General features: G+C 41.7%; 1 protein-coding gene and 1 pseudogene across 3 annotated transcripts; both read left to right on the top strand.

Annotated features, from left to right (window-relative positions):
• The first annotated feature begins 7,701 nt into the window (after nucleotides 1-7,701).
• Nucleotides 7,702-8,382, top strand: LOC128062358 (40S ribosomal protein S8-like; annotated as a pseudogene).
• A 13,823-nt stretch (nucleotides 8,383-22,205) lies between these two features.
• On the top strand, nucleotides 22,206-54,462 carry MMAA (metabolism of cobalamin associated A). 3 transcript variants are annotated; one of them, XM_052654894.1, is made up of 7 exons: nucleotides 22,206-22,240; nucleotides 37,746-38,249; nucleotides 41,139-41,261; nucleotides 46,915-47,085; nucleotides 50,982-51,067; nucleotides 52,991-53,140; nucleotides 54,169-54,462. In XM_052654894.1, the coding sequence occupies exons 2-7, from the start codon at nucleotides 37,805-37,807 to the stop codon at nucleotides 54,454-54,456; spliced, it is 1,263 nt and encodes a 420-aa protein (XP_052510854.1). In that variant the 5' UTR covers nucleotides 22,206-22,240; nucleotides 37,746-37,804; the 3' UTR covers nucleotides 54,457-54,462. The 3 variants fall into 3 exon arrangements, with proteins under 3 accessions (XP_052510854.1, XP_052510857.1, XP_052510856.1); XM_052654897.1 differs by having other exon boundaries at nucleotides 53,002-53,140; nucleotides 54,169-54,335; XM_052654896.1 differs by lacking the exon at nucleotides 22,206-22,240 and adding an exon at nucleotides 37,082-37,197.
• The last annotated feature ends 7,594 nt before the right edge of the window (nucleotides 54,463-62,056 follow it).

The raw sequence follows: 62,056 nt of genomic DNA, 5'->3' as shown, positions 1-62,056 counted from the left end.
ATTTTTCCAAATAAGTAAACACTTCCTCCTTGAATTCATAACCAATGCTGGCAATATCTTTCCAGCTTACATCATGACTCACAAAATAATTGCCAACTACATGAAAAGTCCCTAGCATGGGGGTGGTGCAAGGAACTAACCAGTAGGTCACTGAGCACTTCCCTTTCATTTATTTCTGCACATTTCTGCCAAGCATTGATTGATACTCTGCACATCTTTGATTCTTTCCAAATGTAAGCCAAGTGTCTGCCAGAAAGCTCACGACAGACATGACCCTTCTACGCTGAACGGCATTAATGTTATATGATGTACAACAGTCCACTTGGATTATGAAATTCCCAGTAGCTAATTAAAGTTTCTTCCTGGGCATGGTTATTATCATTAGCCTTATAGTTGGATTTGTAAACTTTTCAGCAGTATGTAACTTCTATATTTTTTGTTTGTTCCTATGTTTTGTTTTGTTTGGTGTACAACTTTGATGAATGTTTCTTTAGCTTTGGTCTCTTCTCCACCTTTAAATGACAAAAATTTATCAATTTCATATTAGAAAGCATTATTTTGTGCTTGTTCAGGAAAAACTCAATTGGTTTATCAGAAAGGTCACGATACTTTGAAAGCAATGCAAAAGCCCCTGTGGCTTCTTGCCATTCTTTAACAAAGTTTTGAAACAGACAATGCAATAGGAACTAGAGGCAAATTGATTGCTGGTCTGATAAAATCAAATTTTCACGTATTCATCAAGATTCACTTGTTCTAACATATATGGCCTCACATTTGCTGTTTGCATTGGACTCCTGTTCACTGTTTACGTTTATGCTACTGTGCTTCTATTTATATTACCATTTTCATCACTACCTTTATGTTTTACTTAACTACCTCTAAGCATGCGATTTTTTTTCTGTGACTTGCCTATCATAACACACAATAAAAAATGTAGAATTAGATGTAAATAGCATTTAAATATATAAAATCTAACAGGGCAGGAGTGAACCATTAACTGGTGAACTAGTTGAGATAAACATTTTCGGAACATAGTGATTATTATGCATGCAACTAGATTCCTATCCAAATGATAAATTGATCTTAACGTTCAAACCTGCAAAATGAAGAAGAACTCAAGTGTTCCCTTGCTCTTTCCTTCTGTAGCTAGCCTGGGAACACAGATGATCCACAGTCTGCCTGTGATCAAGAATTCCCCCTGGGGTGGGATTTCAGGGTGTTGGGACAGCTGTCTGCCCTCCAGAATAGCTCATCCTCTAACTAGCCTGATAGCCAAAGTCCTCAAGTCATTAGTGATTCCTCCTAGGAGCAAGATAGACCTGGCTCACAAAATTCAAGGTAACTTTTATTAAATATCATGAAGCCCACAGCAGAAAGGTGGTTTATAAATACAGGCAATATATGAAACAGACACAGTTCCTGCCTTCTGGAGCTTATGATTCAGACCTTAAATAAACACGTAAATTGCAAACTACTGATTATGGTAAGTGCTGAAGGAAAAGAAGGACGAAAGAGAGAATCATTAAGTGGCAGGCGCGGGGAGGGGAGATCTAATTTAAATTGACAGGTCGAGGGCAAGCGCTGTGTGAATTATTCTCTTTGAGATCCTCAAAAAGCAGAATAATCCGTGGGTACTATATATATGTACATTCTTTTTTCTAATAACATTTGTGTAGTGTAGGAACAGCTAAGAAACAACATTCTTTTTGTTCTTTCAATTATTATTATTATTTTCATTGATGCTTTTAGTGTTTGCTATGTTCTAGGCACTGTTCTGGGCTCTGGTGTAGAGTTGAGGACAGAATAGACAAGATTTCTGTTCTCATGCAGCTGAAAGTTGAGATGCTCCTCAGAATATGAAAAGAGAAAAAGATAACTAAACGCTGGAGTAATCTGTTAGTAAAAAAAAAATATGTAACTTCTCTGGTAGCCCAGTGGTTGCGACTTTGCTTTCCCATGCAGGGGGTGTGAGTTCGATGCCTGGTCAGAGAGCTAAGATCCCATATGCCTCGCAGGGCAAAAACCAAAACGTAAAACAGAAATATTGTAACAAACTCTATAAAGAGTTTTAAAAATGGTCCACATAAAAATCTTAAATAAAAAAGCTTATAAAGCATCATTTCATCAATAATGCAAGATCACCATGGGAATAAGAAATATGCCCTTGCCTGACAACACCTGGCTGTAACCTGACTGCATGCTAAATCATATGTTTAAAAACAGGCATATATCAGTCAAAACTAGAGAATAGCGATGTTGAAGATAAAACCCCCGTAATGGAGCTGCTGTATCAGGTTGTATAGATCAATGACACCAGACATTAATATCATCTTACTCTTGTGATTGAAATTTGGACTCAAATGGAAATTGGTCTATAAAGAGAATTGTTGACAAATCTGTGTTACATTTTTATAACTGATCAATAAATTGGCATTCTGGTCAATCTGTAGAAGTATGTTTAACCTGAGTGTTTACAAGAGAGATCATACATCAAGTCCGCAAGGCCTAGTACCTGCCGGTCAGGGTGGCCCTAGCCTTTCTCCCTGAGACCACTGGCTTTAGGGTAAGCTCTCTTTCTGATCAGCAATTTGCATTAATCAATAATCATGAGATAGTTGGAAGCTACCTCATCAACTGTCCCTAGCGAGGAAAATAATGATTTGGGATGTGGGGTAGGAAATGGTTATTTCAAGGTTTACAATAAACCATTTTCAACAAAATCAGCTGATATTCCTAAGAACTGTCGAATAGACTAGAAAATGAAGGAGCAATTGAACCCACAACTTTTGATCCTTTTGTGAGTGTAGTTGCCTGCGCTTATCAGTAGGAAGACAGGCTAACACAACCAACAGAGTGCAGACGTTTCTCATTTATCCCAACAAGCTGAAATAGTACAGAAGATCAAAAGGGAAGCTTTCAGCAGTTCAGTCTTGTCTCCTTTCTTTGTGAAACTGAAAAGAACCAAAGTAAGCACATCTGAATTTGGCATAAATGGGACTAAGAATATTTATCGTAGACAGTTGAATATTAGTCATGAGATCAAAGCTGTTCCTTCCAAGTTTAGCAGAAAAACACAAAGAATTTGATAAATATTGAATTATGCTATATGGCAACTGCTCATACTTTTAATATAATCTGCTTTTTATGAATTTCTTTCCTTCTACTTTAAAATCAAAGCCCATCACCAAATACAATTTAAAAAAATACTACATTGAATTGCTTTTCATCTCAGCTTAGGGAAGAGTTTTACTTGCTTTCACACCATCATCTTTAGCAATTTTTCCTCTGAATAAGAGGGGGGAAAAAGCTTAAAATTTCCAGAGAAATGTAGTGAAAAATAAGCTGCCTGGAGAATGATGTGGTCATGTCAGACATATCACATATATTACTCTTCAGTTAATGTATTTAAAGACATCAAATTAGACTATGGTAATTATTTTAGAAATTTGATTTTTCATTTTATGGAACTTTCTATAAACTGGAGCATATTTAAGCACCTGAAAACATTGGTCAGTTTTTCTAAACTTTGTACATTAGGATCACTTGGCTGGGACACAGGTGGATGGTGGAGGGAGTGGGGAAGGGCCAATTTTAAAATTGCTAATACCTTATTTCCACCCATGAGAATCTAGCCCCCTAGCTGATCATAATCTGCCATCAAAATTAAGACTATTCTAAAAAAGAATTGTGGTAACATAACCACCAAAATTCTCGAAATTCAAAAGGCATTTAAGTTTAGGTTAGGTTGCCAGATGAAATAGAGAATGCTTATTTAAATTTGAATTTCAGATAAACAACAAATACAAACACTGCAAAGGCACCCTATGTTTTTATGTACTGACAGCCCTAAATTAGGTTGTTTTTTCTTTTTTTGCTTAAAAATTCTTTGGAATAAAGTTGTTTACCTACTCTTGGAGCTGCTTAGAAACAGACTTCTTTGATTTAAAACAAAACAAATATCATGTGATATCACTTATATGTGGAATCTAAAAATTGGTACAAATGAACCTATTTACAAAGCAGAGAGTCACAGATGTAGAAAACAAACTTATGGTTCAGAAGTGGAAAGGCAGGGGTGGGGATAAACTGGGAGGTTGGGATTGACATATACACACTGCTATATATAAAATAGGTAACTAATGAGAACTCTACTCAGTGCTCTGTAATGACCTATATGGGAACAGAATCGAAAAAAGAGTGGGTATGTGTCCATGTCTAACAGATTCACTTTGCTGTGCAGCGGAACGCATTGCAAATCAACGATACTCCAATAAAAATTAATTTAAAAAGATGTATTCCTTTCCTAGATCCTAAACCTGTTCATCTCCTCCTAACACTTCCAAGTTCTCCCTTGGTTGTGTCTTGACTTGTGTCCATGGTTTACAGTTGTCCTTAGCAGGGAGGGGCTGCTGCTGCTGCTGCTAAGTCACTTCAGTCATGTCTGACTCTGTGTGACCCCATAGACGGAAGCCCACCAGGCTCCCCCATCCCTGGGATTCTCCAGGCAAGAACACTGGAGTGGGCTGCCATTTCCTTCTCCAATGCAGGAAAGTGAAAAGTGAAAGTGAAGTCGCTCAGTCGTGTCCGACTCTTAGCGACCCCATGGACTGCAGCCCACCAGGCTCCTCCATCCATGGGATTTTCCAGGCAAGAGTACGGGAGTGGGGTGCCATTGCCTTCTCCGGCAGGGAGGGGCAGGGAAAGACAAAGCTAAACCATCTTGTTGAGACCCCAAAGCAAAGTACATCTCTGCTGTCATGATTAGAACTTACGTTTCATTCAGAAAAGTGAAAGAAGTGCTCTTTGTATATTAAGTGAAAACATCAAGAAACTGGGAGATAGCTGCCGCTGACATTATGTATCCCTTTAAAGCCTGCGTGCGTGTGTGCTACATCGCTTCAGTCGTGTCCGACTCTTTGTGACCCTATGGAGCTTAGCCCGCCAGGCTCCTCTGTCCATGGGATTCTCCAGGCGAGAATACTGGAGTGGGTTGCCATGCCCTCCTCCAGGGGACCTTCCCCGCCTAGGGATGGAACCTGCATCTCTTACATCTCCTGCACTGGCAGGAAGGTTCGTTTCCACTAATGCCAGCTGGGAAGCCTCTATTTCTTTCCAAGTTCTAAATAAATACATTAGATAGATGTAGACCTAGGAATCGGTACTGGGAGATTTGATAACTGAGGCAGAAAACTCTCAGATCTGCTGTCTTCCTTGTTTTCTACTGTGTGTCTCAAAGAGGAGGAGCAGTGACCATCTCAGCTTCACATACTTCCTCGCTGTTTCTTCCCTGCCTAATTATCCAGTTCTCCCTAGACTATTGATTACGTAACTTTTCTCATTTATTTGTGATGCTGTCTTTCCTATTTACAAATTTTTGTTCATATTGTGAACCAGGTATTTTTAAATTGTGCCTTGTAAGTAATTTTCTGTTATAAAGAAAAGTTCTTAATGTTTATCAATTTGTTTTATTTTGACTTCCTTAGTCAAGTTTTTAGGAAAGAAGCTTGTCAAACTCCGGGAGTTGGTGACGGACAGGGAAGCCTGGCGTGCTGAGATTCATGGGGTCGCAAAGAGTCAGACACAACTGAGCGACTGAACTGAACTGGACCCCTTCTCTGGTGAGACTTTATTCCATCTCTAGAATCTCATCCTAGTGAGTGGAAGTGTTTTGACACCAGGACATAGGAGACCAATCAAGGCATTTGGGTCCCTTTTGTGTGTGTGTGTGTGCGCTCAGTTGTGTCTGACTCTCTGTAACCCCATGGATTGTAACCCACCAGGCTCCTCTGTCCGTGGAATTTTTCAGGCAAGAATACTGGAATGGGTTGCTATTTCCTCCTCCAGGGGATCTTCCCCACCCAGGAATCAAACCCACTTCTCTTTCATCTCTTGCATTTGCAGGCGGATTCTTTACCGCTGAGCTACCTGGGAAGCTTTTATTCCTCATCAGATACCATCAAGTACGTTCAAACAGTCCTCATCTTGCTTCTAGCCCTCTTGTGAAGGAACGGTTCCTTGGGACCACTGCCTTACTCCTCACAAAAGAGGGGTGTGCAGAGACCCCTGTTACTACCACCTCTGGGTCAGAACCTGTGTGCTCAAGGTATCCTTCAGTCTCAAGACGTTTACCAGCGATACATGTTCTGTGGTGATTTCCAAAAACCTAACTTTAACGTCATTAAGGCTAACTTGTATACCTACACACATTTTCCTGTATATTTCAAATTATCTCTAGATTACATATAATACCTAATACAATACAAATGCTATATAAATAGTTGCATGGCAAGTTCAAGTTTTACTTTTTGAAACTTTCTGGAATGTTTTTTTCCCAAGTATTTTTGACCTGATAGTGGTTGAATCCAAGGATTGGGAACCCATATGGAGGGTATGGAGAACAGACTGTACTGACTTAAAAAATCACTTTTCTACTTTTTTGCCTTAGTCTTCCCACTCAAGTATTGATGATATCCGTAAATACTATAGGTTTTTTTTAACTTCATAGAAATGGAATCATATAACGTACAGTATTTTATATCTAGATTCTTTCACTAAATATTATGTTTTTGTGATCCTTCAGTGTTGATCTGAAGCATTCTTATGGTTACAACTCTACAGAAACGGCTTTCATTTCCCACCCCTGCTCTGCTCCAAACCAAGGCAACCTACTTGTATACGTATGGCTGAGTCCCTTCACTGTTCCCCTGAAACTATAACAGCATTGTTAATTGCTTATATACCCCAGTACAAAATGTTTTTGGTGTTAAAAACAAAATTTTTTTTTAAAAAAGAATACGTTGGGTATGTTCATCCTGCTTTTGGTGTCTTGGCTTTAAGAAGGAGGGATCTCCTCTTAGACCTTTACCTTGGGTAGACCCTGGGCTTCCATTTCTGTTTTTTACACTCTTCAAGGCTACTAAAGCCAACATTTGCCTGGTTTAGGAAATGTTCTTAAGGCAAAACCAGTTCAAGTGCTCTGCTGATATTTCCAGGGTCCCTTCACTATTTAGATTTTGGCCTGGAAATTCACCATTTTAAATTGCTCTTCCCTCCAGCTGGGAGAGTTGGTCTAAGCAATATAGCCTTACATATTATGGGAAATGGAGGTCTTTTATAATAAAAAATTATGTTCAACCTGTATTTCTATCCCTATTTTCATTCCACATGCATTAATGTGTGCTTATATGTGTGCATTTCTTAATTAGAATTTCCTAGTGCATTTTTGTATTATTTTTTCCTCCAGAGATATAACTTGATTCACTTACAGCTCTAATATTTTTTATTTCCTAATTCTTTAATTTCTGCTTTTATCCTTATTTCCCTTCTCATTTTTTTTTTAAATTCTCTAACTTATTGTGTGGAACACTTAGTTCATTTACCGTTAGGCTTTTTTTTTTTTAATATTGAAAAATTTTAAATAATGAATTTCGTTTCGAGTCTATCTTTGTTTGCATCCCATTAGTTTTATTATTTCATATCCTTCTTTTGTAAAGGGTCTGTAATTGTAGTTTTGATTTCCTTTATGATCTTAGGCTTATTTGGAATGATTTCCTTCCTCAATTTCCAAAGGATTGCGTTTTTCATCCTTGTTTGACCACTTATTATTAAATTTGGATGTATTTTACTATTTTTAGAGAATGTGACCTTTTCAGTTTCAGAGTTTTAAAAAGTTTACTGAGTCTTTCCAGCCAGCACCAAGCAATGGGCATCTCTCGGGACAACTGGCACAAGCGCCGTAAGACCGGGGGCAAGAAGCAGAGGCATGAGCTGGGACGCCCCGCTGCCAACACAAAGATTGGCCCCCGCCGCATACACACAGTCCATGTGCGGGGAGGCAACAAGAAGTACCGGGCCTTGAGGCTGGACGTGGGGAACTTCTCCTGGGGCTCGGAGTGTTGTACACGCAAGACAAAAATAATCGATGTTGTCTATAATGCATCCAACAACGAACTGGTCCGTACCAAGACCCTGGTGGAAGAGCTGTATTGTGCTTATCGACAGCACACCGTACCGACAGTGGTACGAGTCCCACTATGCACTGCCCCTGGGCTGCAAGAAGGGGGCCAAAGCTGACTCCTGAGGAGGAAGAGATTTTAAACAAGAAACGATCAAAGAAAATTCAGAAGAAATACGATGAGAGGAAAGAGAACGCGAAAATCAGCAGTCTTCTAGAGGAGCAGTTCCAGCAGGGCAAGCTTCTTGCATGCATCGCTTCAAGACCAGGCCAGTGTGGCCGAGCAGACGGCTATGTGCTAGAGGGAAAAAGAGCTCGAGTTCTATCTGAGGAAGATCAAGGCCCGGAAAGGCAAATAAACCCTCTTCCCTCCTGTCTTAGCTCATCTAATAAAGGCGTTTACTGTTCTATGCCAAAAAAAAAAAAAAGTTTACTGAGTTTTTAAATATATTATCATATATATTTATATATATAACATATATATGTTTATATTTAACATGTATATTCAACATATATTTTACAGATCCTGGTTGAAAAGAAGGAATGATACATTGGGTCTAACATTCAGGATATACATAACATAGATTAGATAGATACACAGATACTAATTTTTAAAATTATATTCATCTAAGGCAATTTTTTTCCTACTTGATTTGTCAGGTCATTAATTCAAATGACAGGTATCCTTACCTTCTTAGGGATAACATGTTCAACGCTATACCCTTCTAAATTTGAAGACATTATCCTTTACATTAGGGGTGTCCCTGGTAGCTCAGCTGGTAAAGAATCCACCTGCAATGCATGAGACTTTGGTTGGATTCCTGGGTTGGGGAGATCCGCTGGAGAAGGGCTAGGCTACCCACTCCAGTATTCTTGGGCTTCACTGGTGGCTCTGCTGATAAAGAATCTGCCTGCAATGTGGGAGACCTGGGTTTGATCCCAAGGTTGGGAAGAAGATCCCCTGGAGAAGGGAAAGGCTACATACTCCAGTATTCTGGCCTGGAGAATTCTGTTGGACACAACTGAGTGACTTTCACTTTCACTTTCCTATACATTACTTTAGAAAACTTAATATTTTCACTAACTAGTGATACTGGAAAGAGTAAAGCACATGATTATTGTCTGTTAAGTTTTTATTCCCTGTACCTCTTTCAAACTAAATGTATACCAACTATACCACAGTCAAATACATATCAACCACGGTCTTTATAGATCTTGTCTCTCCAATAAATAACATGACGACTGTGTTTTTTTCTTCATGCCTTGGACAGTCACTGTGTCCATTTTTTCCTAGTAACCGTATGTTTAGGGGAGAAAATGAGCAAGAATGGTATCTCTAACTAGTATTTTGACTTTGGAAAGTCCCTCCCTCTCTCTTTACTTCTTCCTTAATCATTAAATTGATAAAGTATAGGAATAAAATAAGAATTTAATAGGAATGAAATGACTTCTCATAGAAAATTTGAAAATAGTATCTGCAATATGAAAAACTAGAAAAAATGATATGCAACTCCATCACTCCAAGGCAACAACTATTAACTAGTTTTCCTTGTTTCCTTCTATTTTTTTTTTTTTGAGAATTGTTTTTACACAATTGAGATCAATTTTGTGTCCTGACTTTTCTAGTATTTCTTTATTATTTTTTATATCATAGGCATTTTCCATTATTTAAAAATTCTCCATCAAACTTATGTGTAAATGCTTCAATAACATTCCACTATTTACTAAATATTTGTTTAATGATAGAGTATCATTTTTAATATCTTTGTATTATAAATAACATTTTGATGAATTTCTTCTTTTTTTTTCCTCCAGTAGTACAGTGGACCCTGAAATTTCAGGTGCATCAGAAGCATCTGCAGAGCCCCTTGTCCAGAGTTTCTGAGTCAGTAAGTCCAGACCAGGCAAAGAATTTACATTTCTAACAACTTCAGGTCATGCTGATGGTACCAGAACCACAGTTTGAGAAGTGTCACTGGAATCACTGTAATGAATAGAATGTGCCAGGATTTGCTTCAATAAATTTCTGAGAAGCAATGCTTCTTCCTTCCACAGTAGGTTGTATCTTTGACATTGCAGGGAAAAAACTGTAATGCTTATTCTTATTAGAAAAGAAAATAGTGATGTCTATTTAAAGGTTCTCTTAAAGTCTTTTAGTCACTGGCTTTTGCTAACCCATTTGCATTTACTGTGGAATCTTACTGGAACATTCATCCATTTGGCCCTGGAGCTCCATCACTATACAGCTGATCTCTTTCTTTATTATTTTTTTTGGTAGGTCACCTGCTCTCATTTAATTCATTTCCTTTGGTGTTTTCCTTCCTGTGGGAAGTCTCTGACATCTGTCCCACATACTTCTCTATGAATACAAAGGCTCATCTTTTATCTTTTCATTTTTAACTTTTATGAGTCAATTACTCTTAACCTTTTTATAGTTGTGCTTTTTTCATGCCATATGTTTTAAAAAGACACTCTAGACTGTAATTCTTTATGGTTGCTTTTTTAAAAAAAAAAATGTTATTTTTTAACACCTTTAATTGCATTCTGTTGACATTTATATTTAGGTCTGAGCCTAATATGTCACATACTAGGAACACATGGATTCTCACTTTATTGGCACCATCATGTGGTGAGTTTGTGTATCACATTGGAAAATCTGCTGTATATAGTGAGTCAGGGTGTCATATTATCACATCCTTATGATGAACTTAGAGAGGTCATCATAAACTGGGGGATCTACAGTAATCCCGTTACTTTAGTAAATAGCAAAATAGGAGCTAATAAACATCGACCGTTAAGCATGTGGACACTGGAGTCAAGGACATGAACTCAAACCCTGGCTCAAACCACTTGTAATAAATACTATGACCATGGGTACCGGGTTAATCTCCTTGAGCCTCCGTTTTCTGCAGAGCATGGGGGTACCAGTAGCATCTATCTCGCAGGGATGTGAGAGGAGCAGTTAACATTAAGATAACAGTTCACAATGGTCATTAAATAGTTTAATAATATTAGCTATCATTGTGTTGCGTGCTTAGTCGCTCAGTCATGTCCGACTCTTTGCAACCCCATGAACTGTAGCCCGCCAGGCTCCTCTGTCCATGAGGATTCTCCAGGCAAGAATACTGGAGTGGGTTGCCATGCCCTCCTCCAGGGAATCTTCCCAACCCAGGGATTGAACCCAGGTCTCCCACATTGCAGGTGGATTCTTTACCATCTGAGCCACCAGAGAAGCCCATTAGCTATCATTAGCTGTTAACAAACCCTCACATTTGGTTTTTCCTTTATATTCCAACTCAATAGGAAGAGTATCAGGAAAGAATAATTCCCCTCACTTTTTAGAAAATTATACCACAATGGTATATTTTTAGAATGATAAGAAATAGCTTGAAAGGGACTTCCCTGGTGGTCCAATGGCTAAGACTCAGTTCTAATGCAGGGAGCCTGGGTTCGATCCCTGGTCAGGAGACTGGATCCCAAACACCACAACTAAAGATCCCGCATGTTGCAACAAATACGGAAGATCCTGTAGGCAGTGACTGAGACCCGGTGCAGCCAAATAAATAAAGAGAAGCTGACTGTGAATAATTATATTTTTTAAAAGTAGCATGAAGTTAAAAACTGCAAAAGGTAGATACTGAAAAAATATTTAAAATAAAAATGTTTTGTTTTTTTTTTTTTAGAAAAGAGGAAGGAAACTACTGGGAAAAAAGGTCTTCTTTACTTACAAAGTGAAGTTTGAAAAACATCTGGCTAGATTAACTATAATTTACAGTCAAAATAATTATCAAGGGAGCAACTTAACATTGTTTTCAAGGGTGAGAAAAAAACTTTCAAATATTAAAAACAATTTATAGCCTCAAGTCTTTCCAAAGGTCTATTAAAGAGAAATGTTTACTTTTATAAATCCTTGAGAAAAAATACACTTAGGACAAATCTAGGTATTGGAAATTTTTCTATTAAAAATTAATTTTAATTATTTGATTAGAAAAACAGGATGAAAAAGTTACTTAAGAAATAAAGCATGTGAGGTACTCCCTACCCCCCTTAAAACCATACATCATGACTGAGTGGAATCGGGGATCTTGCCAGAACCAGTCTTACCCGCAGTTTCCAACTGTGGTTTCCTCAGATAGTTAGCATCATTCAATAAGTTTTTGTTACACCATTATGCAAATGTACTCTATGTTCATTATCTTTCTACTTATTAAATTCATCAAAAGCCATCCAGGACCAGATTTTTTGTTTTGTCAGCCACACAGTCTTGTTCCCACATTCTTCATCAGCATTTATAGACTGTGAGGGAAAGAAAACAAGAAATGAGAACGATTTCATGAATTTTAAACATGCTGGAACTCTGTTTCAGTGCAATATTCCAGGGTATAACAGCCGTCTGCCACTGCTCCCAGCATACCCAGTCTCAGGGCGCTGCCGAGTTGGTTGGAATGGGGATTAACATGTCCATAATCAATTCTTATGTCATTCAACTGGTTGTGCAGCGCAGAAAAATGTCCTCTGTGTCAACCTGAACTTCGGAGGCAAGCAGTCTAGAAAATCATTGCCTTTGATTATTGAGATTTGGGGATTTTCCAGAAATCCCTCTATTATTGACTGCTATTTTAATTTCATTGTGGCCAGTGAGCAAATTTTGCATAAGTTGAATCCATATAAATGAGTTGAGGTGTATTTTTGCTTGGAGCATGGTCTGTCTTGGTATATGTTCTGTGTGCACAAATATGGTATATATCTTCATTTACCTAGCTCTCCTTTCATTTCAGCAATGCTTTGTAGTTTCAGAGTAGAGTTCTTACCTTTCACTGAATTTATTCCTAGGTATTTATAATACTGTTATAAATGGTACATTTAAATTTTTCATTTTCTAATTGCAGCTTGCTATCATAGAGAAATATTGATTTTTCATATACTGATCTTTTACCCTATGAGCTCACTAATTTCAATGATTAATTCTAGTAGAGTCCAAAGATAATCTACATGAGCAATTTGTTAATTTAAAGACAATTACTTAGTTTAATCTATTAATCAAAAGGCAATTAATCGTTTAAGAATTAGACTTTATGTAGACCACTGTGAAGAGGCAGTTTTATTACTCTCTTCTAATCTTTATACCTTCTATTATTTTAGTTATTTTTCATCTATTGTATCATCTAGACCTCTGAAACACAGCCAAATGGAAGTGGTAAGAGCAGACAGTCTCACCATCTTCCTCACAGGATTGACTAATTGACCGCTAAACATGATAGCAGCTGTCGGTCTTACAGTACCTATACATGTCTTCATAACATAAGCTCTGTTCTAATTTCTAATTTTCTGATTGTTTTTGTCATTAATTGGAAATATATCAAATTATTTTTTTTGATTCATTGAGATATCATAGAATTTTTTCTTTTACATTAATGTTGTTAAATTACATTGTTTGAATAAATGTAAGGCCAACCTTGCATGCTCGGAAAAACTCCAGTTGACCATTGTATCTTTTTCTATATTGCTATGTCCAATTTACTAGTATTTTGAATAGGATTTTTGCACTTATGTTTAAAGATGTGATGGTGGTCTGTGATTATTTTCTTCTAATGTTCACTTACATATGTCTATCAGGGTGATCCAGTTATTATAACATTTATTGGTATTATTTTCTCCTCTCTTTTCTCAGAAAGTTTATGCAAGATTGACATTATGTGCTCTTTAAATGTTGAGAGAATTTACCAGTGAAGTCACCTGGACCTGGAGTTTTCTCTGTAAAGTGCTTTTGGGTCATGAATTCAGACTCTGTAGTAAATGTACAACTACTCTGATTTTCTATTTCTTCTTGGTTTTGGTAGATTTTGTTTTCCAAGGAATTTGTTCATTTATTCTAAGTTATCAAATCTTATTGATCTAAATTTGTTTATAATATTCTCCTTTTAAGATTTGAATTAGAATTTTTTGACCTCAGTACTACTGATGGAAACAGTGACAGACTTTATTTTCTTGGGTTTCAGCATCACTGCAGATGGTGACTGCAGCCATGAAATTAAAAGACGCTTGCTCCTTGGAAGAAAAGCTATGACAAAACAAGACAGCATATTAAAAAGCAGAGAGATCACTTTGCCAACAAAGATCCATATAGAAAGCTATGGTTTTTCCAGTAGTCACATACAGACAGGAGAGTCGGGCCATAAAGAAGGCTGAGTGCTGAAGAACTGATGCCTTTGAACTGTGGTGTTGGAAAAGACTCTTGAGAGTCCCTTGGATTGCAAGGAGATCAATTCTAAAGGAAATCAATCAACCTGGAATATTCATTAGAAGGACTGACGCTAAAGCTCCAATACTTTGGCCATCTGATGCGAACAGCCGACTCATGGAAAAGACCCTGATGCTGGGAAAGATTGAGGGCAGGAGAAGGGAGCGACAGAGAATGAGACGGTTGGATGCCATCACCAGCTCAATGGACACGAGTTGGAGCAAACTTGTAAAGATAGTGAAAGACGGGGAAGGTGGCATGCTGTAGTCCATGGGGTCAGACACGACTGAGCCACTGAACAACAACTACTGATATTTGGGGCAAGAAAACTCTAGTGGGAGACTGTTCTATACACTGCAGAATGTTTAGCAGTATCCCGACTTTTCCCCGAGGGAAGCTGATAGTTTGAAAACCAAATACATCTCTCAGTTCAGTTCAATTCAGTTCAGTTGCTCAGTCGTGTCCGACTGTTAGCGACCCCATGAATTGCAGCACGCCAGGCCTCCCTGTCCATCACCAACTCCCAGAGTTCACTCAGACTCATATCCATCGAGTCAGTGATGCCATCCAGCCATCTCATCCTTGGTCGTCCCCTTCTCCTCCTGCCCCCAATCCCTCCCAGCATCAGAGTCTTTTCCAATGAGTCAACTCTTCTCATGAGGTGGCCAAAGTACTGGAGTTTCAGCTTTAGCATCATTCCTTCCAAAGAAATCCCAGGGCTGATCTCCTTCAGAATGGACTGGTTGGATCTCCTTGCAGTCCAAGGGACTCTCAAGAGTCTTCTCCAACACCACAGTTCAAAAGCATCAATTCTTCGGCGCTCACCTTTCTTCACAGTCCCACTCTCACATCCATACATGACCACTGGAAAAACCATAGCCTTGACTAGATGGACCTTTGTTGGCAAAGTAATGTCTTTGCTTTTCAATATGCTGTCTAGGTTGGTCATAACTTTCCTTCCAAGGAGTAAGCGTCTTTTAATTTTATGGCTGCAATCACCATCTACAGTGATTTTGGAGCCCCCCCCCACAAAAAGTCTGACACTGTTTCCACTGTTTCCCCATCTATTTCCCATGAAATGATGGGACCAGATGCCATGATCTTAGTTTTCTGAATGTTGAGGTTTAAGCCAACTTTTTCACTCCCTTCTTTCACTTTCATCAAGAGGCTTTTAAGTTCCTCTTCACTTTCTGCCATAGGGGTGGTGTCATCTGCATATCTGAGGTGATTGATATTTCTCCCGGCAATCTTGATTCCAGCTTGTGCTTCTTCCAACCCAGCGTTTCTCATGATGAACTCTGCATAGAAGTTAAATAAGCAGGGTGACAATATACAGCCTTGAAGTACTCCTTTTCCTATTTGGAACCAGTCTGTTGTTCCATGTCCAGTTCTAACTGTTGCTTCCTGACCTGCATACAGATTTCTCAAGAGGCAGGTCAGGTGGTCTGGTATTCCCATCTCTTTCAGAATTTTCCAGTTTATTCTGCCAAATGTTCCTTGGGGACCAACAGCTCTGATTGAGAATCAGTGTTTTAATGTCTATAGGACCTTTAGTGATCTTTCACCCCGTGTACTGGTAATTTGTCTTTTTATTTTTTAATTTTGTTAGGAGCTTTGCATGGTGTACTAAACAAACCAGGTTCTGCCCGAGATTTGGCCCATGGATCATTTTGCTGACCTTGACTTAGAACATTAACTCTTTTGTAATGGTGGTGATTGCTAGTTTAGTCGCTAAGTTGTCTGACTCTTTGCGACCCCGTGGACTGTAGCCCACCAGTCTCCTCTGTCCATGGCAATTTTCCAAGCAAGAATACTGAAGCGGGTTGCCATTTCCCTTCTCCAGGGAATATAATTTTTCCCTCTAAGAATACTTTGTCTCATAAATTTCAAAATGCTATGTGGTGTTGATGGATATTAGCCAATTGATAACATATGGGCATTATTCTTGCAACAAAACTGCTTACAAATGGATTTTGGGTACTATGAGAGATAAGCAAGGAACATTATTAATATAACAATATAATACAATTTAATCACATAGATATACTCTCACAACTAGTTGATATAAATTCCTATAATCTGTTTTTGCTCTTCTAGCTAAGAAAAGCCAGTCTGCAACATCCAAGCATGTTTACCAGGATGAGAAAACAATGATTTTACAGCAGCTTATCGAGTATTGATTTGCTGCCACCTGCTGGGAGGCAGATATGGGTTTCCAGCATCCTTAAAAGGTGAGAATGATGAACTTAGAAGTTGTAAAAGTTTGCTTATCCCATAAAATGAAACATAATATATGTACCTTTAGGCTTGGAAGAAGTCAATAACTCTAGGATAAATTAACTACATGTAAGGAAAAAACGATGTGTATAAAAATGAAAGTATTATTTTCCATTTAAGAGAAATTAGATGGCATATTTACATTTACCATGAAATGATTATATAATAGTTCCTGAAAACGGTGAGCTCCTCAGGTACTGATTGTGGATTTGTGTAAAGGTAATTAATCATTTGACTGGGGCTTAAGGAGAAGCTTAAGATCTGAAGAACCACTGCTAAAAATGAAATTATAAAAAATAAAACTAAGTCTAATGATAACATTGATTGTGATAGGCAGCAGAATAATAGCCCCTGGAAGCCATCCACGCCCTAATTCTCAGTGCCTGGAGGGTGAAGCCTTGAGCCCAGGGAGCAGAACCAAGAGCCACAGAGGATGATTCCTGGGCCTTGAAGTGTAATGGAGACTGCCAGACTGGATTTTGTAATTGTCTGGGCTTGTGACTCCTTCCTTCCGTTTTCTCCCTTTTTGAAAGGTAATGGTTATCATTGCTCTCCTGGACCTCCTCTATGTTATTCTGAGAGCAGAGAACTTGTTCTCTAGTTTCACGGGTCTACAATGGAAAGGGACTTTGGCCCCAGCATAGATTATACTCACTTATACCTTAGATGTAGATGATATTTGGGATTTTTGAGATTTAGATGAGATGCTGTAATGGCTTGAAAATCTGGGGTACCTAAAGAGGGGATGAATTGATCTTGCATGTGAATGGACATGAATCTTTAGGAGACAGAGGGTGGACTGGGACAAGCAGAACAGCCCCTCCCAGAGATGTCCATAGTCCAATCACCAGAATCTGTGAATAAATTACCTTATGAGAAAAAGTGACTTTGCAGATATGATCAAGGTTAAGGACCCTGAGATGGAGAGATGATCTGGGTGGGCCTAATTTGATCACCCAAATCTTTAAAATTCTTTGACCAGTGCAATCTTTGACCAATGTTACTAGCCAGGGGATGTTGCTGCTGCTGCTGCTGCTGCTGCTAAGTTGCTTCAGTCGTGTCCGACTCTGTGCGACCCCATAGACGGCAGCCCACCAGGCTCCCCCGTCCCTGGGATTCTCCAGGCAAGAACACTGGAGTGGGTTGCCATTTCCTTCTCCAATGCATGAAAGTGAAAAGTGAAAGTGAAGTTGCTCAGTTGTGTCTGACTCCTAGCGACCCCATGGGCTGCAGCCTACCAGGCTCCTCCATCCATGGCATTTTCCAGGCAAGAGTACTGGAGTGGGTTGCCACTGCCTCTAGAATCAGGGAAGATCAAAACAGCAGCTTCTCCCTAGAGCCTCCAGAAAGGAAGCAGTCAGCTGATGCCTTGATCTCACCCGCAGAGAGACCTGTATTGGACTTTAGACCTGCAGAATGTTAAGATAATATATTTGTGTTCTTTTAAAGCACCAAGTTTATGGCAATTATCTTACAACAGCAATAGAAAATGAATCCAGTAATAACAGCTAACGTGCTATGCTCTTGCATTACAGCACTACATCCATCTAACTCCCTTAAGAAAGGAAGCTAAAGCTCATCTGAAATTATATTACGAAATCTGGCCTTGGTTACCTTTCTGATGTCATCTCCTACTACTCTCCCTCTTGCTTCTATTATCCATTCACTCTAGTCTCCTTACTATTCTTTAACTATGCCAAGCAAGCCATTCCCTAATTTTAGTATGTGCTTTCCTTAGATATCCACGACTCACCCCTCCCTTTCTCAGGTCTCTTCTCAAACATCACCTTCTCAGCGAGGTCTTCTTTTTCACCCTATATACGCCCACACTTAACCTGGCACTCTCTAGTTCCTAATTATTCTATAATACATAGCAATTACAATCATTTTATTTGTACTGGAATGTTGATTCTGTTTTTTTTCTTGCTCCCTAAATATAAACTCTATGTGAGCAGGGGCTTTATCTATATTGATGACAGCTGTATCTTCAGAACCTAATATAGTGCCTAGCACACAGTAGTCACTCAATAAATATTTGTAAGCATAAATGAATATTTTTAAAACTATTGACAGATTACAACAATTCATTTATGCTAAAATTCTCATGCAGAATACACAGCATAAAGCGGGGCAGATAATACACATTAACATTGCTTTGGTTGGCAATTAATGGACCTCAGTGTACAGATGCAATATTATGCCTTGAAGAATGAGATCATTTCTCAAATGACTTCCTCTATATAGTTCTTAAATATGGTACACCTTTCTCAAGGTCAGATTATAAGAAAACTACTATACAGATGAGGGCTTCCCTGGTAGTTCAGCTGGTAAAGAATCTACCTGCAATGCAGGAGACCCGGTTCAATTCCTGGGTTGAAAAGATCCCCTGGAGAAGGGATGGACTACCCACTCCAGTATTCTTGGGCTTCCCTGGTGGCTCAGAAGCTCTGCCTGCAATGCAGGAGATGTGGGTTCAATCCCTGGGTTGGGAAGATTCCCTGGAGGTGGGACGGCATGGCAACCCACTCCAGTATTCTCACCTGGAGAATTCCCATGGACAGAGGAGCCTGCAGGCTACAGTCCATAGGGTGGCAAAGACTCGGGAACGACTGAGCAACTAAGCACAGTACAGTATACAAATGCATTCTGCATTTTCTTATAAATAAACATAACCAATGCATTTTTAAAAGGAAAGTGCTGGCTACATTTTTTCCCCCCAACTTTTTAAGTGTTAACAAAATTTCAAACCTATAGAAAATTTGAAAGAAAGAACCACAATAATTAACATAATGCCATATGTTCTCTCCGGGTGTCCCTGATGGCTCAGATGGTAAACAATCTGCCTGCAATTTGGGAGACAGGAGTTTGACCCCTGGGTCCGGAAGGTCCCTGGGGGAAGTAATGGCTACCCACTCCAGTATTTGTGCCGGAGAATTCCATGGACAGAGGAGCTTGGTGGGCTAGTGACTCAAAAAATCCATACTCCTATCCAAATCACAGTTGCCCACTAATGCAGACAAGTACTCTGCCTTGCTTGTCTTTCAGGATACTGACATTATTGAAAAGTCCAAACAAATCACATTCTGAATTAAACTGTTTCTTCACAGATTCAAGCTGTGTTTCTGTTAGAACATTAAAACAGATTCTAATGTTCTGACAAGAATGCTACACCACTGTACTTCCAATAATTTGTGTTTTACTCAGTATTGATGCTAGTTTTTTTTTTTCCATGAAGCAATTATTAACTTTTTGCAAAGTGCTAATGTTCCATGGAATATGCTTCAGGGAACACTTAGACAAGGAAAAAAAAAAGTGAAATGCACTAAAATGTTTTAGAGTTTGAAGTGAAAAAGCAGGTAAGGATTAAAAATCATTTTTTAAATTACAAACTTCATTTCCTTAGGATATGCAAACTGAGCTTTCATAAAGTTTGCCAAAACCCACCACAAAACACTGCTCTAATGCTCAGCTCCTAGCTTAAAGAAAGAAGCTTCTCCCAAATTCTGCTGCTGCTGCTAAGACGCTTCAGTAGTGTCCAACTCTGTGCGACCCCAGAGACGGCAGCCTACCCGGCTCCCCCATCCCTGAAATTCTCTAGGCAAGAATACTGGAGTGGGTTGCCATTTCCTTCTCCAAGGCATGAAAGTGAAAAGTCAGAGTGAAGTCACTCAGTCCTGTCTGAATCTTAGCGGCCCCATGGACTGCAGCCTACCAGGCTCCTCCGCCCATGGGATTTTCCAGGCAAGAGTACTGGAGTGGGGTGCCATTGCCTTCTCCACCCCAAATTCTATCATTATGTTATTCAGGAGCTAAGATCTAAAACCAGATTTGACTGCTTACATGTTCTTTCCATCAGCCCCTCTCCCTTAGCCTTCAGTTCTAGTTTCTGTAATTGACTTTTCTTGGATCTACAATTACTCTGGGATAAAAGTGGCTGTCTTTTAGTCTAAATAAGAATAATAAAGATGATAAGGAAGACTTAACTCATTTTTTATTGTTCCATATTCAGTAAGAATCAAGAAATGGCAGAGGAAGGTCTAATCCCTCCCACAGGCATGCAATTATGCAAATCATATGCGGGGGCCTGGGATTTCGGCTCCAGACACTAATTGTATTATTATAATTAGGAACCTATTTACGACTATTTTTATTCACTGTAATTTGATCCCTGCTACTGCCTAATGATTGTCTTTACTACATTACAGCAAACATATAGGAGATGCCAGTATTTCTTAAAAGTCCTACAACTCAAGCTCAGGTTTTACTGTTCTTCCTCGTGATAGTGAAAAGTGAAAGTCACTCAGTCGTATCCGACTCTTTGGGACCCCCATGGAATACAGCCTATGGAATTCTCCAGGCCAGAATACTGGAGTGGGTAGCCTTTCCTTTCTGCAGGGCATCTTTCCAACCTAGGGATCAAACCCAGGTCTTCTGCACTGCGGGCGGATTCTCTACCAACTGAGCCACAAGGGAAGCTCACTCTTCCTGGTAGCTCAGTGGTAAAGACCCACCTGGCAACGGCAGAAACCAGGAGAAACCAAAGGGACAAACCAGACCAGAAGGCAGAAAACAGGAGGAGTTCCATCTCTGGGCAGCGAAGATCCCCTGGGGAGGGGAATGGCAGCCCACTCCAGCATTCTTGGCCGGGACATCCCAGGGACAGAGGAGCCTGACAGGCTACAGTCCACGGGGTTCCAGAGTCCACCACGACTTAGCTACTAAACAATAACAACAACAACGGATCTAACAGGTTTCCAAAAAACTTAGTTACTATTCTGACGCCCAGTGAGGTCGCAAATGGTAAGCATGTTCGTTTTCACCCCCATTTTAGGCGAGAGCCTTCCCTCTTCGGGTGACCTTCCGGCGGCGGTGAGCGTGGGTCCTTGGTTTTAGTACAAATTAGGAAATAGTAATCAGTACAAATAGGTAACTTTTAAGAGAAAAAACTGCGAGCCCTTCAGCTGTTACAAACCACGCCATGCTTTAAAAACTCGAGTTGTATTTCAACTGAACACTGAGCATTCACTCCCACAGGCTGGAAATTGTTTGCCGAGTTTTAATTCTCTTAATTTCACCATATTATCAAACGACCCATGTCTCACCTTCCACCCATATAGTTATTTTTTTTAATTAGAGGATAACTGCTTTACAATATTGTCTTGGCCTCTGCCATATATCAATATGAATCAGCCATAGGTATATAAATATATAAATACATGACTACATGTATATATATGGGGGAACATATGTACACCCATACACTTTTAAGCTTCCAGGAAGCGTTAGGAGAAGGTTGCGGCTGGGACCGCCGCTGATTGCGCGGATCCGGACCGGACTCGAGCTCCATCTCCCCGGCTTCGCGAAGCGCCGCGGCCGGGACAGAAAGGATTTAACTCTCCGCCTTTGGAGCCGATGTGAACCTACAGGAGGGCAAAAGCTATCCCTAAAGACTGTCAACCGCCCTTCTCTGCTGCACTTCTCAGACAGATGTCCGGCGCCCCGGGGTCGCCCGGCGGACCTCCCGACGCTCGAGAACGCCGCCAGGCCTTCAGGGTCCCTGGACCGCCCTCACACACCGGAATCCCGCGGCCACGCCCGCCGGGGCCCAGGCCACGCCCCACGCCGCCGCCCAGCCCCGGGTCGCTCCCCGGGGCCCGGCACCCGGCAGTGGGCGCCGCGCCTGCGCGCGGGAGAGCGCGGGGCGGGGCGAAGCGGCCCGCCGGAAGGGGCGGGGCAGGAGGGCGCTGCACTTTTACGGCCGCGGGCGGGTGAGTACGGGGCGGGGGTTGCGCGCCGCGTCCGGATTGGGGCCAGGCTCGTGCCTCAGGCCGCCGGGGGCTCAGCTCTGCGTCTGGGGCGCCCCCTGGAGAATTCGGGGAAGGGAGAGGGAGAGGAGACTGTGATTGAGTCCGATTGATGATGGGGGTGCGGGAAACGTGAACGAGCAAGCGTCGGCAAAATGGATTCACAGGGAAGATTGGTTGGTTTTCTGCTGAAAAAGGAGATTCTCTGTGAACAGCGTGTTACATTTTTCATTACTTTGGACAAGCTTGTGATTTTACCGTTGTGCCGCAGTAAGACAGTTTTCATAAAGTGGCTCGTAGTTTGCCGCTGGCAAATGGTTAACCAGATGGTGGCCTGTAAAAAGGCACTGTAGTTCAGTGTAGCGACTACCCAAGAGGAAGGTTAAACCTCGTCTTTAACGGAATAGAAATCAGTAAATAAAAATAGGACTTAGACTGGAAGTCACAGAGACAGCATCAAGGTTCGGTGAAATGCTGTGCTGGGCGTGGGCTAGGTCTCTTCCAGCAGACATACTGTTAAGTAATTCGTGTTTATCATTATGAAAGATAAATACAAATTGTTACTATGAAAGACAGTCTAAGCCAAAATGGCATGAAAAATTTTAATTACCTTGAGAGTTGTGCCCTAATATACTTTGGAAAACAAACACTACTATAGCTTTTCCAAATTGATAGAAAACCAGGAGTTTCCCAAAAGCCTGTGTACATTTCTAGTTGTTTGGGGGTCTAGTACTCTTGCCTGGAAAATCCCATGGACCGAGGAGCCTGGTGGGCTGCAGTCCATGGGGTCACAAAGAGTCGGACAAGACTGAGCGACTTCACTTTCACTTTTCACTTGCATGCATTGGAGAAGGAAATGGCAACCCACTCTAGTGTTCTTGCCTGGAGAATCCCAGGGACGGGAGAGCCTGGTGGGCTGCCGTCTATGGGGTCGCACAGAGTCGGAGACGACTGAAGCGCTTAAGCAGCAGCAGCAATGTCCAGAATATTCTTTTGTATAGTGAAAACCCATATCGTTTTGTGTTCGAAGTAATGAAAACCAGGACAGTTCAGTTCCTTTAAGGGTTGTATTCTATTAGAGACAAAAAAAAAAACAAACCATAAAAAGTTGCGTAAGAAATGTAAGTTACGGTTTGAGATATTTGAAGACGTCTAAAAACCTATATTTGGCATGGAAAGAGCTGGTGACTGCTGGAAACATGTGCCCCTCCACTGATTGTTGCCATGTGGGAATGTGGGTCCCTCATGCACAGATCTGACTTTCCCCATCACAGGCCAAAAATCTCTGTCTTTGTAATATTTCTTGATTTTTATTGTTATTGGCAACCAATCCTTTATGCACTCACATAGCCTCTATGGGCCAGGAACAGCCAGTTTGTGACATCTGCAGATTATCACCTGAGTACTCAGAAACAATTGGAATTAAGAGAGGAAAAAGTTCTTGGAAACTGTGTCAGGAAGGGATTTAAGAAAACGGTGGGATTTAAGCTGGGTTGGAAAGGAGCGGTGTCATGGAGGAGAAAAATATAACCAGTGACAACTTCCCTGTTGATCTAGTGGCTAGGACTCTGCATTGCCAATGTAGGGGTCCCTGGGTTCAGTCCCTTGGTAGGGGAACTAAGATCTCACAACTAAAGATTCTGCATGCTGCAGAATAAATGTGAAGCAGCTAAGTAAATAAATATTTAAAGAAAGAAAAGAGAATGCAACCAGTGAGTAAAATCTCAGTTGGAAAGTGAATAGTAGGTTTGGAAGATCATAAGTAAACTCTCCTTAGGAGACGTTTGAGAAGGCAAGTACGGTAAATGGAGGAAAACTGGTTTGGGAGACCCTTGAAAATACTAGACTAGAGTTTATCCTCAGGCACTGGTTCTCAAATTTGAGCTTACGTCATAATCACTTGGCAGGTTTGTGAGATAGTGGCAGGCATGGCCCCCACCTCCAGAGTTCTTGCTTCAGAAGTTCTGGGGTGGGGCTTGAGAATTTCCCTCTTATCCATTCTCAGTTGCTGGAGTTGCTGTTGGTCTGGGGACCACACTGAGAACTACTGTCCTAGCATGGGGGAAACTGTTGGAGGAATTTGAGGTGGATTAGTAAGGAGATCACATTCATGGTTCAGTATAAGTCTTGCTGTGTCGTCCAAGATGGAGGATTGGGGAAGGGAGGAAAAAGAGAGAAGAAAAGGTTCCTTACAGTTGGTTAACACCTGTTGGTGCCAGGCCCTCTCATGCACACAGTTTCATTTCATAGTCTGACTCTGATGTGTAAGTCTTAATATTTTCACATGGAGAGTAGTAGAGATTGCCCAGGTCCTATAGCTCTGAGATTATCAGAGCCCCTTAAGACTAGCTCAGATTTGAACTAGGGTAGTAGCAGTGGAAATGAATCAAAACGTTGGCTGGTGATAGAATTTAGAAAAATCGAGACTCTCCCAGAAGACTGAAACCTTGAAGTAGAAGTTGGGAAATCAGTCCTAACTGGAGGAGTGATCAAAGGTAAGGCGGACAGAGAACTTTAGAATATTCCCTACATGAGCTCAGCGCATGTTCTCTCTCACTCTTCTGTAACAATGACCTAGGTAAAAGTCGCTTATTTAAAAAGCCATTCTGTTCTACCCAGATTTTCTGAAAATTATTTGAAAAGGAGAAAGTAAAGCCTCCAGTGGGGGTGGTGGTGGTGATGTATTCACTAAGCCGGGTCCAACCTGCGACCCCACGGACTGAGCCCTCCAGGCTCCTCTGTCCATGGAATTCTCGAGGCAAGAGTGCTGGAGTGGGTTGCCACTTCTTTCTCCAGGGGATCTTCTCAACCCAGGGATCGAACCTAGGTCTCCTGCATGGGGGTGGTGGGAGATGGTAAACAGATGGATGGCATCTGACAGCCTAGCTCCACATTAAAGGTAATTAGCATGGAGAAATGGAAACGCATGGTGTAACACCACTTTGCCTGTATGAACTGTTGTGCTGCAGACGCTGACCTAATATATTGATTTTGGAAATCCTCTCTGCTGTTTCTTGCCAGAGTAGTTATTGAAATTAAGAATATTCATTGGATCAATTTCAAGACAAATACTCCAAGTCAGACTGGCTGCTGCCGAACAAATTTTTAATGAAGGAAAACATCCATATATTGAAATCAGACTTTAAGAAGGAAGTCCTAAAAATATACAGTGAAATCTAGAAAAATGTAAGTTTTCAGACATCAGTCAACTAAGTAATGAACATAATGGAGTTATACATACGAAATTATAGCATACATTCATTCATTTATTCCGTGACTGATAAACTGTGTTGTGGATCCAGTGATAACTCAGTCTAGGAAGACTGACACTTTTTAAAAAATGGTCACAAAATGATGTGATCAGCATTGTAATGCTGATTTCAAGAGTTAGAAATGGTGACTGAAGGAGTGTAGAAAGGAGGCCACAGAGGTGTTTTTAGAGGAGACCCTTTCCAGTTGATCTTCAAGGCTGAGGAGGAATTTGCGAGGTGATTAAGGCATTCTAAGAAGGGACATCAAGAACAATGGCCACGATGTATAAAAGACTGAGTTTTTCTGGGACCTTCGTGCAGATCAGGATAGTTACAGCAATATGATAAGAGTGGAAGAGGGGGATGAATTCACTTGGAAGGGTGGATAAGAGCACTCATAAAGAATATGAAACTTATGTAATGACTGTCCTGGCTGGATTATAAACTTCATGTTAGGAACCATGTTGGATCCGTATACCAATGAATGCTAAGGCCTTAACAGAGCTCCTAGGATATAACAGAGCTCCATAGACTCTCAGTAAATAGTTGCTCAGTGAATGAATGGCTAAATCACAGGGGAAACAAAATTGAACAAATAATACACAAGGAACTTTTAAAGTATTTTAAGCATTTTAAAGTATTTTAAGGGGAGTAATGTAGTCAGTTTTACATTTTATGAGGATAAGTGGTGGTATGGAAGATGAATTAATAATGGCCATAGTTAGCAGTCAGTCTAATGAGTGTGGGGTGGTATCTCATTGTAGTTTTAAATTGCATTGTCTTTATGATTGATGATGGTGAATTTCTTTTCATGTGCTTATTGATCATTTGTGCATCTTCTTGGAGAGCTGCCTCTTCAAGCCCTTGGCACTTTTTTGATTTGGGTTGTTTCTGTTGTTGAGTGTCAGAAGTTCTTTATATATTCTGGATATGAATCTCATGTTGGGTATATGATTTGCAAGTATTTTCTCCCATCCTGTTGGTTGCTTTTTACTCTGTTGACATTGTCTTTTGATGCACAAATTTTTAAAATTTCCATAAAGACGAATTTGTTAAAAATACTGGCCATAGCAATGGCTATAATAGGTTGTGCCCATTGGTAGATTACAATCTTTATCTTAAGAAAAACTTGAGAAGTATTAGCATATAGCACATGTAATAGGGATAAAAAATGTTTTGTGAAGCTTGTTTCAGGTATATGTCTGTGTATTGAGTGGTGTAAGTGTGTTTCTTTCTATGAACTTCTGTCAGAGTTTGAAAGCCATTATACTAGAGAAATCTGGGTGTGATGGTAAGAGAATGGAATGGATGTAAAAGATACTTAGAGGAAAACAAGTGTGAAACCACGCACCTTAAAATTCTGCTGTCCATATGAACCCTCTTGCAGGAGAGGGGATGTACTTACCCAACCTCTTTCAGTATTTTTGCCTACTTGGTGCTTTCATTATATATTAATAAGTAGACTTTCTGGGGGAATATTGGTGCTTTGAGGTATCTTACTGAGTGTTGTAAGTGCTACAAAATTTCTTTTTATTTTCCTGCTCAGTGTAAAATTGTAGGATGAAACCATACTCTTAGGAATTGTGAAAATTCGTTGTAACAGTTTGATTATTGGCCAGCTTCTTTGATTTCTTTCCCTAAGAAAGCAGGAAAGGGTGCTTAGATACATGAGCAGGTGGGAAGTCCTTCTCCCTGTTGTTGCTTAGTTGCTAAGTCGTGTTGGACTGTTCTGCAGCCCCATGGACTGTAGCCCGCCAGGCTTCTCTGTCCATGGGATTTCCCAGGCAAGAATACTGGAGTGGGTTGCCATTTCCTCTTCAGTGGATCTTCCCTGACCAGGGTTGAACCCAGGTCTCCTGCATTGGCAGGCAGGTTCTTTATCACTGAGCCACCTGGGCCTGCATGATTTTGCCACTCTAGTAGACTTAGTCTATTCTGTCTGTGACATGTACATACAGGCAGAAAGGTGCTCATAGAAGGCTGAGTCATATTGGCGCTTTTTTAAAACTGTGAGCAAGAGCCTTTGTTGTGACTCATTTATGTGTTATTATTTTTCGATTGCACTTCCTCTTCATCGCCGCGTGCGGGCTTTTTCTAGCTGCAGTGAACAGGGGCTGCTCTTCATTGTGGTGCACAGGTCTTGCGATGGCTTCCTATTACAGAGCACAGACTCTGTGGCTTGCAGGCTTTGGTAGTAAGGGCACACGGGCTGTATTGTTCCAAGGCATGTGGAATCTTTCAGACTAGGGATCGTTGAACCCATGTCCCTTGTATTGGCAGGCGGATTCTTAACCACTGGACCAATATAGAGGGAACTCCTCTGTGCTGGCGTTTAAAAAGTTTACGGACTTCTTTAAAATCCAGTTGGTTTTGTGAAATTAATGGGTTTAAGTATATTTTGCATTTAGTTGTCAAGTGGAATTATTCTGTATAGAACAAGAAAACATTAAAAATTTTAGAAATTGGGTCTGTTCTTTCACCTAATACATTATTAGGATCTCCTACTGATAAGGTTTGCACAGAAAATGTAAATTCAGTTTTCCTTTTGGCCTAAGCCAAAGAGAGAGAAAGGAACAACACAAACAGCCTGTGCCATAACCAAATATGATTATTTGATGTTCCCTTAATGCGACATGGCGCCACTCCTCTTTTTATACAACAATCTGCTGCTGCTGCTAAGTCACTTCAGTCATATCTGACTCTGTGCGACCCCATAGACGGCAGCCCACCAGGCTCCCCTGCCCCTGGGATTCTCCAGGCAAGAACACTGGAGTGGGTTGCCGTTTCCTTCTCCAATGCATGAAAGTGAAAAGTGAAAGTGAAGTTGCTCAGTCATGTCCGACTCCTCACGACCCCATGGACTGCAGCCCACCAGGCTCCTCTGTCCATGGCATTTTCCAGGCAAGAGTACTGGAGTGGGGTGCCACTGCCTTCTCCGATGCAAGAATCTAGATACTGTATAGATCTGGCTCAATGAAATCTGCAGTTTCCCCAGATTCTGCCACTAGTTGTTAGGCGTTGGTCAGTCAGCCTCGCCTTACGAGCCTCACCTGTGAAATGGACTTTCGTCTGCTGTTCTGATGCTTAGCTGAGGGAATGCCTGCTCAATAGCTCACACATTATCAACATTGAGTAAAAGGTAGCAGCTGCTGCTCTGCCTTTCAGAAGGTCCAGAGGGTTTGGAAGCACCAAGAAAATCAGCCCTCAGGGAGAGATTTGAAAGTATAAAATTCTGGAATTATATACATGTGGATAGCTTTCTAGTTTTGGCAAAGAATGAATGACCTAAAATGTTATCCTCTTCCTGGCTCTTTCTTTTCATTTAAAGACCTTTTCAGATTTCTGTTGGCATGAAAGGGCAGGGAACTTTACAATCCCAAATTGTTATAAATCCTACAATATAAGCCATAAGCTTGTCAGATAGCTGGCATGGATTTTCTGAGAAAAACTACAAATAAATTGTTGTAAGAAATCACTATTCTAAATGTTACAGCAAAATCTATATTCTACTGATATTTATTGTTGTTGTTCAGTCACAAGTTGTGTCCAACTCCTTGCCACCCTGTGAACATCAGGCTTCTCTGACCTTCCATGTCCTTCACTGTCTCCTGGCGTTTGTTCAAACTCATGTCCACTGAGTCAGTGATGCCATCCAACCATGTCATCCTCTGGTGCCCCCTTCTCCTGCCTTCAATCTTTCCTGGCATCAGAGTCATAGTGAGTGGAATCTTGGCATCAGGTGGCCAAGAATTGGAGCTTCAGCTTCAGCACCAATCCTTCCAACGAATATTCAGGGTTGATTTCCTTTAAAATTGACTGGTTTGATCTCCTTGCAGTCCAAGAGACTCTCAAGAGTCTTTTCTAGCATCACAGTTCAAAATCATTAATTCTCTGATGCTCAGCCCCTTTAATGGTCCAGCTCTCACATCCATACACAACTACTGGAAAAACCATAGCTTTGATTAGACGGACCTTTGTCAGCAAAGTGATGTCTCTGCATTTTAATACTCTGTCTAGATTTGTCTAGCTTTTCTTCCAAGGAGCAAGTGTCTTTTAATTTCATGGCTGCAGTCACCATCTGCAGTGATTTTGGAGCCCAAGAAAGTTAAATCTGTCACTGTTCGCATTGTTTCCCCATCTAATTGCCATAAAGTGATGGGACCAGATGCCATGATCTTAGTTTTTTGAATGTTGAGTTTTAAGTCAGCTTTTTCGCTCTCCTCTCTCACCTTTATCAAGAGGCTCTTTAGTTCCTCTTCACTTTCTGCCGTTAGAGTGTTGTTATCTGCATTTGTAAGGTTGTTGATACTTTTCCCAACAATCTTGATTCCAGTTTTGATTCATCCAGTCCAGCATTTAGCATGATATACTCTGCATAGAGGGGGCTCAGTTGGTAAAGAATCTGCCTGAAGTGCAGGAGACTTGGGTTCCGCTCCTAGGTTGGGAAGATCCCCTGGAGAAGGAAATGGCAACCCATTCCACTATTCTTGCCTGGAGCGTCCCATGGATAGAGGAGCTTGGCAGGCTACAGTCCCTGGAGTCGCAAGAGTCAGACACAATTTAAAGATTAAACCACCACCGCCACCACTCTGCACAGAATTTAAATAAGCATGGTGACAGTATACAGCCTTGACGTACTCCTTTCCCATTTTGAACCAGTCCATTGTTCCATGTCCGGTTCTAACTGTTGCTTCTTGACCTGCATACAGGTTTCTTGGGAGGCAGTTAAGATGGTCTGGTGTTCCCGTCTCTTTAAGAATTTTCCACAGTTTGTTGTGATCCTCACAGTCAGAGGCTTTAGCTTACTCATGAAGCAGAAGTAGACGTTTTTCTGGAGTCCCCTTGCTCTTTCTATGATCAATGGATGTTGGCACGAGATAAAACCTGTACCTCATCCTTAAGTGTTCTCTTTCTCTCCCATCCATATCTTATATGTTACCAGCTCCTCCAGAATTCATCCAGCATCTAACTCCAGCCTACCTGGTGGAGGTCACTGTTAGCTCATCTGCATTTTTGCAGTTGTTTCTTAGCTGCTCTTTTCCTTTCTGTTCTTGCATCAGATCTGAAGGGAAGTCAGATTGGGTTCTCCTCTGCCCCTTGACCTCCCCTCTCACTCAGAGTCGAATTCCTTCCAGTCATCTTTAAGGCCCTATATCTGACCCCCTCTCTGGCCTTCTCCCTTACACTTTCTCTCTTGCTCATTCACCTGCAGCCACACTGACCTTCTCATTCATAGCCTGTTGTCTGTTTCCCTTGGATGTTAGCCTCATGGGGGCAAGAAATATTGTTCTCTTAGATCACTGTTGCATCCCCAGTGCTAAACTGCTTTGTTGGATGAATGCTTTATGATCTTGTTTCTCTCTCTCTTTCTCTTCATATTACTTTCCTCTTTTTGAAGAGCATAGCTCTGTTGGGTAAGAGATTGTCATGGGAAGAATTAATTAAAGAATTAATTTAAAAAAATTTTTTAAATTAAGTTAATTAAATATTTTAAATGTAACTTGTTCTTTGGCTCCTCCTAATGATGCCCCATCACTGTACCCTGAAAATGCTTCTTACCACTTAGGGAGGCACAGAGTTACTAATATCCATTTCCCAAGGTAGCTCCTTTATTCTAAAACAATTTATGGAGAAGAAAATGCCACAGAGAGTCAAAAACCTGGGTTTGAGTCCACCGGCTATGACTGTAGTCAGCTAACTCACTCTTAGTTTCTCTTATTAAATGAGAATAACTATCCAATTGTCCTCATGGAATTGTCTGGGAGAATAAAGTGAAATAAAGTATTCGAAATGGTTCATACACTCTGGAGTGACAGGCCAGTGGGAAATGAAATAAGATCAGATTAGCATTCTTTAGAATAATTGCAGTATGTCAGACTCCATGGCAAACTTTGAGGATCCTAACATGGAAAATCAGTTCAGTCGCTCAGTCGTGTCCGACTCTTTGCGACCACATGGACCACAGCATGCCAGGCCTCCCTGTCCATCACCAACTCCCGGAGTTTACCCAGATTCATGTCCTTTGAGTTGGTGATGCCATCCAACCATCTCATCCTCTATCATCCCTTTCTCTTCTTGCCTTCAATCTTTCTCAGCAAAATGAATCAGTTCTTCACATCAGGTGGCCAAGGATTGGAGTTTCAGCTTCAACATCAGTCCTTCCAATGAATATTCAGGACTGATTTCCTTTAGGATGGACTGATTGGATCGCCTTGCAGTCCAAGGGACTCTCAAGAGTCTTCTCCAACACCACAGTTCAAAACCATCAATTCTTCGGCTCTCAGCTTTCTTTATACTCCAACTCTCACGTCCATCCATGACCACTGGAAAAACCAAAGCTTTGACTAGACAGACCTTTGTTGGAAAAGTAATGTCTCTGCTTTTTAATATGCTATCTAGGTTGGTTATATCTTTTCTTCCAAGGAGCAAACATTTTTTAATTTCATGGCTGCAGTCACCATCCACAGTGATTTTGGAGCCCCCCAAAAATAAAGTCTGTCACTGTTAACATTGTTTCCCCATCTATTTGCCATGAAGTGATGGGACCAGCTGCCATGATCTTAGTTTTCTGAATGTTGAGGTTTAAGCCAACTTTTTCACTCCCCTCTTTCACTTTCATCAAGAGGCTTTTGAGTTCCTCTTCACTTTCTGCCATAAGGGTGGTGTCATCTGCATATCTGAGGTGATTGATATTTCTCCCGGCAATCTTGATTCCAGCTTGTGCTTCTTCCAGCACAGCGTTTCTCATGATGTACTCTGCATATAAGTTAAATAAGCAGGGTGACAATATACAGCCTTGACATACTCCTTTTCCTATTTGGAACCAGTCTGTTGTTCCATGTCCAGTTCTAACTGTTGCTTCCTGACCTGCATATAGGTTTCTCAAGAGGCAGGTCAGGTGGTCTGGTATGCCCATCTCTTTCAGAATTTTCCACAGTTTATTATGATCCACACAGTCAAAGGCTTTGGCATAGTCACTAAAGCAGAAATAGATGTTTTTCTGGAACTCTCTTGCTTTTTCCATGATCCAGCAGACGTTGGCAATTTGATCTCTGGTTCCTCTGCCTTTTCGAAAACCAGCTTGAACATCTGGAAGTTCACGGTTCACGTATTGCTGAAGCCTGGCTTGGAGAATTTTGAGCATTACTTTACTAGTGTGTGAAATGAGTGCAATTGTGCGGTAGCTTGAGCATTCTTTGGCATTGCCTTTCTTTGGGATTGGAATGAAAACTGATCTTTTCCAGTCCTGTGGCCACTGCTGAGTTTCCCAAATTTGCTGGCATATTGAGTGCAGCACTTTCATAGCATCATCTTTCAGGATTTGAAATAGCTCAACTGGAATTCCATCACCTCCACTAGCTTTGTTCGTAGTGATGCTTCCTAAGGCCCACTTGACTTCACATTCCAGGATGTCTGGCTCTAGGTGAGTGATCACACCATCGTGATTATCTTGGTCATGAAGATCTTTTTTGTATAGTTCTTCTGTGTATTCTTGCCACCTCTTCTTAATATGTTCTGCTTCTGTTAGCTCCATACCATTTCTGTCCTTTATCGACCCCATCTTTGCTTGAAATGTTCCCCTGGTATCTCTAATTTTCTTGAAGAGATCTCTAGTCTTTCCTATTCTGTTGTTTTCCTCTATTTCTTTGCACTGATCACTGAGAAAAGCTTTCTTATCTCTTGTTGCTATTCTTTGGAACTCTGCATTCAGATGCTATATCTTTCCTTTTCTCCTTGGCTTTTTGCTCTTCTTCTTTTCACAGCTATTTGTAAGGCCTCCCCAGACAGCTATTTTGCTTTTTTGCATTTCTTTTCCATGAGGATGGTCTTGATCCCTGTCTCCTGTACAATGTCACGAACCTCATTCCATATTTCATCAGGCACTCTGTCTATCATATCTAGTCCCTAAAATCTATTTCTCACTTCCACTGTATAATCATAGGGATTTGATTTAGGTCATCCCTGAATGGTCTAGTGGTTTTCCCTACTTTCTTCAGTTTATGTCTGAATTTGGCAATAAGGAGTTCATGATCTGAACCACAGTCAGCTCTCAGTTTTGTTTTTGCTGTCTGTATAGAGCTTCTCCATCTTTGGCTGCAAAGAATATAATCAGGCTGATTTCGGTGTTGACCATCTGGTGATGTCCATGTGTAGAGTCTTCTCTTGTGTTGTTGGAAGAGGGTGTTTGCATTCTCTTGGCAAAACTCTTTTAGCCTTTGCCCTGCTTCATTCTGTATTCCAAGGCCAGATTTGCCTGTTACTCCAGGTGTTTCTTGACTTCCTACTTTTGCATTCCAGTCCCCTAGAATGAAAAGGACATCTCTTTTGGGTGTTAGTTCTAAAAGGTCTTGTAGGTCTTCATAGAACCATTCAACTTCAGCTTCTTCAGCGTTACTGGTTGGGGCATAGGCTTGGATCACTGTGATGTTGCATGGTTTGCCTTGGAAACGAACAGAGATCATTCATTTTTGAGATTGCATCCAAGTACTGCATTTCGGACTCTTCTGTTGACCATGATGGCTACTCCATTTCTTCTGAGGGATTCCTGCCCACACTAATAGATATAATGGTCATCTGAGTTAAATTCACCCATTCCAGTCCATTTTAGTTTGCTGATTCCTAGAATGTTGACGTTCACTCTTGCCATCTCCTATTTGACCACTTCCAGTTTGCCTTGATTCATGGACCTAACATTCCAGGTTCCTATGCAGTATTGCTCTTTACAGCATTGGACCTTACTTCTATCACCAGTCACGTCCACAACTGGCTATTGTTTTTGCTTTGGCTCCATCCCTTCATTCTTTCTGGAGTTATTTCTCCACTGATCTCCTGTAGCTTATTGGGCACCTACCGACCTGGAGAGTTCCTTTTTCAGTATCCTATCATTTTGCCTTTTCATACTGTTCATGGGGTTCTCAAGGCAAGAATACTGAAGTGGTTTGCCATTCCCTTCTCCAGTGGACCACATTCTGTCAGACCTCTCCACCATGACCCGCCCGTCTTGGGTGGCCCCACAGGGCATGGCGTAGGTTCATTGAGTTAGACAAGGCTGTGGTCCATGTGATTAGATTGGCTGGTTTTCTGTGATCATGGTTTCAGTGTGTCTGCCCTCTGATGCCCTCTTGCAACACCTACCATCTTACTTGGGTTTCTCTTACCTTGGATGTGGGGTAACTCTTCACGGCTGCTCCAGCAAAGTGCAGGCACTGCTCCTTACCTTGGATAAGGTTGCCCCTCCTGACCTTGAATGTGGAGTAGCTCCTCTTGGCCCTCCTGCGCCCGGGCAGCACTAGTTCCATATATTGGGTTGGCCAGGAAGGTCATTCATGTGTTCCTGTAACAGCCTGAAAAACCCAAACAAACTTTTTGGCCAACCCAATATATATGCCCAGTGTGTCTGCTTCTTTGAGTTCCTCAGTCGTCTCTGATGTGGTAGAGACCAAGCCCAGCCTCTGTATAAGTACGTCCTCAGCCTGGAAGGCCTGCCTCGTCCTTCTGCAGCTTTATTTAACCTTTCACACCCAGCCCCGGCATTGACTCCTCGGTGACTTTGAACCTTCTCCTGCCCCAGGAAAGTTCTTTTCCATGACCTTGTCTGTTCTCACAGTCCATTGCTCTTTCTCTGAACACAGTGTTTGTAGTACTATGAGCTGTTGAAGTGCTGGGTTTAGACCATTTAGGGTAAGATAATGAGGCAGTCCACCAAAGGAGGTGTAGTGGAGTGAATGTTGGTCCCCAAAATGATCTGTCCATGTCCTAATCTCTGGAACTGGAGAATGTGATTCTCTTTGGAAAAAGGATCTTTGCAGATATAATTAAGTTGAAGACCTTGGGATGAGACCATCTTGGATTATCTGAATGGGCCCAATTCAGTGACAAATACCCACACAGAAGAGAGACACAAAGAGTAGGCCATGTGAAGAAGGAGGCAGATATTGGAGTCTTTTAACTATGAGCTGAGGAGCCCCTGATGCCCCAGGAAGCTGGGAGGAGCAGGGAAGAGTCTCCGTCTAGAGCCTTCAGAGGGAGCAATGTCCTCCTTGCATTTTGGTCTCCGACTTCCCACCTCCAGAACCATGAGACGATAGGTTTCTGTGGGTTTAATCCACTGAGTTTACGGTAACTTGTTACAGCAGCCTTCAGGTGCTAATATAGAAGTTTATAATACGGTGACTGGAGCATAATAAAATATCATTGTCACCACCATCAAAAACATTATCATCACTGTTATTCTTGTAACCTGGCATGGGGCGTGGACGGTAGTACTGCTCAGAAGATCGCCTTGCCTGTGCATGTCCAGTTTGCTGGTAGTGATAGTGGTGTGGATGAGAAGTGTGTTTAACGTCTCGAAGAGAGCTTCCAAAAGAGAGTCCCTCTTAACTGTTTTTGTTTTAAATGTCTCTTTGTGTATTTCTTCACAAATTACCCTTTGTGAAGGGTAGTAGTGGATGTTTTGAACTTTTGGATACATTTTTACACATTTTAAATTAAATTGTACTTTTAGAATAAGACTAATAGAAAAATGATGAGCAGTTATAGTTCTAACAATAAAAAAAATCTTAAAATGTTTCTTTTTTTCTCCTAATAAAACTGTTATTTAGTTAAAATTAATTTTCTGCTGGCCTTGGAATATAATTTAGAGAGGTACTTTAGGGCAATAAAGTAATTTATTTCATTGTGCTACATGGTACTTGAAAAGCAAAAATTTCAAATACTCATGAATGCAGACTTAAGTATTATATGTCATTTGCCTGACATAATTTTTACTAAAGTTTTATAAGTTGGCATCTCAAGAATAAAAGCTAATTAAGTTTATTAAGCTAATAAAGTTTATTAAGCTCTTACTCTGTGCTAGGCACTGTCCCCAGCTGTCTATATGAATTAACTCGTTTTGTTCTCACAGCTTTCCTAGTCCTTGATCTGTTCTCTTAACTCGAGAGGAAGCTGAGGCACACAGTGGTTAAGTGGCTTGCCCAAGGTCGTTGTTGCTTAAGTGGCAAAGATGCCGAGTGGCCGTGGCCCATAACCTCTGCACTCTCCTGACTCGCAGTGGACCCTGTGAGGCTTCATTGTCTAATACAGTCTGAAGCAGAATATCAGTTCATCTGAGTAAAACACCCTGTCCGGTTCCATAGTTGTTCAGACTTTAGTGTGCTTACCACAGAGATTCTAATTCTTGGGGCTGGGGTATGTAGTTTTCATAAGCACCCAAGTGGTTCTTTCCATACCTTGAGCATCCCCACACTGGATCGGGTTCCAGAAAGCCTGCAGTTCATTTCCCGCAAAGGCTTGTGGCGGTGGTTGTGGTGGTCTGTGTGGAATGTCAGACCGTCCCTGGCGTCTGTCTGTGTTCCAGGTGAGTCTGTTGAATGCGTGCTGTGCTGCGCTCCGTCGCTCAGTTGTGTCCCACTCCTTGCGACCCCATGGACTGTGGCCCACCAGGCTTCCCTGGCCATGGGATTCTCCAGGCACAAGCACTGGAGTGGGCTGCCATGCCCTCCTCCAGGGGATCTTCCCACCCCAGCGACTGAATCCACATCTCCTGCATTGCAGGTGGATCCTTCATCATCTCAGCCACCGGGGAAGCCTCAATACTGGAGTGGGCAGCCTGTCCCTTCTCCAGGGCATCTTCCCAACCCAAGAATCGAACCAGGGTCTCCTGCATTGCAGGTGGATTCTTTACCAGCTGTGCTACCAGGGAAGCCCGTTGAATATGTACATGGATCTAAACTTATACCTCAACGCCTGTATTACTAGGCACTTTGCTTTTGGGGAGATGAATAAAAAAGGGATTTTTTTTTTAACCTATTGAATGAGTTTCAAAATAAAGTATATTCAATCTGAGGAAATTGTTATGATAAAAGGTTTGCAGACAGAAGAAAATAACCATTATATAAAGTTTCTATCCTGATAGGTTGTGGGTTTTTGGGGGAGAGGGGGTCAGTTTGGTTTTTGTTTAAAAGAAAAGTTTAATGTGCTGTGCACTTCACAGCAGAGCAACAGTTTATGGTTTGGGTGACTCTGAATATTAACTCTGGACAAGGTGGGAGTCTTCGCTCTTAAGTTTGGAAAGAAACTTTTATGCCTTTGTACTATCAAAATCCGTGATTCTGTGTGTTTTGGAATCTAGGGAGGACACTAAGCTTGCCACTTCACCACTTTAATACCTTAATTGGATGTTGAACTGGTGAAATACATTTTTTTTTTTCCTCTCTTAGGGAGTCACAAATCACATTGAACCAAAAACCATCCAGCGTTTTCTTCAATTACAAGCACAATGAATATTCCCATGCTGCTCCAGCGTCCTCACCAGCACTTCCTAAAAGGCCTTTTGAGAACACCTTTCCGACGTTACCGCTTCATCTTTCACCCACGTCCTCACCTCGGATCTGAAATCCCGTGTGCTCAGCTGCTCAGTTCTCCTGGACTCCATTGGGCAAAGTGGATGCTGCCATCGAATGGTTTAACAAGAAAATTATGTTTGCCGACAACCTTAGAGGAACACACAGAAGGACTTTCTGATAAAGAACAAAGACTGGTGGATAAGCTCTATGCTGGTTTAATCCAAGGCCAAAGGGCCTGTTTAGCAGAGGCCATAACTCTTGTAGAATCAACACACAGCAGGAAAAAGGAGTTAGCTCAGGTGCTTCTTCAGAAAGTATTAGCCCACAACAGAGAACAAGAAAAATTAAATAAAGGAAAACCACTAGCATTTCGAGTGGGTCAGTCTTTTTTTTTTTTTTCAGTACATATTTTTCAAAATTCTCCTCTTTTAAAATAAGTCTAAATAGCTTATGATTTAAAGGGGATTTTTTTTTTCCTTGCAGAAGTTAGGAATGACTTTTAGAGGCCTTTTCTTTGCAAACATTAGTCTTGTTATATTGGTGTGGAGGGAAAATGCCATGGCCATTTGAACCAAGGCTCTGTATTTTAAGAGAATAATATGAGATTTCTATTTTGGCAGAGCAAGGTTATGGATTTCCCTAGTGGCTCAGATGGTAAAGCATCTGCCTCCAATGCGGGAGACCCAGGTTCACTCCCTGGGCTGGGAAGATTCCCTGAAGAAGGGAATAGGAACCCACTCCAGTATTGTTGCCTGGAGAAATCCATGGACAGAGGAGCCTGGCGGGCTATGGTCCATGGGGTCTCAAGAGTTGGACGCGACTGAGCGACTAACACTTCCTTTGCTGTGGCTTCCAGAGTAGAAACAGGTGTAGGAAGAAGTGTCCACTGGTTTCGTCCCTTCTCTCAGCAGAATTTCTGCTTAATAGTCTAAAGTGAATTCCTTGTGGTTGGGATTATTTCAACCATAATTGTCCTTATCACATTTCAAAATTATGCTTCTTAGGTGTTTCATTGGTCTTTCTCCAGGCCAGTTTCACTTCTGTCAGGTAGTTTTTTATTAGAGTTTCGGAAATGGCTCTAAGCATAGTCATCTCAATACCCAAATGTATTTTAAAGGTGACTCCATGTTCATATACTGTCTAAAATGTTCACTTGATTTCGTGAACAGTTGACCTGTTTCTGTAATTGCAAATAAGCTTGTTATATTTTCAAAATCGTGGAGTCTAGAACAATGTAGATGTGTTTGACCAGAAGGAATTAAGCAGGTCAGTTTTGGGTAGGATGCGTGCTTTTCATGATGGCAGACTTAAGTGATTCCAACCAACCCTCCCACTTAAAACAACTAGAAGTGGTGGACAAAGTGCAGAACGTTTTTGAGGAGTGAGTAAATACACTTAAAAATGGGTTGGCATTACATTATACTCATATCTCAGTTTATTTGCAGTATAGAGCCTAAAACCTAGATTTTTGGGGTAATGGGGCCAGAATACTTTAAAGATAATTTCAAAAAGAGCTCACCAACTGCTGTTTGTACTAGCCCACATTTTTCCTACATCTTATTCTTCTTCCCTCACTGAGAGGTGTCTCTTTTTGAAGATACTACAGTGGATGTTAATAATCATTATGTATTGTAGACAGATAAAATAGCAAACTCCCATAGAGAAATTCCAGTTATGATCAAGTGTTTACTTATTGGCTGTAGAGAATCTTTGAAGAGAAAATGTCCAGAAATACCTAGAGTTAACGAGCAACTCACACCTAACTGTTGTTCAGTTGCTCAGTCGTGTCTGACTCTTTGCAACCCCATGGACTGTAGCACGCCAGGCTTCTCCGTCCTTCACCGTCTCCTGGAGTCTGCTCAAACTCACGTCCATTGGATCGGTCATGCCATCCAACCATCTCATCCTCTGTCACCCCTTGCTCCTCCTGCCACAACCTTTCCCAGTATCAGGGTCTTTTCCGATGAGTTGGCCCTTTGCATCAGGTGGCCAGAGTATTGGAACTTCAGCTTCAGCATCAGTCCTTCCAATGAGTATTCAGGGTTGGTTTCCCTTAGGATTGACTGGTTTGATCTCCTTGCTGTCCGAGGGACCCTCAAGAGTCTTCTCCAGCACCACAGTTCGAAAGCATCAATTCTTCTATCTGGACATTTGTTGGCAAAGTAATGTCTCTGCTTTTTAATATGCTGCCTAGGCTTGTTATAGCTTTTCTTCCAGGGAACAAGCATCTTTTAATTTCATAGAAATTTACAGCACTCTTCTGGTTCTTCCTTCTTGATCTTATGAGGCCAGATAAACCTGCGTCTTTGTTGCAGTTGTTTTATCACCAGCATAAATTAAAGCAACAAATGTTTATTCAGCACCCATTAAGACAGAGACCTGCCCTCAAAATTACGGTATGGAGCCAAGCATACCATATGCCATGCATACTTCTGAGTGTAGTTACCATTAAGTCCTTATGTTTTATAGTTTTTATTGAACATAGTTATATCTCTCTCTCGACACCATGTGCTGTTCTAAACATATTGCAAAATTAACTCATCTAATCCTCACAATAACCTAAAGGTGCTCTTACATCCATTTTATGGCACAGAATACTCAGCGTACAAAATAATTAAGTGACTTGCCCAAGACTACACATCTCATGAGAGGCAAGGCTAGAAACAGAACGGGCCAACTGGCTGCAGAGTTTGTGTTTTCACCTTCCAAGCTCTATGGACCCTCCAAATAGGGGTATTTCTCTCTTCATATAATTTTTTCCCCAGGATTCAGTTTATATTATTTCTTTGAATTATGGGTGAGATGAAAAATTATCTTTCATAAATAGAAAGTTAGTTTCTCAGTTACTGGGAATTTCTGGAGTAAAGAGTTGTTTTTCAAATGGGAACATGGCATTGGGGTGGGTGGAATAATTGGTGATCGTGGTGAGAGGTGGGCAGATACTGTAGAAATTGAGCACAGGAACAACATAGGAAACGAAATCAGCCCCCAAAGATCTACATTATAGTAAAAAAGAAAATCACATTTAGTAATTTTTACAAGTGAATCTGGTGAATGTATGGAACTCAGAATCATTTCCTGTGTGTATCCCTGTTACTCAGGGAGTAGATAAATAGGTAGACTTTCATTTACTGCTTTAGGAAATGTTAAACTGAGTTAATGGTGGTTTTAATAAATTAGGAGAAATGGAAGCCTAAGATTTTAGTCTAATAAAACTTATTGTGCTGATTTCATTTATTTCATTAAATTACAAACTCTCCACTGTAGGATTGTCTGGGCCTCCTGGTGCTGGAAAATCAACCTTTATAGAATATTTTGGAAAAATGCTCACTGAGAGAGGACACAAATTATCTGTGCTGGCTGTGGACCCTTCTTCTTGTACTAGTGGTGGTGAGTATCACAGATTCTTTATAAACTGCACAGCAGGGGTGTGGGCCCTTCTTGTACTAGTGGTGTATCACTGGTTTCTTTGTAAATTGCAGAGCAGGGGCTCCTGGGGCCAGCTCTCTGTTACAGTTTAGAGGTAAATTGAACCAGATTTGAGTTTGGTATCAGTGAAGTAGAGAGTTCAGGGGGCAAGGTGGAGACTGAGGGAAATGGTTTGGGTTGTCGGGTTTTCCAGAGGAAGTTAGCTTCCAGGTCCCCCAGGAGTAAGCTGGGTGCTTAGAGAACTAGGAGAACAGTGCCAGAAGTTGAAGATAATCAAAAGCAAATGTCAGTGCTTTCTCTGTCACACCTGGGGCTCAGCCCCTTTTCCCTCCTGTTGGCTTTCCTGCCTGCATCAACCCCTGCGAAGTACAGAAAATGACGTCTCACTCACTAATTTCCTCATATTGTTGTAACTTCTTTTAAGCTTAAAGAAAAAAAATCTTCATGCCCTATCTAACCTGTCACCTGTTTCTACTACTTGTTCAGTTACACAGAAAGCTCTTAGAAGGACCTTGTGATATACTGCGGTTCCCCACGGCACTTAGCCCAGTACGCTGCACATGGTGCTGTGCAATTACTTACTGATTTGAGGTCATGCAGTCACTCAAAGCTTAATTTGCAGCTCATCAGAGGTAAAGTGGATAAACTTAGTTCCCAAAAGGGTCATTTAAGGGAAACATAAAGCATGCTATATAAATACTCAAGAAAGCTTTTTCTTCCCTTCTCTTTATGATTTAAGCATCTCACATGCAGTTACTCATTTAACAAGTATTTTAGCACATACAGCGAGATCCTGTGCAAAGAACATGCTGTGTTATTTAATGGTGAATAAGACACAGTCCTCTTGGCCTTGTGGAACTTTATATCTTGTGAGGAAAATAGGTGCACACAGGCCATTACAGGGTAATGCGTGTTGTGAAGGGGGAAATTCAGCATGCTTTGTGGAAGGGTTGTTTTATATCCTGTGGGTTTAATGCTAAAAAAATAAAGATATCATCATCATATTTTAGGGGCTTTAGATCAGCAGACAGGTGGATAGCAATTCCTATTACCACCCATTGAGAAATTTAGCTGATAACATTCACAGTTTTTGATTCACTATAATGAAAAGGTTAACCATAAAATAAAATTTATACTTGCAAAGTTCAAGATTAAATCCATGTCAGTGCATTATCTTTTTTTATAGTCTAAGAACTTTGTTAAAGGTAAGTACTAGCAGGTGTAAAGTACTAATAAGGTATAAAGAATTTATTTACAGTGGTCTTTATTTCCATATAGGTGCGAAGGCTTTTCTCCACACCTTCATAAATACTCTATCATACTTGGAATAGCAAAAGAAAACAGTAGCTTGAGATGGAAGTAGCAGAAATGGTGACATAAGAAAATCTGACTGGGACTTCCCTAGTGGTCCAGTGGTGAAGACTCTGCACTTTCATTTCCAGGGGCACAGGTTCAATCCCTGGTTGGGGAGCTAAGAGCTCAAATGCTGCGTAGTGTGGCCAAAAAAGTAAATAAAAATTTAAAAATAAATGTCTTTTTTAAAAAGGTAGTCTAATTAAAGCCACATAGCCGTGTGGTTTTTGACTTTTCTCAAACCAAAAATGATCACCTTTTCAGGTGAAAATACATAGACTTTGAAAGAAAAAACTACATAAAGATAAACAGGACACTCCAGTCTTACCTTATCATTGCAACAGTACATAAACATTTGAAAATAGCATTCCATTGAATGATCTCTGTTCGTCTGCAAGGCAAACCATTCAGTATCATGGTAATCCAAGTCTATGCCCCAACCAGTAACACTGAAGAAGCTGAAGTTCATTATAAGGGACTGGAATGCAAAAGTAGGAAGTCAAGAAACACCTGGAGTAACGGGCAAATTTGGCCTTGGAATGCGGAATGAAGCAGGGCAAAGACTAATAGAGTTTTGCCAAGAAAATGCACTGGTCATGGCAAACATCCTCTTCCAACAACACAGGAGAAGACTCTACACATGGACATCACCACATGGTCAACACCGAAATCAGCCTGATTATATTCTCTGCAGCCAAATATGGAGAAGTTCTATACAGTCAGCAAAAACAAGACCAGGAGCTGACTGTGGCTCAGATCATGAACTCCTTATTACCAAATTCAGATGTAAATTGAAGAAAGTAGGGAAAACCGCTAGACCATTCAGGGATGACCTAAATCAATCCCTTATGATTATACAGTGGAAGTGAGAAATAGATTTAAGGGCCTAGATGTGATAGATAGAGTGCCTGATGAACTATGGAATGAGGTTTGTGACATTGTACAGGAGACAGGGATCGAGACCATCCCATGGAAAAGAAATGCAAAAAAGCAAAATGGCTGTCTGGGGAGGCCTTACAAATAGCCGTGAAAAGAAGAGAGGTGAAAAGCAAAGGAGAAAAGGAAAGATAAAAGCATCTGAATGCAGAGTTCCAAAGAATAGCCAGGAGAGATAAGAGAGCCGCCTTCAGCGATCAATGCAAAGAAATAGAGGAAAACAACAGAATGTGAAAGACTAGAGATCTCTTCAAGAAAATTAGAGATACCAAGGGAACATTTCATGCAAAGATGGGCTCGATAAAGGACAGAAATGGTCTGGACCTAACAGAAGCAGAAGATATTAAGAAGAGGTGGCAGGAATACACAGAAGAACTGTACAAAAAAGATCTTCATGACCTGGATAATCATGATGGCGTGATCACTAATCTAGAGCCAGACATCCTGGAATATGAAGTCAAGAGGGCCTTAGCATCACTACGAACAAAGCTAGTGGAGGTGATGGAATTCCAGTGGAGCTGTTTCAAATCCTGAAAGATGATGCTGTGAAAGTGCTGCACTCAATATGCCAGCAAATTTGGGAATCTCAGCAATGGCCACAGGACTGGAAAAGATCAGTTTTCATTCCAGTCCCAAAGAAAGGCAATGCCAAAGAATGCTCAAACTACTGCACAGTTGCACTAATCTCACATGCTAGTAAAGTAATGCTCAAAGTTCTCCAAGCTAGTCTTCAGCAATATGTGAACCATGAACTTCCAGATGTTCAAGCTGGTTTTAGAAAAGGCAGAGGAACCAGAGATCAAATTGCCAACATCTGCTGGATCATGGAAAAAGCAAGAGAGTTCGAGAAAAACATCTATTTCTGCTTTATTGACTATGCCAAAGCCTTTGACTGTGTGGATCACAATAAACTGTGGAAAATTCTGAAAGAGATAGGAATACCAGACCACCTGACCTGCCTCTTGAGAAATCTGTATGCAGGTCAGGAAGCAACAGGTAGAACTGGACATGGAACAACAGACTGGTTCCAAATAGGAAAAGGAGTATGTCAAGGCTGTATACTGTCAACCTGCTTATTTAACTTCTATACAGAGTACATAATGAGAAACGCTGGACTGGAAGAAACAGGCTGGAATCAAGATTGCCGGGAGAAATATCAATCACTTCAAATATGCAGATGACACCACCCTTGTGGCAGAAAGTGAAGAGGAGCTAAAAAGCCTCTTGATGAAAGTGAAAGAGGAGAGTGAAAAAGTTGGCTCAACATTCAGAAAATGAAGATCATGGCATGTGGTCCCATCACTTCATGGGAAATAGATGGGGAAACAGTGGAAACAGTGTCAGACTTTATTTTGGGGGGCTCCAAAATCACTGCAGATGGTGACTGCAGCCATGAAATTAAAAGACGCTTACTCCTTGGAAGGAAAGTGATGACCAACCTAGATAGTATATTCAAAAGCAGAGACATTACTTTGCCTACTAAGGTCTGTCTAATCAAGGCTATGGTTTTTCTTGTGGTCATGTATGGATGTGAGAGTTGGACTGTGAAGAAGGCTGAGCACCGAAGAATTGATGCTTTTGAACTGTGGTGTTGGAGAAGACTCTTGAGAGTCCCTTGGACTGCAAGGAGATCCAACCAGTCCATTCTGAAGGAGATCAGCCCTGGGATTTCTTTGGAAGGAATGATGCTAAAGCTGAAACTCCAGTACTTTGTCCACCTCATGCAAAGAGTTGACTCATTGGAAAAGACTTAGATGCTGGGAGGGACAAGGGGCAGGAGCAGAAGGGGACGACCGAGGATGAGATGGCTAGATGGCATCACTGAGTCGATGGACGTAAGTCTGAGTGAACTCTGGGAGTTGGTGATGGACAGGGAGGCCTGGTGTGCTGCGATTCATGGGGTCGCAAAGAGTCGGACACAACTGAGTGAGTGAACTGAACTGAAGTTTGAGAAGCCTATTGTCAATCCTTATTGTATTTTGAAATCACAGGCCCCCTGCAGTGGAAATTTGGAGACCTCCCTAAGGGCCTGCAGTCAACAGTTTTGGATTTACTGACAGACAGCTATATGGGACAGTAATTCCATAAATGTTTAGTTTGGTGTGTAGGGAATAATAGGATAATAATTTAAAGTATAGCTTTGGCAGATTGTTGACTTACACAGAGATGATTTCACCCAGAAAATTACCTTAGAACATTTTATGTGCAGTAAATATGGTAGTTGAGCTCTGTCATAGGTATATGCTCTAGAATTAGAACCTATGAGAATTTGAAATTGGACTCATCAGAGAAAAGATCATCTCTTTAAGGAACGCCTCAGTGTTTAGCATCAGCCTTGGAAAAGTCACCTCTTAAGCTGAAATTAAAATTCAGGTTAGCACAGCACCCACCCCCTTCAGATGTTATTATGTGCTTAGTTGTTCAGTTTTGTCTGACTCTTTTCGACCCCATGGATGGTAGCCCACCAGGCTCCTCTGTCCATGGAATTCTCCAGGCAAGGATACTAGAGTTGGTTGCCATTAGCTTCTCCAGGGGATCTTCCTGACCCAGGGATCAAACTCGGGAAATGTTACTATGTACTAACAAAAAGAAGATACAAGGTAATCTCACTAGTTCTAGAGCTCTCAGTCTATTAGAATTTGCAGGTACTGATGTTTGCCAAAATAACTGCAAGTAAGCCCTGAAACAGCACCGGTTCTGTTCAATAGGTATTGCAGTAATTGCCTACCATGAACAAGCGTTAGGTGTACAGAATATGTAAGAAATGAGCCTACAGACAATGAACACAGATTAAAGCGGTTTCTCTTTAAATGGCCCTCTATGTTGTGGGCAGTTGTTAAGGACATTCTGTGTTGTGGGCAATTGTCCTGCACACTGAAGGATGTTCGGCAGTATCCTTGGTCTCTTCCTGCCAGGTACTAGGACACCCACCCCCCCAGGTGTGGCAAGTACACATATCTCTAGATACTGATAAACACGTTAAGATGACAGTAAAGAAACCACGCCAGCTGAAATGGAAGCTTGGTTTGGGGATTAGTAGAAGCTGAATTGGACAAGCAATTAAGTGGCAATCTCAGGGCCTCCAGTGCAGGGCTGAAGAATCTAGATTTGAACCGCTAGTCAGTGAGCCATTTGAGGGGCTGGAAATGTTAAACAGGTTGATTTGGTATCATTACAATACACTGTGTTGGAAGAAAGTTTAATAGTATGAGATATAGTTTGAGATTTTGGGAGAAATGTCCTAAAGCATTTCCCCTAAGAATTGGCTGATTGATCACTGGCCCTTATAGGTATTCTGTGATTGTAAAATGTAACTGTGTTTCAGGATCACTCTTAGGTGACAAAACCCGAATGACTGAGTTATCTAGAGATATGAATGCATACATCAGGCCGTCTCCTACTAGAGGCACTTTAGGAGGTGTGACGAGGACCACAAATGAAGCTATTCTTCTGTGTGAAGGAGGCGGATATGACGTCATTCTTGTTGAAACTGTGGGTGAGTGTTTTCTATTTCATAACAATAAAGTGCCAGGGGTCCAGCCCCGGTGGATCCAGGGTGATTCGAAGGTGGGGACGGAGTTGGCATCCTTGGAAATAACTTATTTAATTACAGAGAGAGAGGGATTAGAAAATTAGCAGAGAAAAAGAGGCTGAATAACTTGGTTTACATGGAATACCAATCACCACCTACGTAGGCTGCAGGCGTCTTCCCGTTCTCCTGAAGGAGAGGAGGCACTGAGGCCCACCCCGGTCTGATCTTAGAAGCCCAGGCAAAATTAGTAGGCTTGGTGGGTACCCATGCACCAGATGGGAATTCGGCCAGAAAAATGGAGAGCAAGAAAGAAGCAACATGGGGGAATCAGTCTTTCCGGAAACTGATCCCATTTCTTTATTTTGGATTTGCTTATATACCTTTTGTTATACATAGGGATGAATACAGAGTCATGTGGGGGTCAGCAGTCCTGACCTTTATCAAAATCAGGTGCTTCACATAAATGTATTTAAAAAAAGGTCTTAGGGGTTTTACATCATCTTCTGGCCATGAGACCTGCTGACATTTTATGACCCTTTCTTTCTGATAACCAAAAAACTTATTTTTTCCAAGGGTGTTTTTTCTTAAACCAGGCACCACCCTCCAAATAAAGTTGCATTCCTATAGGGTGAGGGTGTAGTGAGTTACAATCAAGAAAGGAATTTATTTAACCCAAGGTTAACATGATTAATCTTAAAGGTTAATACCTATTTCTCCTATATGCTTAAAGGTTAATACTTACTTCTCCTATATGCTAGTTATATTCATTATAAGGGCAGGGAACATGGAGATTTAGCAGCAAATATCAGCCCAACAAATGAAAATCCTTTCACCAGTGCTCCCCTTAAGATCTATTTAGTCTTAAGATAGTGATAAAGTTACATTTTTACATAGCAAGGACACAGTGATTTATAACAAAGTACAGTAATCTATTACAAAAGAGAAAATTCATTAACTCAAAAAGTCTAGTATTGTTAACCTTAAAAACTACTATATTTCCTTTTCTATATTCCAAATACATTGATTAATATATTCCCAGGTGCCTAAGGATATGGAGACCTGGCAGCAATCATTGACTCAACAATGAGAAAAGCCTTATGCTAATTAAGACTCTCAAAATAGTCCAAAACTCTCTGTGCTGTTTATGTGAGAGGTAGTAAACAGGATAATCCTGTCACACAAGCTAGTTTGCCAGCAGAGAGGTTTGACCTGAGACACCCTTGTCACACCCAGGGCAGGGAATTAGCAGCAATTATTGGCACAACAAATGAAAAAACCCTTCACCAATATAATTCCTAACCAACCCACTATACTGACAATTTCCAACTTACCAAAGGAATTTGCCTTTAGTAAGTCTAAAACATCTCGTGCCTCTCAGGTTGGGAGGCTGTAAACAATCACATGTGGCCGGACGAACCTATACAGGCGGGCTAGATAACCTTCAGAGGAGTCCGTAAGCTGAAACACTCTTGTCACGCCCAGGAATTTTTATTGACTTGGAGCTGCACGTTTACTCCTTCTCTGAGAGAACCGGTGGGGAACAGCCCCCATAAAGTCAGAGGTGTAGGCGAGAGCATGAAGCAGTAAAGCAGGTAGACTCTGGTTTTGGGGGTAGATGCTCGGGAACAGGGGGTTTCCTGAGGCTCGATCCCGCCTTTGCGATTGCCAAGCCTCCTTCCTCATGACCTTTGCCATGGGCGGAGTTCGTCATGCTGGCCCCCGGCAATAAAGTACTGTTATAATGGACGTTCTATAGAGATGAGTGACAGCTAATTTCATTTTGTTCATTCAACAGATACTTACTAAAGAGATAATTAAATATAAGCTATCGCAGACTCTGTAGGAGATACGAGTATGTAGGCTATAATCCTTTGTCGTTATTGTTCAGTGACTAAGTTGTGTCCAGCGCTTTGCAACCCCATAGACTTCAGCCTGCCAGACTCCTCTGTCTTCCACTGTCTCCCATACTTTGCTCAAACTCATGTCCATTGAGTCAGTGGTGCTATCTAACTATCTCATCCTGTGCCACCTTCAGTCTTTCCTGGCATCAGGGTCTTTTCCAATGAGTCGGCTCTTCGCATCAGGTAGCTAAAGTATTAGAGATTCAGCTTCAGCATCAGTCCTTCCAATGAATATTCATGGTTGATGTCCTTTAGGATTAATTGGTTTGATCTCCTTGTAGTCCAAGGGACTCTTCAAGAGTCTTCTCCAGCACCACAATTCTTCGGTGCTCAGCCTTCTGGATGGTCCAACTCCCAGCATCCATACATGACTACTGGAAAAACTGTAGCTTTGACTATATGGACCTTTGTTGGCAAAGTGATGTCTCTGCTTTTTAATACACTGTCTAGGTTTGTCACAGCTTTCCTTTCAAGGACCAAGTGTCTTTTAATTTCATGGCTGCAGTCACCATCCGCAGTGATTTTGGAGCCCAAGAAAAGAAAATCTGTCACTGCTTCCACTTTTTCCCCTATTTACCTGAAGTGATGGGACTGGATTCCGTGGTCTTAGTCTTTTGATTGTTGAGTTTCAAGCCAACTTTTTCACTTTCTGCTTTCACCCTCATTAAGAGGCTCTTCAGTTCGCCTTCACTTTCTGCCACTAGAATGGTATCATCTGCATATCTGAAGTTGTTGATATTCCTCCCGACAATCTTGATTCCTGCTTGTGATTCATCCAGTCTGGCAAAGGATAAGCCTTATATCTGTGTAGTAATGACACGAGGTGGTATGTTTTCAGTGCCCAGAGGAGAACTGTCAGCATTAGGATGACCTGTGGAAACACTACTTTACACCCAATTTGGGAATTCCATGGTGGTCCAGTGGTTAGGACTCAGCGCCTTCACGTCCATGGCCCTGTTTCAGTTGCTGGGGACTAAGATCCCACAAGCCTTGTGGCGTGGCCAAAAAAATAACCCAAACAACCAAACAAAAAACATAACACCCCATTTTCTTAAGGCAGTCATATGTCTACAATATGTTTTCATTAAGAAAGCTAATGTACTTGGGCACATCATGTTTTATCTTTATATCCCTAGGACATAGTTGTACCCAGTGAATATACTGAAAAGGAAAAACTGAGAACCTCACATTCCTATGGAGAGACAGTGTGTTGTATTACTGTGTGATCAGCGTTTGTGACACAGCCTCGCTCAGATTTAGGGGATCGGGGAAGACTTCGGAGACGAGGTGACAGAGGAACTCAGTTTTAAAGGGAGGATTAGAGTTGAGGAACAGAGGGGCTACAGGGCCTTCCACTGAGAATCAGAGCGGTGCGTGCACGTGGCCCCGCCAGGGGGCGCTGCAGTTCGGGAAACAGGAAGGAAGCTGCATTGAGGGCCATCACTTTTCCTGGACTGCGAGGAAGAAGGTGCTGGCGTTGGAGCCCATGACCCTCTGGCGGCGCCCGTCCACACCGCCGAGGGATTTCTCTGGGAGAGACGCAGACAGTAGCACTGATCCATGGTGGGGTTTGCAGGGCTGATAGAAGGGTGAGGAGGCAAGAAAGCTGCCCTGTCGACAGGCCTGGTCTAAGCTTAGAATCGAGCACTCCGGCTGTCCACCCACAGAAGGGAAGCCGAGAAGGAGCATTGCGAGCGAGAAGGAAGTGCAGGTCTCCACGTTCCCTGTTCAGAGACTGAGCCGGTGGGAGTGGGGACGGGGGCGAGGTGGGGAGGACAGCTTTGCTTATCAGGTGAGGCAGCGGCCTTTAATACATTGTTCAGGGTGTTTAAAGTGGGATCAGGTTGAGCGTGTGATGCTGAGTGATTCCTGAACTGGAATGGAAGCAATGCTCAGGGTAGTCGAGAAAGTCAGATTTTTGTGACTGTTTTAGTAGACAGTTGTGACTTAAAATTTCAGGTGTGGGACAGTCGGAGTTTGCTGTCACTGACATGGTTGACATGTTCATTTTACTACTGCCACCAGCGGGAGGAGATGAATTACAGGTAATTATTTTGATTTTTTCAGCACCCCCTGCCAAACCACAAAGTATACATCTCTGAAAGTACAAGTTCCCGATGTTGTGATTTTTTGTCAATTAAGTTGATATTAGTGTAGGGGAAGAAATATCATTCACATTGGCTAAAATACCTAAGGCAGGCAAACTCTGCATATTTTTTTTCCTGACTTACAGTTGTAGAACTTATGACCTTGAGCTAATCATACAGCTCAGACTTTCTACCTGTAATGTGCGAGTGTGCCAATTTAGCAGTAGCTCCAGCCAAGAGACTGTTCCATGGTGGTTTGTGCTATAGTCGGTTGAAATACTCCGCATGAGAGATGCCTTTGGTTTTAAACTGGGATCCCACTAATATAGTTTGTGTATTATAGAATAGAGTTCCTCCTCTGGCCTGCAATGCATGTCTGGAATTGACTCCCTGAGTTAGCACAGCCTTCACAGAGTGGGGGCCCCACCCTTCACAAGACTGGCTTCACTCCAGACTCCAGCAGCAAGCCTGGGGTTCCCAGGCCCCCCATGCCTCTGACTGGCTGCAAAGGTGGGGGTTTACACTGCCCCTCGGGTTCAGTAGTTCACTGGAAGGATTCACAGATCAGGAAAGCACTGTGTCACCAGTAAGAGTTTTATTATAAAGGAGACAAATCAAGACCAGCCAAATGAAGAGACACAGAGACAGGTCTGGAAGGGTCACAGCCTCAAAGGTTCTGTGTCCTCAGGACACATTTACCTCTTGGCACACTTGTGTGTATCACCAGCCACGGAGTTCTCCTGAGCTTCAGTGCCAGTCGTTTTTGTTGGGGTTTTATTATGGAGGCGTGATTGACCAAATTGCGATCCATGTGAGGAAACTCAATCTGCAGCCGGCACCCCCAGAGGCCATCAGGCTGCTCTCACGTGGCTCAAAGCCCCTGCCCCCTAATCATGTGGGTGACTTTCTGGTGCGGTCAGCCCCCATTCCGAATGATCTCTTTGCATAAACTCAGGTACCGTTCTGGGCACTCACTGTGAATAATGGAATCGCTCCTGTCACTCGGGAGACGACAAGGCTCTAGAGGTTACCTCCCAGGAACCTTGGACAAAGACCAGCTGTTGCTGCTGCTGTTGTTCAGTTGCTAAGTCACGTCCTGCTCTTTGTGATCCCGTGGACTGTAGCCTACCAGGCTCCTCTGTCCTCCACTAAATTCTTTATTATACAACACCCCACTTTCAGTTGAAAAATTCTGAAAAACTAGTGACATCAGACTCCGGTTGCTGCAGTTTAGAAACATTAGTAGAATTTAATCATTGAAAGTTATGTTTTAAAATGCTTGAAAAGGAATTTTAATCTTAGATAGCAAAATATTCATTTTCCACATAAGGTTTGGCCTTAGGATTTTTCTAGTGTTTTCATACAGTGTAATTTAAATCAAGAGACTGAGACATTTTTAGCCATCAGGTTATTTTTTCCTCAGATGGAAATAGAAAAAAAAAAAGCTGCATCTATTTAAGGGAAACTTCAAAGACTTTGTTTCTGGAAATGCATATGTTAGTGACAGGGTGTTTTCTTTAGAAGCACCTGAATGATGATGATTTTGCTTCCTGCAGGGTGAGCTCTGGGAGAAGTGGAATCCATCATGAGACCGTGTGAACTGTCACTCAATCACATTGTGTCTGAATGATGCATTTACTCTAATTCTGAATGTATTCCGGCATGTTAGTCTCCAAGTTTGAAAGAGATAGTACAAATGACTTTCATAATCCTGAGACGCGATGCTTTTGAGTAAATTCCATCAAATAATTGTGATTCCTAGTAGAAGGTGCAGAGACAGTTACAGTAGTTGACTTTCAAAACCCTAGCGTGAACTGGTATCCCATGTTTTCTAGCATTAAATATTTGGGATAAGTCACTTTCCTCTCTTTTTCTCACGAGGGCATCAAAAGAGGAATAGTGGAGATGGCAGATCTGGTGGCTATCACCAAATCCGACGGAGACTTGATCGTGCCAGCTCGAAGGATACAAGCAGAGTATGTGAGCGCGCTGAAATTACTGCGCAGGCGTTCAGGAGTCTGGAGACCAAAGGTTAGCTTGCATCCCATTCTGCATTTTTCTCCCCGAGTAGAGTGTGCGCATCAGAAGAGAGGATGTAAGTCCCAAGCTAGACATACAGTCAGTCTTTGCTTGAATGTGAGATCACAGTTTTAAAACTTACGACAAAGCCAGAGCCCATAGTTATGATTTTAAATACAGTCCGTCAACCACCAAATGTCAAAAACTGGATGTGAGGTGATAGATTAGATTGCTTAATGCTGGGCTGGAGCTGTTTGGAAGTGATGGCAAATCCATTCTGAAAAGATCCACCCTTAAGATTATGGCGCAATTAATGACTTAATTATCTATATTAGAGTTTGAGTAAGAGAGAGAAGTCTTTTGATATGGTAACTTTCCTTCCCATTATATTTGTTGGGTGATGTTTTTAGTAAGGAAAAAAAAATCCAGTGGTAAGTGATGCAGTGATATTGATGGATACATTTTATCTGTAGAAGGACACCGTGTTACTAACGAATAAGCTGTCTTCGCTATAATGAGAACGATGGTGACGTCTCTTGCTGTTGGCTCCCAGCATCCTGTCTTTTTTGCTGTGTCTGGAGCCACCTTGTCTGTGTGGGCACTGATGCTCAGGTCATAGCACCTGCCAAATCATGCTGTTTGACGAAACAGTGCTGTGTTCTCAACTTGGTTTCATTGTATGGCACTCAGGCCTCAAGGAAACCTGCGTAGCATTGCCCGTCTCATCCCAGTGACCCTCCCACAGTTCACCTCTGTGACCTTTAAAGACCATGCAAGCAATCCTTGGTCAAAATAAACCTCTGAGCTAAAAATTTGACCTAGAGTCCGTGTCTGATTTCTGCTTTGCACTTAGTAATCTTAGTAAGTTATCTTAGCATATTTCTGAGTGTATTTACTTTGACACAGTGATAAAAGATCTCATTTTTGTCACTTAGCTCTTTCCACAGACTGTAAATATTAATTGGCAAATGCCGGCGTCCCCACGAAAGGGTTTTCTATCATTGTGAATACAATAATTCTGGTTCTTCCCTTTTCAACAGGTAATTCGTATTTCTGCCCGAAGTGGAGAGGGGATCACCGAAATGTGGGATAAAATGAAAGAATTCCAGGAGGTGATGCTTGTCAGTGGGGAGCTGGCCGCCAAGCGACAGAAGCAGCAGAAGGTCTGGATGTGGAACCTCATTCAGGAGAACGTCATAGAGCATTTCAGGACCCACCCTGCAGTCCGGGAACAGATTCCTCTTCTGGAAAAGAGGGTTCTCAGTGGGGCCCTGTCCCCAGGACTAGCAGCAGACCTGTTGTTGAAAGCTTTTAAAAGCAGACACTAATGAAGTGCAGCCTACACAGTGATTTTAATATATCTTTTAATAAAGTATTTTACTATTAAAAGTCACCCGTGTGCTTGTCTTTCCAGTAATTCTCTCGTGGTGCCCCTCGGCCTCCTTATTTGTGAACTGTGCTTGGAAAGTCGAAGAGCATTAGACGCAGATGTCAAAGATCAGGTGGTCAGCAGCATTTGCAAGGTACATGGTGTGTGTTCTTCAGCTCCACTTCTTCCTGCTCTTATACCCTGACACGGTGGCCTGTAGGATGGTGTCTCTCAGCAGTCACAAGCAGAGACAGCTGAGGACAGAAAGATGTACCTTAAAATGCTTTCTTTGGTTCTCTGTTCTCTGAGTTTCCAGAGAAAATGTAAGCCAGAGTGACTGCATTTTTGAAGTCTTCCTTGAAGCTAGAATAATATACACTGGATTTCTAAGAGCTGGAAATCACGACATTTAGCATACCAGACTGTTCTAGGAATTTCTGAAGTGGCCGTGTACATGAGTAGCACAGCAGTTGGAATGTGTAGGGATGTGAACAACTTTAAAGTCTGCTCGTCTAGACTTGAGGATCCCCCGCGGTAGGCAGGAGAGCCCAAGGAAACTGGAGAAATCAGCTGCAAATAATGTGGGTCCAGTAATCCCCAGGAGTCGAGAGTACATCGTGAAAAGGCCCAAGTGAGGTCAAAATGATTGAAGGGTTATTCAGTTTGACTGTTATCAGAGTTTCTGCTTCTCTTCCTCCTTGGCTGTTTGACTTCATATTAGCATCTTAAAAATGTACTTGATTCTTGATGATGAGGAACCAGTTTTGTCCTCTGGAGGAAGCATGGCACAGTGATTAAGACCTTGGGTTCTGGTATTGGGAGTGGTGAGTTTAAACCCAGATCAGTTCCTTACCAGCTATGTCAGTTTGGACAAATTACCTACTTTTCTTTTCATTTATTGTTATTTTTATTGGAATATAATTGCTTTAAAGTGTCGTGCTAGTTTCTGCTGTACAGCAAAGTGAATCAGCCACACACACACACGCCTGCCGTTCTGAGTTTCCTAGTTTCTTCCCTGGTGAACGTGGTGACTCAGATGGTAACAAATCTGCCTGCAGTGCAGGAGACCCAAGTTTGATGCCTGGGTTGGGAAGATCCCCTGGAGAAGGGAATGGCTACCCAGCTTAGAATTCTTCCCTAGAGAATTCCATGGACAGGGGAGCCTAGTGTACTGCAGTCCATGAAGTGGCAGAGCCGGACACAACTGAGCAACTAACACATGAAGTGGAATTGACATGGTGACTTCATAGGGTTGGTGAGGATAAATGAGCTAATAGGAAAATCATTTTGCTGTCGTGATGGTGCACTGGAAATGCTCAAAGCCTGCTTGCTATTATCATTCTGTTAAAGTTACAGTACATGAAGCTGTGCAGACCTTATAAAAAGTTCAGTTTTTTCCCATGGTCTTATTAATTACATCATAATCTTATGATATTTTATGATAGTCTTTAAAGTACCTGCTCTAGTTAATTCTTTGAATATATTTTATAGTATTTGATGATAGTTATGACTATGTACATTTAAGTAAAATTATTTCTAACCGTAAAATTTCTCCATTATTACTATTTTAGCAAACATTGTTTTACTTTTTTTTTTTTTAAGGTTAGTGTTATTGGCATACCTACCTGATATTTTAGGATTAGGAGAAAATTGAAAAGGTCACACAGTCAATTTACCTAACTTTAAAAAGGACCACTATCAGACCACCCTATCAGATGAAAAACTTTCTAGAATCTTCCAGAGGAGGAATTCGGTAATTTCCCTTAGTAAGTAAGCGGTTACAGGGAATAGCAGCCCTGTCATCTGTGGCCCAATGGAAGCAGCGCTAGGCCACAGACACACTGTTACGAACAAGGCAGAGAAAGGGTGGCATTTGTTAGGCCTAAATTTTTCTGTGCATTTATTTCTCAGCTTGAACTGCTTTTATATGTTATATATACAGCCATAAAAAGTATTAGAAAACCTTCCTTGTGTTTCTTGTGTGGTTTTTATACAATTGGCCATGATATAGAGACCAATTTCCAAGGTTCAAATTTTTTTATTTGCTATACTAGAAGCTGAATAATATAGTAAAGTATATATATACTGTATAATACAGTAAAATATTTGTGGCCTTTAAAAATAATTCATGTTCCCTTTTATTAAGTTCAAAAATGCCATCATTCCTCCCCACCTCTGATTTTAGCATGCTGGACCCCTGACCTGGTCAAAAACACAGGTTTTGACTTAGATAACCCAGAGTGAAGTCTCAGCACTGTCACTAACCAGCTATATGATTGGAGGCAAGTTATTACTCCTCTGTATGCACTGACCTCCTCATCTGTAAAGTCAGGGCAAGAACAGCTACTTTATGGGCTTAGGTGACTCCGTGGTAAAGAATCCACCTGCCATTACAAGAGACACAGGACGTGGCTTCCATCCCTGGGTTGGGAAGATCCCCTGGAGGAGGAAATGGCAACCCACTCCAGTGTTCTTGCCTGGAGAATCCCACGGACAGAGGAGTCTGGCGGGCTACCGTCGGTGGGGTCACAAAGAGACACGACTGAGCACACACGTGCATAGCTACTTTATAGAGTTGTTGGAATGATTGAAATGAGAGTGTATTTAAATTGCTCGGTAATTAGCGTGTGCTACATCCTAGATCGCTTCAGTCCTGTCTGATCCTGTGGACTGTGGCCACCAGGCTCCTCTGTTCCTCGGATTCTCGGGCAGGATTAGTGGAGTGAGTTACCGTGCCCTCCTCCGGGGGTCCTCATGACCCAGGGACTGAACCTTTGTCTCTGAAGTCTCCTGCGTTGGCAGGCGAGTTCTTTACCATTAGCGCCACCTGGGAAGCCCACAGTAATTGGGAGGTGTTGTTGGAGGTGTTACAGTTGACACTCTGTTTCACAAAACAGATTCACATCATCTAATTTTAGTTTGGCCAAACGACTTAATTTCACTGTGCCTCAGTTAATGAATGGGATTGATAATAGTATTCACCCAGAGTTGTTGAAAGGACTGTCTTGGAACTTCTCTGGTGGTTCAGTGGCTGAGACTCTGCACTCCGAATGCAGGGGGCTCAGGTTTGACCCCTGGTCAGGGAACTAGATCTCTCATGCCACAATTAACAGTTTGCATATGCAGCAGTGAAGACTCGATGTGCCAAATAAATAACTATTAAAAAAGAGAAAGAACTGTGTTAGTTAATATACATACAGTACCTGGACATAGTAAGTGCTAAATAAATATTTAACAATGGAGAGTTGCTACCTCTTAGGGTTGTTGTAAGAATTAAATGAGCTCATCTCTATCTCAAACGGATAATTCTTTTCTGGAAAAACAAATAAACCTGACTTCAGGTCAGTTCAGTCGCTCAGTCGTGTCTGACTCTTTGCAACCCCATGAATTGCAGCGCGCCAGGCCTCCCTGTCCATCACCAACTCCCAGAGTTCACCCAAACTCAGGGCCATCAAGTTGGTGATGCCATCCAGCCATCTCATCCTCTGTCGTCCCCTTCTCCTCCTGCCCCCAGTCTCTCCCAGCATCAGAGTCTTTTCCAATGAGTCAACTCTTCGCATGAGGTGGCCAAAGTATTGGAGTTTCAGCTTTAGCATCAGTCCTTCCAAAGAACACCCAGGACTGATCTCCTTTAGGATGGACTGGTTGGATCTCCTTGCAGTCCAAGGGACTCTCAAGAGTCTTCTCCAACACCACAGGTCAAAAGCATCAATTCTTCGGCACTCAGCTTTCTTGACAGTCCAACTTTCACGTCCATACACGACCACTGGGAAAACCATAGCCTTGACTAGACGGACCTTTGTTGGAAAAGTAATGTCTCTGCTTTTGAATATGCTATCTAGGTTGGTCATCACTTTCCTTCCAAGGAGTAAGTGTCTTTTAATTTCATGGCTGAAGTCACCATCTGCAGTGATTTTGGAGCCCCCCAAAATAAAGTCTGACACTGTTTCCACTGTTTCCCCATCTATTTCCCATGAAGTGATGGGACCAGATGCCATGATCTTCGTTTTCTGAATGTTGAGCTTTAAGCCAACTTTTTCACTCTCCTCTTTTACTTTCATCAAGAGGCTTTTTAGTTCCTCTTCACTTTCTGCCATAAGGGTGGTGTCATCTGCATATCTGAGGTGACTGATATGTCTGCTGGCAATCTTGATTCCAGCTTGTGCTTCATCCAGCCGAGTGTTTCTCATGATGTACTCTGCATATAAGTTAAATAAGCAGGGTGACAATATACAGCCTTGACATACTCCTTTTCCTATTTGGAACCTTCACTTTTGTCAAAAGCAACATTATCATTAATTTCTGTAGATGGGTAAAAATGTGCTGTCTTCCAAACTGAGCTCCAGGATTGACAGACATTTTTCTAAAACAATACCAAATTTCATTAAAATGCCTGGACTTTCTTGTAGAGATATAGCTGTAGTTAACAGTGGCTGCCACAATACAACCTAGCAGGCAATTTTCTCCATAATCACTAGGCTGGCTGTTTACCTCTTCCCCTAAGCCTTTGTCCCTATTACCCAGTATACGCTGGAGATGAAAGCTCATGAACAGTGTACGTGTGGTCCTCAATGTTTATGTAATCCAGTCTTTAATGCAAAAAATAACAGGAAGAAGCAGCGAAAGCAGTTCTAACATTGCAGTCACCCAGTAGATTGCCATCCTAGAAGTCACAGTGCTACTGCCAAGAACTGGCCAACTGCAAGGACTTTGAGAAGCAGGGATGACTGATCCATGCAGATGGTGGAGCCCAGCTGCCCCCGGAGCCTGGGAAATCCACATGGGGCTTCAGAAACACACATGCTTTCCAAGTCAGAGGTTTTGAAACTCCTTATAAAGTCTGAGTCTCCTCATCCAGGGATACATCTTGGGGTACAGTGTGACTCAAGTGTATTAGGATACTCACTAAATGTCACCATGTTATTCAGGTAAGACGAACAAGTTGGAATTTTCCTTGAAAAAGAACCATCAGAATGGAACTATAGACTACTTGGCTTTCTTTCCTTCATTGTAGGTTACTAATTACTTCTAATTACTAATTACATTGTAGGTTACTTCATTTTGGTTACTAAATTTAACACCCATGTGACGTGAATATATGTTGATAATTCTTCCCTGTGACATTTTTAGAAGTTCACTTCTTGGGGTCATCAGGGGCATGTTTGATAATAGAGTATTGGAATGGCACAAAAGCAGTTATATAACATTGGATGCCTTTTCTTTTCCAAGAAAAAATTAAACGTCATCATGTAAAATGTAAATAATCCTATTATGAGTCAAAGTACATAGATATTTACCTGAAAGTTTGATGCATAGAAGTAACCTGGAGGTTATTAACTTTGCTGAGGCACCTCAACTTCTTGACAGAATGAGATGTGGGCACATCCAAGTCAGTGAACTTTTCCACTCTCAGCAAGTCCAAATGCTTCATCTCGATTAATGCTGCTGTTCACTAACACAGAGGCAATCATGCAGCCTGTACCATCCACCTGGCCAATCGGAGTTGCGGTTAGAATTCCACAGGGGGGTGTCTTAGGGTGACAGTAAAGCCATTTACTAAAAGTAAGGCTCATGAAAAGTGAAAATGTTAGTTGCTCAGTCATGTCCGACTCTTGGCGACCGCATGGACTGCAGCCCGCCGGACTCCTCTGTCCATGGGATTCTGTAGGCAAGAATACTGGACTAGGTTACCATTCTCTTCTCCAGGGGATCTTCCTGACTCAGGGATTGAACCTGGGGCTTCTGCATTGCAGACAGATTCTTTACCATCTGAGCTACCAGGGAAGCCCATACTTCAGTGTCAAATCTTACATATCAAACCCAGGATCGACACTCTCTTCTTATGAGTAAAGTTGCTTTTACACCTGAATTTTGATAACTCAGGATTCCATCACATCAGGCAGGACCACGGTCCCCTCAAGTATCTTGGAAGTCCTAGGGATTCCTCCGGAGAAGGCGATGGCACCCCACTCCAGTACTCTTGCCTGGAGACCACCATGGATGGAAGAGCCTGGTGGGCTTCCGTCTATGGGGTCGCACAGAGTCGGACATGACTGAGCAACTTTCCTTTCACTTTTCACTTTCACACACTGGAGAAGGAAATGGCAACCCACTCCAGTGTTCTTGCCTGGAAAATCCCAGGGACGGGGGAGCCTGGTGGGCTGCCGTCTATGGGGTCGCACAGAGTCGGACACGACTGAAGCGACTTAGCAGCAGCAGCAGCAGGGATTCCTCACTGATTCACAAACAAGCCCAGCTCTCAGGTGCAGCTTACTCCCACAGGCTTCTGTTGGGCTCCACTATTTTGGCTGGGGCTCTTCCTGTAGGAGAATGCTGCCTGCTTAAATGTTCTAAACTGTGAAGCTCGTAAGTTGCCAAGATAGTGCTGTGTTCCCAGAACACAGAATCCTTGCCTCTCCTCTCATGGGGACTGGTCCATCAGGCTGGGGTCAGGACCAACTACCATAGCAACTCTCATTGACCTTCGCCCTCCTGTCTCTTCCCCAGCACACAAGCCCACAATTTCTGCAGAAAACTTCTCCCACACCAGCCCCCTTTTCAAAATGTCTATCAGCTCCTGCATGTCTATCAGTCTCTCCTTGTCTGGAATTATCACCTTCAGTGGAATCGTATCTCCCAGCTTCATGTATACAGTATGTCCCCTACGTATGAGGGAATTCAAGAGTGCATGTGTGAGTCCAGTTTGTTCCTAAGTTCAGCAAAGTTAGCCTAGGTACCCAACTAACAATTAGCTATATAGCACTGTACTGAAATAGGTTTATAATACTTTTTACACAAATAATACATAAAAAGCAAACAAAAAATAAAACACTTTTAAATCTTACAGTACAGAGCCTAGAAAAGTACAGTAGTACAGAGCAACAGCTGGCATACAGGGGCTGGCATCGAGTGAACAGGCAAGATGAGTTCCTGGAGGAGGGAGAGGGGGTGGGAGACGGTGGAGCTGAAGGATGGTCAGCAGTCGCAAACGAAGGGCAAGCTCCGATTGCACCCAGGCCTCGTGTTATGGCACAGGTTCTGGTTCCTTGCTGGAACCAGGCACATGTTCACATCTTTGAAAGCTTGTAACTTGAAAGTTTATATGTAGGGGACTTATTGTACATGATTGCTAATTCTGTCAACAACCCTTTAAGGTATCATGGCCCCTTTTTACAGAAAAAGAAATTGAGCAATAGGAATATTAAGAAACTTATCTAAACTCACTATCCCCAAATGTAAAATATTATATACATTAGATTTTAAAAATACTATTTTCCAGTTGCCCAAAGTATTTTATGAACCTCATTTCATACTTTCTGTAAGACGGTTCAGATATTGTCTTTATTCACGGATACCTCTGTTGTATAGAATGAGTAAGAGATTTGTACATAATTCAGATGGTAAGATCCTGCTTAGTATGTTATCTTTAAGACCTTTCTTCACTGTAACCTAAAATATTTAACTCTTTTGGAGAATGGTGCCTCACGGTATTTCTTTTCCAGTAGATTTTTCTGCTTATGGTTGAAGATAATATTTTAGACATTAAAAACCAAGCCTCC

Source organism: Budorcas taxicolor, chromosome 17 (genome assembly GCF_023091745.1).
Source record: "Budorcas taxicolor isolate Tak-1 chromosome 17, Takin1.1, whole genome shotgun sequence".
NCBI lineage: Eukaryota > Metazoa > Chordata > Mammalia > Artiodactyla > Bovidae > Budorcas > Budorcas taxicolor.
This window is presented reverse-complemented; position numbering and strand designations above follow the sequence as displayed.

What these genes read in the sequence shown, in the direction of transcription:
- MMAA (XM_052654894.1), top strand. Translation starts at nt 37,805, where the DNA reads ATGAATATTCCCATGCTGCTCCAGCGTCCTCACCAGCACTTCCTAAAA. An exon ending in ACCACTAGCATTTCGAGTGG is followed by an intron (nt 38,250 to 41,138) that starts GTCAGTCTTTTT and finishes TCTCCACTGTAG; the next exon opens with GATTGTCTGGGCCTCCTGGT. An exon ending in CGGGAGGAGATGAATTACAG is followed by an intron (nt 51,068 to 52,990) that starts GTAATTATTTTG and finishes TTTTCTCACGAG; the next exon opens with GGCATCAAAAGAGGAATAGT.